Below are 72,089 nucleotides of genomic sequence, written 5' to 3'. Positions count from 1 at the left end.
TTATGAACACAATGATTGGGCATTCTTGGAGCAAATGTCGGTCACATCGAAGAGAAAAGCTCAAACCGCAAGAAGAGCAAGACCGGCTATCACAAGACCACAAGTGCATGCGGTTAACAATGAAGAACGTCAAGTTTCTAATCAAGTGTTTGATGTGTGCACGAGTTGTAACGGGTTGGGACCTGCAAGTGATTTGTTTCCCGGTGTGGAAGGGCAAGTTGAAGAGGTAAATACAATTCAAGGTCAAGGAGGTGGTCGGAGCTACAACATGAATTCAAACATGTACCACCCCGGGTTGAGAAATCATCCCAATTTTTGATATGGCAACCCATCGACTCAACTCAACCCTAACTTTCAAGGGACTTCCCAAACCCATTTTGTTCCTCGTCAACAATATTTTAATGAAGGGAATGCTCAAAGTGGGAACAACCAAGGAAGTCAAAGTCAATTTCAACAAACGGGAAGTGGTCAAAGCGGGTCTTCGGGTCAAAGTTCCTTAAGTGGGAATGAAGTGATGGACATGTTGAAGTTGATGGGACAAGACATGCAGAAAAGGAATCAACTTGATGAAGCCCGAATGCAAAAGGATGAAGTCCGTGACAAAGCCATTCAATCGTTGACTACTCAAATGGGTCAACTTGCAACCGATATTGAGAATTTGAAGAAAACCAGCTCGAGCTTAAAGAAGGGGAACAACGTGCATATCAATGCGGTAAGTCTTTTACCTAATTTTGGAATTTCTAGTGTTCTAGTTGATCCAACACCACAGTTTGTTGAGGGGGTGGTGGAAGATATTAGTGATGAGATTGAAAATGTGGGTAATTATGAAACAATTTTCCAAAATAACTCTGAATTACAACCGAATGAAAAATCTTTTTGTGAAAATTGTTCTTGTGATAAATGTTTAAATGACAAATTAACCAAAATAAGGGATGAGAGGGTTGATAATAATATTACCCCGAGTAAACTTCAAGACCCAGGAGTGCCCCTTTTATCAATCCAAATTGGTGAATTTAAAACTGATCGGGCACTGCTAGATCTTGGAGCTTGTGTTAGTATCATGACCGGTAGTTTATATGATCAGTATGAGTTTGGTCCGTTACAAAAAGTAAACACCACCTTGGTTTTAGCAGATCAAACCCATACACTTCCCCGAGGCATGATATATAATTTGATGGTGCGTGTGGAGGATTTCTGTTACCCAGTTGACTTTTTCGTACTTGATTATGCTAAAAATGTTACTAATGCGCAACCCACAGTCATATTGGGTAGACCCTTCCTCTCCATTTCACTTGCAGTAATTGATTGTGCTTAGGGGACATTGGAAATTAAATGTGGGAATCGTGATAAACGGTTATTATTATTTGAAAATACTACTGACCCTCTTGTTGACAAGGAAAGCCTGAAGGTGGATTTTGTTAACAAGCGTGTATCCTTGAGCAAGGATCACATGAAAATGGAGTGTTTTGTGATTGACAGGTCAGTTGAGAAGAAAGAAGTTGAGCATCAACAGAGTGAGAATGTGGCAGAAGAAGGTGGCCGACTAAGGAAGACGAAAGTGAGACATCCACCTAACCTGAATGATCCAGGGTGGAGGATGAGGATGTTCGTGCCCGACCCTGGTTTGCCGGAAGACTGGCAACAGTTGCTTGAAAAAGAGCGTGCTTATAACGAGAAGGCTGCTCGGGAGTGGGCCAATCACCCATCTTGAATGTCATAAAAGTTTCAAAAAAGTGGTAATTATACATTTTGTATATTTTTATTTTTATTTTTCTTTATAATTGCTAGGTTGTTTGTTGTTAATGTAGTTTAAGTTACCATCTTAGCAAAAACCAAGTGTGGGGAAATTCTTATGGATTTCTCTTCAACACTATGTTGGGGACAACACGGGTTTTTCATTAAAAGAAGTGGTGCTTTTAATTAGTAGTCTCTTTACCATACATTGGGGACAACGTATCTCAAGTGTGGGGATGGGAAAATTTTTGGTTTTACAAAAAAAAAATTATAAAAAAAAAATAAAAAAGAAAAAATTTAAGAAAAAAATAATTTTTTGAAAGAAAACCGGAAAGTGGTAAGATGGCTGGGTAAAGTTTTAGTCCCTTTTCATGGTCACAATTCCCTTAAATTCAAGTTTGCTTAGTTGTTTTAGAAACGAGGTTGTTTATTATTCTATTCAAGGTTAGCATGCTTTCGGTAAAATAACCTACATAACATGTCCGGATACACTTGTATATTGAGAAAGTGAAGATTGGTGAGAGATTTGATATTCACCGTTAGAACTTGTGCTATCAATGCATTTGGAGACCTTAGCTTGGTATGACTGCAAAAGTGATAGAGGCAATTAGGTTAAAGCCTCGTCTGGATGAGCGTGAGTGTGGGTTTTGGGGGTTGGGCCTCATACATTACACATATGAGCGTGGGCAATGAGAGGGGCAGGGGGATGGTTCCCATAGAAAACAGTATTGGACCTATTCTTTTTGATTCGATCAACCCTGATGTTAATTTGCGAAACGATTCGGCGTAGTAGGTATTCTTTGAATTTGTAATTGTTATATTACTAATTAATAGGAAGTATTAAGTATTATGCTTATTCGAAAAAGAAAAAGAAAAAAAAGAAAAAAAAGAAAAAAAGGAGAAAAAGAGAAAAAAAAGGAGAAAAAGTTGAGAGTTAATGTTCGAAGTATGGTGTAGTGAGTGTTGAGATGCAAGTTAGTAATGTATATATTTGTGTAGTTCATTGTTTACTTAGTTCATATGTAATAAGCCAGATCGGATCGCCTGAGCTACTTTCAACATTCCCCTTCCATACCCTTACACCTTGCCCCATTATAACCCGTTTTAAGTCCTTTTGATTTGCATTTGTGTCAAAGCATTTATATAGGTGGAGATTTGACGACAGTACAAGCGTATGCGAGGAGAATTGGTTATGATTGAATACATGTGAATGATCACCAAGAAGAGAGTCAATGTGTGGAGGTGTGTTATGTGTGGGTAAAAACCGAAATCATGTTAGGTTTAATTAGAATTCTATGGTTTAAATATAATATCAAGAATACTAGTGCAAACCTATAGTAACGAGGGAATAGGGTATGAGTTGGGACCTTGACTGAACCGGGTGTGTTGGTATGTTTGGTGGTTGAGTTTTGAAAGCAATTGTGGTTTGAAGTGTTGCTTGGGGACAAGCAACGATAAGTGTGGGAATGTGACGAGTGACTCGTAGGGAAGCCGTTAAGCGAGTTAAAAGATATAAATGCATTGGCTTAACCAACTTAATTTCATGAAATTAGTTGACTATGTTTAATCATATGTTTGCAGGTAGGAGGAGGTAGAGGATGAAATTACGAGAACGTGGGCGAAAACGGCAAAGAAAACGGAGTTGAAACGAGAAAGATATGAAGAAAACAAGAAAATCAGCAAAAGCTCCACCGTGGCCCACGATCAACACCGTGGACCATGGTCAACACAGCCCCAATCAGACAGTTTTCACCGTACCGTGGTCATTCTATGCACCGTGGATGGACCGTGGTCCACGGTTTGGACCGTAGACCAAGGTCCGAGTCGTAACTGCAGATTTTATTCCTCATTTTAGAGGGTTTTGGGGTATCTTTTCAACTACCTTTCACTTGGGGACGACTAGAGGGCGATTTTTGAAGACAAAAACAATATTTTGGGGTTTGTAATCATTTGTTTATGTTTTGGATTGCTATAAACAAGACACTTGATGCAAGAATGATCTCTCAAGCCATGAGTGGCTAGTTTCTATGGTATTCCTCTTGGGATTTAAGGTTAATTACAAAACACTTATGTTATTTGTTCTTGAACTTGGATTGATTATCTAATTGTTTATGTTAGTATAATCATGATGTTTGTGTGATTGTTTGTAACTTGTCTATATCGTTTAAACCTAGTTTTAAACCACGCGTTGTTGGTGTCGTTGACAATCGAGATTTAGTGGGAAAAACTAGGAATAATAGTATTGATTGATTGTTAAGTAACAACCTCGCTTTCTAGGAATCCGAGTACTTAGTTCTTGATTAATCACAAACAATTGCATGTACACAAAACCGAGATATTACGGTTTATCCGTTGAATGTTAACAAGAGTGTTGAGCAATAATTCGAACCCCGAGAGGAATGCTTGCTTATTTATTCGCTTACAACTTTCGTTTAGTTTAATTTAGTTTTTAAAATCAAATCAAAACCAACTTGGAAATTACTCTTTCGTTATTTACATTTATCATAGTTAATCGTCGAGCTATTTACTAACACACTTTCCACAAACTCCTTGTGTTCTATACCCACTTACTGCTATCTATTTAGTAGTATTTGGTTTAAGTTTGAGTGAGCCTTCGACCTCACGTCAAGTCTCTAGATGCACAAAGAAGATCGGCAAGGCAGTCTCCTAGGGTGTCCCCTTTATGGACATGGGAGATAACTTACGAAAATCATCCAAACATCAACAAACAAGTTTACAAGTCCTGAAAGAGATAGGGAAGCCCATACCTTGGGAAGACCTTCCCTCATCAACCAAGCTCGGTCAGAAGAAGATTCTTCAGCACGTACCTTCAAGGCGCCCTGCTCACCAATAAACTTGGTGTTTTCACTGATCAGGTCTTCAATCAATTGATCCTTTTCAGCATCGGCAGCACGAAGAGTGCTGAGAGTTTCTTCCTGAGCAGCAAGGCGAGCTTCAACTGTTTGCCTTGTTTCTTCCGCTTGAGCAAGTTCAGCCTCGCGGGAACGAGCGAGAGCGTGTGCGGCTTCAATTGAAGCATTTTGTCACCGACACGCCTGTCACACCCCGCCTTCGGGCCTAGGCGTGTGACTCACAGTCGGTACCACTTTTGTCAATTTATCAAAGTTTGCAGCGGAAAATGTTATTTTAAAATATTTATTTTCATAACATAGAGAATTAAATGCCCTTGTTTGTTTTACAAAATTACTTGTTTAAAAGTTTAATATATATATATATATATATGCCTCAATACAAAATTAGCTGAGCCACCAGCTGTAAACTATGCCTAGTGTTCTTCTATCTTCACTGGCATATCAATCACTATTCCTTACTCCTGGTTACCTGAAAACTGTTTCAAAATACGTCAGCTATATGCTGGTGAATACGCTGACTCAATAAAACATTTTCTCAATTCGTAATGACACAACACCAATAGTGTTCAACCACTCAGTGGGTCTCAATCCCATCTCATCGGAACTAAACATACGCACAAACCACATAATCGATCTTCACTCGCCCTAGAGACAGTCACTTGCCTCATGGTCAGTATGCCTGTAGTGTGCCCACTACAATACATATATGTAAGGATCCAGACACATGTGTATTTTAGCCTGAGTGTTTTGTACTACCTTGTATGAAAACATTTTAGAGGATTTGAACCAACCATCATGCAAATATTTCCATAACTCTTTTACATATGGATAACAGTCCATAGTTTCAAAGAGTAAATATCTTTTCAAAATATACAGTACATAGACGTATTCACGTCATAAAACATTTCACACTATAAAAAGGTTTGGACGTATTCACCTTTTGTTGATTTCAAGATTTCTCACCAACAAATGTCTAATCTTTATCTCGGGCCTATAGTACGAGAATAACATTCTATAAATAACTAGATCTACAATCTAGCTATAGACCTTAAGTCTATTTGCATAACCTTTACCTTGATATTCATTTCATTTTATAAAACATTTATGTGCTACGTTTCTTCATCATGAAGAAACGTATATATCAAGTTTTTTCTTTCACAAGTAATATCTTTATAAAAATAAAAAGCAACATTTCATCAAAATCTTATCTTATTCAAGCTTATATTTCACTTACTTACTTGATCAAGGTATAGACTATACCCTTGACTAGGGTCTAAGCCATTAAATAATAATAAAATAATAACTTAAGCAGAATCCCTACCTTACGCGGGTATTTTGATTTGCCTAATCCTTGTACAAGTAGCACTTCTACTTAAACCATCAGAACCTTGTTTCAAACTCGCTTAACCACTCGACAGAGTGTCAGAACTTCAATTCATGCACGTTTTACGAGAAATCAGGGTCTCGAAACCTCACGATTGTCGGGAACGCCTCCCTAGGTTATGTGTGTGTAAAGAAAGGTGTTTTTAGGATGAGAATGCTTCAAAACCATAGCCCCCTTTTATAGGCAAAGTTTTGACCACCATCGCGTAGCGCGATGCCGCAATCCACCAGAGGTTGCCACGTGTTGACACGTGGTTGATCCGGTTACTTAACCGGGTCATCGCGTAGCGCGACGCCCCTTTTTCTAAACTCATGGGAAACTGAATCGCGTAGCGCGATGATCTATTCTGTATACCCATCGCATAGCGCGATGGGCCGAGGAAATCAAAATTTTTTTTTCAACCCCTGGACTTCGTTAACTCGTCACTTCTTGGTTTATCTTCCACAGTTGCCCCTTATGCGGCGATGCGAGCGTGCGAAGTGCCAAGTGCGCCATCAAAACGCCACATTACGCCCATCGCCCGTGTCCGTGTCCGTGTCCGTGTCCGTGTCCGAGTCCGAGTCCGAGTCCGTGCGCGTGCGCGTCGGGTGCTTCGCACCCTCCGCTAGGACTAGTGAGAGTGGTTAGCCCCATAAGAACATTACCATGGAAAACTCCTTCCTTATAAAGTGCTTTTATTTCTTTCCCACCTTCCATGTGGGATGGAGTTTCCTTACTTATTCCCTTAGCATAATATGTTTTCTTTTCTTTATCATACTTTTTCCCATTACCTTTCTCATAATTAGTTTTGGTCCTTTGTTTTTATAAACTTGTCAAATTTGGACCTAAACTTTGTGGGTGTTACATCCTCCCCACCTTGAATGAATCTCGTCCTTAAGATTTGCTAGAACAAATGTGGATATTTCTTTCTCATTTCCGATTCTAACTCCCAAGTAAATTCTGGTCCTCTTCGGGAGTTCCACCTTATTTTGACTAGCTTCAGCTTTCGTCGTTTAAGTCTCTTTACTTGGAAATCTTCAACTTGTAGAGGTTGTTCTACAAATTTTAGATTCTCATTGATTTCAACATCTTTTAAAGGTATAGATAAAGTTTCATTAGCCAAACATTTGCGTAAATTAGATACATGAAACACATCATGTACGCCTTTCATTTCTTCTGGCAGTCGTAAGCGATAAGCAACAGTACCGATTCGTTCTAACACTTCAAATGGTCCAACAAAACGCGGGACTTAGTTTTCTTTTCTTGCCGAATCGCACAACACCTTTCCTTGGTGAAACTTTTAACAAAACTTTATCGCCTACATGAAATTCTAACGGCTTACGGCGAACATCAGCATAATTCTTTTGTCGGTCTCTTGCCGTTTTAAGTCGTTCACGGATTTGTAATATCTTATCCGTTGTTTCTTGGACTATCTTAGGTCCAGACATTTGATTATCTCTAGTTTCAGACCAACACACTGACGTTCTACATTTCCGTCCATAAAATGCTTCAAAAGGTGCGGCCTGAATACTTGTGTGGTAACTATTATTATACGAGAATTCCATAAAAGGAAGGTGATCATCCCAACTTCCTCCTAGATCAATCACACAAGCTCGGAGCATATCTTCAAGCGTTTGAATTGTTCTTTCACTCTGCCCATCAGTTTGAGGATGATAAGCAGTGCTAAGATTTAGTTGAGTTCCTAACGCTTGTTGAAAACTTTTTTCCAGAAATGAGAAGTAAATATACTGTCTCGATCGGATATGATAGATAATGGCACACCATGTAATGATACTATGTTGGTTACGTATATTCGTGCCAATCTATCCATAGAATAAGATTCATTGATATGTCTGAAATGAGCAAACTTGGTTAACCTATCAATTATGACCCAAATAGCATTATGCTGACGGGTAGTCTTAGGGAGTTTTGTAATAAAATCCATTGTTATCATCTCCCATTTCCAAACAGGTAATTCAGGTTGTTGTAGCAACCCTGAAGGTTTCTGATGCTCAGCCTTAACTTGCAAACATGTTAAACATTTGGCTACATACAGAGCAATATTCTTTTTCATCCCGTTCCACCAGTAGTTTGGTTTAAGATTTTGATACATTTTATCACTACCGGGATGCATCATATACTTCGATCGATGAGCTTCATTCATAATCCTTTCACGTAAATCCTCAAGTTTTGGTACCCAGATTCTAGTCCCAAGTCTGAGTATCTTATCATCTCCTTTTGTTAAAGTGTCAATTGTAACATTACGTTTTTCTTCGGATATTTGATTTTCTTCTATTGCTTTCTTTTGAGCCTCCTTGATTTGTGCAATTAAATCTATTTGTAATTCCAGTCTTAAGGCTTTAACCCTCTTGGGTTTTTCATGTTCTTTACGAATCAATGCGTCAGCTACTACATTTGCTTTTCCTTCATGATAGATGATTTCACAATCATAGTCATTTAAGGTTTCCATCCATCTTCTTTGACGCATGTTAAGTTCCTTTTGATCAAAGATGTGTTTTAAACTATTATGATCAGTGTACACGATAAACTTAACTCCATATAAATAGTGTCTCCATAATTTCAAGGCGAAAATTAAGGCACTTAACTCCAAATCGTAAGTTGTATAATTCTTTTCGTGTACTTTTAGTTGTCGAGAAGCATAAGCTATTACTTTATTTCGTTGCATTAGTACACAACCCATATCTAAATGAGATGCTTCACTAAATACAACAAAATCTTTTGTACCTTCTGGCAAGGCTAGTATAGGTGCATTAGTAAGCTTTTGTTTAAGTAAGTCAAATGCTTCTTGTTGTTTGGTTCCCCATTCATACTTAACATTCTTTCGAGTTAGAGAAGTTAAGGGAACTGCTATCCAGGAGAAATTCTCTATAAATCTTCTATAGTATCCAGCCAAACCTAGAAAACTTCGAACGTCGGTTGGCGATTTCGGAATTTCTCATTTAGCTATCGCTTCAATCTTGGCGGGATCTACTTGGATTCCATTTGCATTGATAACATGACCAAGAAATTGTACCTCATGTAACCAAAATTCACACTTAGAAAACTTAGCATACAATTTCTCATTTCGAAGTAGTTCAAGCAAAATCCTGAGATGAACCTTACGATCCTCTTCTGATTTAGAATAAATAAGTATATCGTCGATGAACACGATTACAAATTTATCTAAACAAGGTTTACAAATTCTGTTCATCATATCCATGAATGCTGCAGGAGCATTGGTAAGTCCAAATGGCATAACTGTGAATTCAAAATGCCCATATCTGGAAGTTTGGAGGAGAAGCAGCCAAGCTCATCCCCTTCGCTTCCTGGGCCCAAAGCAGTGCAGTGTTTCCTGGCCAAATATAGGATTTGGGGCTTCTTTGCTACGCTACTTCATTAGAAAAATCCTTTTTTTAGTCATATCTATAAAGAGAAAGATAGATCCATCTATCCTATCCAATTTCTATTTTGATATCAAAAAAAGAATCTATTTCATTCAACGTTTGATTCAAAGAACTGTGCTTAGCCCTCCCCCGCTCGTGAAAGGGCTCTGCTGCAATGGGTCCGTAGTACTCGAAGCACTGGAGTGTTCCAGTAGCCGGTAAGGGGCCTAGAAGTGCCTACTACTACATCACACTACACTTGGCTCTACACATTTACAGAGCTAACCCCTGTCCAGTGCCTGGCAGAGCTAAGGGGGCTTTAATCCTCACTCTTTATCCTCATCTTCGCCCAGGCTAACGGGGCCTTACTTATTCAGGGAGGAGAGTGGAGCCTCAAGAAGCACTGTTGAGAGAAAGATCTTTGGCCCCTCTTCATTCTCTACAAGGTCCCAAACCTTTCTTCAACATAGGTGACAAGGAGCGAGGCCGCGATGGAAGTGATCAAACACGGGAATAAGAAGTAATTCCATTACCTTTTTTTGTAATTTTTATAGAGGGGGATGGAGAAAGTGGACAAAACAGACTCGCATTTCTCATCGAACAAATACAGGAAAAGAGTCAAAATTGAAAACGCTCCTAACCCAAGCCCTTCCTTCGTAGAGCCATGTATTGTAAGTGTTCCGAAACTGCCCGGAGCGAGCCCCCCATAGAGGCAAGTGAAGTTGGTGAGCCATATGATGGGCAACTATCTCTTGCGGTTCGGAGAGGACTCAGCTGTTAGTTAGTACCCCCTTGGTTTCAGGGTGGACCCTTTCACTCTATTTTATTATATACGATTAGTGAAAAGAATGTTTTTTGATACACCAAGGACATGGATTCTTTATGAACCAATGGATTGTGACAAGTCGTTACTACTAGCAATGACTTCCTCTTTCATTACTTCATTCTTTTCATATCCCTCTCCTTTGTTCTCAGTTACTCATCAAATGGCACTCAGTTCATGTCTTTAATTTAAGTTCGATCATTGACAAGGTTCAAAGAAAGGGTGGGCTATTGATAAAGAATCGATTCCAAACCACAATGCTAGCAGATGGCGAGAGCTCCGCCTAGAAGAAAGACACAAAGGGGATAGAATGCCTTTCTTCTCTTAAGATATTTCTTAAAAAGAGGTGGTATTAGTTTTGAAAAGAAAAGAAGGCCACCGCTTATCCAATTCATTGCCAATTGCAGCAACAGACTCGAACCGATCGTTTTGAGTGAAGGCCAATATGGGCAAAAGGTTCTAAGTTGTCAACCGCAGAAGGGGCTAAGCTTTAGCGCGAATTCAAAGCCGGGAACCAAGCTAAGGATTCATGATTAGCGTGAAAGCCTAGCGAACAAAGAAGCGCAGCCCCTCCATCGACCAAGACTCTTTCAATATGCACTTTTATGTAAAGTGGCTTTAGGTGCATGGTCATTGCCTCAGTAGGTCGATACTCATGCTGAGCTTACTGGTCGTAGTATGTGTCCTTTTTCTTTTTGAAGATGGTGATCATAGGACTACCTTTTATCAATGTAACAGGCCCAGTCTACTTCTCCCGCTGTTTGTTCGAGAACTTGTCGCTCTTCTTTGAGTTTTTTAGGTTCCTTGGACTCTATCCTTCTATCCTATAGTTATAGTAGATTAATACAAGATCTGTCCTGGTTGTTATGCCTGTACTTTGATGAGCATATTTTCGCCCAATACGATTCAGTCGATACAGAGTCTCTCCAAGCGTCGAGCAGGGCCTCATTCACTTGATTCATTTGACTAATGCCTAATCCTCCCTTTAGGGCGTACAGACATCCTCCCAAGTCAGCAATCTGAAAGCTGAGTCAAATATGAGAATTTAAATGCCTTGTTCTTTCTCTAAGAATCTGCAGCCCCTTGTACCTGTCTAGGTTGAACAACACCAATTGTAAGCCTCTCTATTATTATCAACGAAATGCAGACACAGAACTAAGCTTCCAATCTCTAAAATACATACACATACTTCCCAAGCATCATCACAGTGGCTTGAGTATTCGTCATAGAAGCTCTGCTTTTGCCTCTCTAGGCTTCGCTCTCGCTCATGACTGGTATTTGGATCTCTCTATGTAGAGATCGGCCTTCTAGAAGCTTCGCCAGAAGGAGAGACACTTTGTAACAATTCATCACGATAGCTGCCTTTGGCTCTACTCTAATTAGCAACGAGACAGTGGATTGATTCCAAAACCTATGGGCTCAGGTTCCTTCCTCCTCTAGTCCGAATCAAGATGGCTCCTCTCGATCTTGTGATGCCTTCGGCCCAAAATGATCCAGATAGCTGCCTTTACTTTTAGATTAGTCAAGGGAAAGCTTATGAACGGTTCCGAAATGACACGCCATTCCGTCTCATCCTTTCGCCTCGGATGGTAGGAATAAGATAAAGGAGGAGGACTTTTTGTACTTCTACCGAAGAAGACTCGCACCCGCATCTTTGTTTAAACCACTGGCAGTTCGGGCAGGCCTACAGGACTGGAATTCTGAAAAGAAGGAATGTCTGGCTTTTCCTATTCTAGTGCAGGTTCTTGCTCGGTATAAATCGCTTCACTTTGAGTGGGCTTGGCCCGCGCCTTGACAAGGCTGTTGCCCTTCCTTCCACTCGTAGAGAGAGCCAGAGTTAGGCCTTTGTATGACGGATTTCTTGATAGTAGGATCAATGATCTTTAGTTTCATTCAGGATCGACATGCCCCAGGTTTGAAGAATTCGATGACAGGCCTTCGCTGCAAAAGATCCCGGAATTGGTCGATTCGGAATCGACTGGATTGGATAAAGGGTTGTTTCGTCGATAGCATTATCTGATGTGGGGTGCGTAGTAGCTGTTGTCACGGTAGGGGTCCCTAAGGCGGGAATTGTCCTAAAGTAGCCATAGCGTTGATTGCTCTCCTTGTTCTATTGTATGGGCAAATTATCTTAACGAAAGCTTTCTTTTTGGCCCTCGTGTGAGGGTTGTCATAACTTGTGTCTATCCGCTGTTAAATGACTTCACTTAATAGAGTCCTAAGGGCAGTCTCTTTGAGAAGGGGCCGTATTAGTTTTTATTAGCTGTTCCAGGGAAAAGAGTAAGTATTGGCTGTTGGCATGTCCGAGCTAAGATCGGTTGAGGCGGGTAAGGTTGCCTAGCTTACTTGGTAAAGGACTCCTTTCTTTAGTTTAGCGGTCATGGATCGATTCTAGGTGGTTCACTTGTATACCCCTATTCTCAGAGTTCACGTTCTGATCTAGCAAATCGAATTTTCAGAGGAGTTCCTTAGTTTTTGGACATAACAGGTGGGTACCAGGAGGTAACGCGTCTGTTAAAGCAATCGGGCAAATGCGTGTATACTAGCTTACTAGCTATAGCTGTTACTGTGCTTTCTGGATACCTTTCCATGCTTTAACAAAAGCCAGCTACGCACCTTGCTCTTCTCTTATAAGCAAGTAGCTTTGATTTGGGAATAAGCTGAAAGTCAAGGAGTATGAGTTGAAGTGAAGGGCGCTAGTAAGTAATAATAAGTAGAGTGGAACACTGTTGGCTGAACAAAAGACGTATGACTTGAGAAAGTAAGATCTCCGATCTGTTGTCGGGAAAAAGGACCTAGCTAGATTCTCAAGCCACCCGCAACGGCCTTAGTCCTCCCAATTTCTCACTTCCCTCTGGTGCGGTAGATACTTAGGAGAGAGGGAGGGCAAAGCGGGGAACTCAACCAAGGAAAGGAGATTACTCAACAGGCTCTGTCCCTGTGCTAATAGACCCACTCCAATCCCGGAACCCTACCTGAGTTACTAAAATCTTGGAAATCGACTAGCCTTACTTCTTTCGGGGCTCCATCCCTCTTGACTATATAGGTAGGGGCTTAGCTGCTCCTAGTCAGATAAAAGTTCTATACTGGGCTCTTGGCAACCCTGAACTACTAAAAACCTGGCCCTTTGATGTGCTTGCCCAGCCTCTTCCACTAGAAAGAGCTTTTCTCTTAAGGCTTCTTGCCAGTAGTGAGAAAAACCTTGCTTATCTATCTTTAGAAAGAGGATAGTATCAAAGACAGTATCGATGCGATTTCCAGCTTTTCTTTAGCGGGAAAATATCTTTGGGAGCTGTAGTAGCAGTTAACGGTAAGCGACAGGGGAGGTGTGGCTAGAGGAAAGGAACAAACCCTACGTCTAATCACCGATAGTTGGACCTGGTTGGGGACTGATTGGTTCCCCGGTCCCAGCAAGGCTATCTGTCTACTTGGCTCTGGTTGTAGGCTTTTTGCTTTGGGCTATCTTCTTTCTCCTTGTTCTTGGGACTTGCTTTAAGACTGTGTTATTAATCCTCTATTCCCTCTGTTTGGATCCCACCTTGTTCGAATCCTCATCCATTCTCCCTATGTTGAGGTCGTCTTTCGAGCGCTTCCGGTTCGCGATTCCCTTGTTAATGAATCTTTCCTGCCCTTGTTATCAATCAAACCTTTTCACCTTCTAAACTGATTTACCTTCCCAGTCCACTTGCTCTCCTAATATGAGATCAGAATCGAAGATTGCTGCTAGTCTGATTTCATTTCTATCGACCTCTTTCTTCTTTCTATAATACAACTGACCGGTAAGGTAAGCTGCCCAAATTGATCGGCAAGAGAGCGCCACCCGTCCCCCTTACCACGCTGCTTCCACCCGCAGACACATACTTTGGGGTCGAAGAACTCCATAGTGTCTTTAACCTACTGGATTTATGGGAGAAACCTCCACAGTGATGTGCGCCTTTGAGGCTAAAAAGACGCACTATCTGCTAATCTGGTTCAGAGATGGATAAGCTTACATGTATAGGTCTTATGCCCAGCAACTCGTTGTAGGTCCTCCCCTTACATTACAGTCGAGTAGGTTTCACTCCTTCGCTTGCAACGTGCGGTTGGTTTACCTAATGCATGGCTTCCCCAATGCCAATAGTCGCATGAGTTCTCCTAGACCATAATCCATGCCTTGAAACAAACCGCATGATGCGTTCCGGAGTTGCCGTAGTTCTATTACCGCCTTGTCGTCTTGGATTGGGAAGGATACGATAGGCTCATTTCAAGGACACTCAATTTCAGGCTTTCGAAGCTCTGACGCTTTCTGTCGCATTTGTTCTATCTTTTTTTACCTATCATTTTCACTTTCTTTAACCGTACTTAGGCAGCTCTTCGTTTGTTCGACAGAGGCGTAGAGCTATCTACTTGGTCATGACTGGCTCTGCTACGCTAGGTTCTCCCTATGGCGCTACGCATCGTTCCCTTCGGTCGAGCGAATCCCTTTGTTCCGGTCTGAGAATCCCTATGTCTGAGGTAGAGCAGCTACGCTCTCGTTGGTCGAGGTTAGATCCTCGTATGTCACCGCTCTCATCACTGGGTGTTCTCACTTTTGTCTTGTTATCTCAGGACACTCTGCCAGGTTGTTCCTTGTTGACCGGCCTTGTGATTCGCGTTATAGAATGTAGTGCCCAAACAGTTTAAAGGAACGGGTGAAGTCTCGGATCCGCTCTAGTCGAGTAAGAGATTTCCCTTGTAGAGTAGTCTCCGTATCAGTCCATGGGCTAAGGCGCAATTGCCTTCTTAGAGCCAGTAACTTCGTACTAAAAATTGGAGAAAAAAGAGTGACAGAGGCATCTTCCATTCATCTCGATTTTGGTTTTTCTGCACCATATTTTGATCTCCCTTTTCTTCGATCCGGAATTCCCAACAAATCCTTGACTCCTCGAATACAATGGGATTTCACACATGGCGAATCTTTCACTCTACCTCCTCTTATTAAGACTATAGAATGTTCCTGCGAATTATGACCTTCGCCCGGAATGTGAGCAATATATGATGTCGATTGCTCAACCGTACTTTGGCTATCTTACGTGGAGCTTAATTAGGTTTTTTTGGTGTTCTCGTTGGTACACGCGGGCATACCCCTTTCTTCTGGGGACATTGATCCGAAGCTCGAGTACCGTCTGTGTGCCGTTTTTCTTCCCTACCATGACGAATCAATTGATTTAATGTAGGCATTGCACTCTTGACTTTTGTCTTTCCCCCCGATTTTTGCCCTATCGCTAGTGGTTACTCCCGATCCGAAGCACCCCTTTTCCATTCATAGAGAGATCCAATCGTCAAAATCAATAAAAAGGCCATCATGGACCAAGATCCAAAGGGATCAATCTTGTTGGGAGGTACTGCCCAAGGAAAGGAAAAGGTGACTTCCGGGTCAGGGATAATAAATAAAATAGAAACAAGATAAAATCGTATATCAAAACGACTTCTGGCATCACCGAAAGGATCGAAACCACATTCGTAGGCCAACAATTTTTCTGGATAGGTCGAACTATCGAAAGCAAATGGATAAGGAACACCTAGTGGGATTAAAGAAACTAGCGGACTGATCACTAAATAGATACAAATAGGTGCAAATTCTGACATCACCACAACCCACTTTGTTTTTCTGGATAGGTCGAACTATCGAAAGCAAATGGATAAGGAACACCTAGTCAGTACGCTTTCTATTCTCTTTATATTATATATGAAAATAGATAAGAAAGGAGGGGTGCCGAGGCCCGGAACTTCTCTGAGAGGTTCCTTTCGATACTCTGCGTACAGAAGCGATATCGAACATCACTTATTGTCATTTCTCACATCACTTATTGTCATTTCTCAATTGATGATACTTCATTTAGCTACTTAATAAGATAAGAAGATCCAAAAAAAGATCAAATAACGGAAGGCGGAAGGTCGATTAGGAAAGGAGCTTTTCGAATCAAAGAATTCGTTTATTGCAAAGCCTTCTTTCAGATAAGTTGTTTATAAAAAAAACTCCTTAACTCATTAACTCAGGATCGGTAAAGGCCTTACTCTATTCCTTGTCAGGAATAGCGGCCTTAGAGCTTCTACTACTATCGGCTATCTAACTCTCGGGAAATCGGGGGTTTTGTCGGGGAATCAGTGTCGTGGTGGTGCTACGAGATGGCGATTTATCGTATAGAAGAATGGGTCTTCGGACCTTTTGGTTGACCATAGATGCGAGCCGACCGACCGCTACCTAAGAGAAGATAAGTAGTTCTTCTATCGTTCAAGGGAAAGGGGAGAACAGGTAGCGGCTTGCCTAGATCTCGTATTTCCCACGTAGTCCATCGAAAAAACCAACGATTCTCCTCTCAAAGTAATAGAGAGATCCTTTTCTTTTTCTGGTATGTAGCTCCGCAAACAAGGACCGCATCATCAGAGCAGGGCGAAAATGAACATAGGATTATGGCCCTATTCTTCTTTCTTTTGCTGTTGATCCCACATCGAAAGCAGCCCCTTCGTGTTCAGGAGGATCGGATGAGAGATCTTCCTCCGACTCTGATAAATCGGTCAAGAGGGAGGCTACCCTCGACTTACCTCTCTCTATAAAAACCCCCTCCCCAGAGGAGAGCATAAGCTCCAGGATGAGTATGTCCTGGATTACCGTATTCATTCTCGTCCGGATCCACCATGAAATTTTTTTCGAAAGAAAAATGATAGGAGAGGGCTCGTAATGATCTTTGAGAAGATCACAAGGTGCTGAACAGGATAGGGGAGTCTGTAGGTTTTTGTGAAAGGGATGCTCTTCTCATGTTATTGCTGAAAAGAAAAAGCGAATTCCTCTATTTGATGTCGATTCACCCACACTTCCATTCCTTGTAGAGGGGGGCTAACTACTTGCTGGCTGGGAGCTGTATGAGTGGTAACGTCCACGTACGGCTTCGTGAGAAGGACGGTGGACAGAAATGGCCTTGTTGTACCTCACTCTCGTCTTCAATGGGGTTTGCTCTTTCTTTATGGGGAGAGTATGCCAATATGATCTTAATAAGGTGCAGGGCTTTGCATCTGACATTCGTTGGGCTTCCCTCTTCGGGAGCCTACGTCCCGGCGTTTTTGCGCAATAAACCCCTCCGGCCGAAGACTAGTGGTAGTTGGTCCCGCGGAGATTTCGGAAAAGGGTAGCCTAGTGTGTAAGCACAGCAATGAACTACCGCGAACACCCAGACGACCTATCTAAGATTAGGGGGAGACCCTCAATAGTGATGACCCTTTCACTCTTCCACGGACTGATACATGTACCGAATGCTCATACGGGAAAGTTGACTCCTGGTTCTGGAACCTGGGGGGTTGCTGTGATAAATCCTTTCTTTCTCGTCCACTCAGGAGGGTGTGGACACGCCTGCGCGGATTACAGGTGACAGTTACAAGAATGGTGGGGAAGTTAACAGTACTCGACGACATTCAGGGATGGATATAGACCCATCGGGCAAGGATAATCATTCCGGTCCTGGGAGAGGTGGCGACCATTCTCAAGAACCAAAAAGACTGAGCTGAGGGGAAGCCCTATGACTCACTGAAACGACGGAAGGAGGGCCCTTGATCTATTAATATAGGGAGAAAAAAAAGGGCTTTGCTTCCCTTTACAATATAATATGAAGAAAGAAATAAGGGTCGAAGTTTAGACCGCTCACAGCAGTTCTACCTATAGAAAGGATCATGAAGGAGGCGATCAGAATGGTACTCGAATCCATTTACGATCCCGAGTTTCCAGACACATCGCACTTCGGCTCGGGTCGAGGCTGCCACTCGGCCCTAAGACGGATCAAAGAAGAGTGGGGAACCTCTCACTGGTTTTTGGAATTCGACATCAGGAAATGTTTTCACACCATCGACCGACATTGACTCATCCCCATCTTTAAGGAAGATATCGGCGACCCCAAGTTCTTTTACTCCATTCAGAAAGTCTTTTCTGCTGCACGACTCGTAGGGGCGGATAAGGGCCCTTACTCCGTCCCACACAGTGTATTACTATCGGCCCTACCAGAAAACATCTACCTACACAAGCTCGATCAGGAGATAGGGAGGATCCAACAGAAGTACGAAATTTCGATTGTTCAGAGAATAAGATCAGTTATATTAAGGATAGGTCGTATTGATGACTAAGAAGACTCTGGAGAATAAGCAAGCTTCAACCCTCCCCAAGACAAAAGAGCCATCATTGTGGGGAGGGTAAAGAGCATCCAACGTAAAGCGGCCTTTCATTCCCTTGTTTCGGGTCGTGGCACACCCCTCCCACAAGCACCCCCCGGCGTAGGGGGGACCAGAAAAGGTCTTTCGTTTTCCCCCCTTCTTCGGCCCTTGCTGCCTTCCTTAACCAGCCCTCGAGCCTCCTTTGCGCCGCCTTCCTAATAGAAGCCGCCGGGTTGACCCCGAAGGCTGAATTCTATGGTAGAGAACGCTGTAATAATAATCTTTGGATCAGACAAGTTTGTTTCACACAAAAATAGATCTTTTTAGCTGCCATATTCCCTATGTCTCTACTTTTTTTAGTGCTCTGCCAAAGAAAGCGGTTTGATCCAAAGTCGGCATGAAATCTAAGGCTTTGAGCTCTTTGTTCAAGGACGATCTCCTAATTTCTAGTCCGAATCAAGGGCTAAAGTCCGAACTCACGATTTGACGGAAGCTGTACGACTGAGTAGCGAATCTCCTGACACGACTACTTATCATAATGAACATTCAAAAAAAGCCCTTTCTCGGATTTGAAGCGATGACTTAAGCCTCTTTCTTAGCTTAGGGCCTTTAAAGTGAAAGAACGTGACTCTTTAAAATAAAACCATTTGATTCAATTCATGAATTAGTCCACTAATAGTCTACTCTACTGCATTTAAAAAATATCTAATTATATAGATATTTAAAAATCTTTAGAATTATTAGAATCTAATAAAGTATATCTTTCGTGTTTCTGTTACAATACAGCGAAAGTCAAAAGTTCGAATGAAGAGAAAAAAATGGAGGCTGTACACCTTCTTTTCCTGGGATTGTAGTTCAATCGGTCAGAGCACCGCCCTGTCAAGGCGGAAGCTGCGGGTTCGAGCCCCTTTAGTCCCGACCCTGGATTCAAAAAATACATCAAATCATCTCTCCATTTTCTGTGAAAAAGGACTTCCCGGGTGAGCCAGAGTTTGATCAAGTCCAAAGTATAATCCAACTCTGGTGTCATGAAGGACCGCGAGACGCGTTTCTTCATCTATACCAGCTGCCACGGACGAGCCACATGCAGGGAAACTTGCATGTGTCTGGCCACCTCGGTATACTGTACTAATATGTGTAGGTCCCCGTAAGTCATCTCACTTTCCTACCTTTACTTTAAAGAAGGGACATGTCCAACGACTGCTTCCTCCTGTGCTTGATCCTTAATCGAAAGCGATCTCCTTTTGCTTTCAGCCTTTCTTTCAGATGGGATAGAAAGGCATCGACTCCTTTCATAGCTCTATCCGCCCGTTACCGCTCCGTGTGCTACGAAAAACACCGAAATAAATTACTACAGAAAAATGCCCTACGAGAGAGACTTCTTCCAGGTATATTATCTACGACCTCCTCTTGGTTTTGCTTTGCCCCTCTTTCCGAGAGCCCCTCGCGCATCAAGGCTAGAGTGGAGGTGTAACAATAGTAGAAGCTGGAGATGCAACAATAGCTTCAGCCTGATCCGCAGTAGGTATTGGTAAGTGTTCCCTTGCAGCTCTATCTCTAGATCTGTCTCAATCGGTCTGTCGCAAACAACGATCCAAGAAAGAGGAGTTCAAGGCTGGCGAAGTGAATCAATTTCTTTCCTTCTTCTAGTTCTTGAGTGATAGTAGCTCATCTCTCTTCTTTCTTCTGTCAACTGTCCTTTACCGGTAACTGGATCAATCGCTAGCTGGAAAGTTTCCACTGTCAACTGGCGTAAGGGTCCTTTTCCAAAATAGAGAATAGGGCATGGAAGCTTTCTGCTATTAGAGGAGAGTTTTTACTGCAATGGATGAAGGGGGATTCCGCGACTTACAATTCATTACCTTAACCCCGTAATAGCAACTTGGTTATAGCTGACAGAAAGTAGAAAGACTCTAAACAAAAGGTACTGGACAAGCTCTTAGGGAATAATATCTTTCTTATTTATTTCATGACTAAATATCTCTCCAGATGGTCGGTTGGAGTTGAATTGAATCAACTTCGTCTTCTTCTCAACAATGAATCCCGTTCAAGAAAGAAAGTCATGCTGATTAGTAGTAGTGTCTAAGAGGAAGGGTTGGCGCTTTGAGCTACCTATTTTTTGTGATCAAATTAGAAACTTAGCTTCTCACGTTGCCATAGATTCTTCGAAAGAAAGCCATCGGCTTTGCCAAAGTTGTAATGACTGAGCTTGCTCCCTATCGATGAAGAATGTTTCGAAAGCAGCCTAAAAGCGGTTAGCTTCGCTTTCCTGAGAGGAATGGTTTCCGATGAACTACTCCCTTTACCAGTTGATGAATCATGTAAATAGCATGATCCAACTTACTCTTCTCAGGAAGCTACTAATCTCACTGGCAATTGAATCATGTCATTTAGGTGATTGATTCCACTTACTAAAAGCCGCGGAATAAGAGCGGTAAGGCTTTCTGGATTCGACCCATCTTTTCTGGGCCTTGAATATTAAGCCCAATCTGTGGTTTTGTCATATAATAAGATCCAGTTTGGACTCGTTAGGTTTGGCCCATTACCTTGAGTTAAGCCGAACGTGTACACCTTTTGTTATGAAGATGTGATCTTATCCACCGATGGGTCTTGTTCTAAGCCCAACCCTCTCGTCTTAGGGTAGGATATCCATAAACCTTCAATCACGGGAACCCTACGGCATCCTTAAGAGGCTCAAAGATCTTGAAAAAAGAATGAGTGAGGACGTGTTCAATCTGAACCAAGCTCAAAGCTAAAAAAGAATAAGGAAACACACTCTTTGTCGGAACGAGGAAGAACGGTTGACGTAAAACCCGCTTTTCCGCCCTTTCCCTCTCTTCTTTGCGACAAGCTTCGGAACCTAAGTCAGAGAGATGAGATCTCATTGCTAGTGTTCTTAGATAGTAGGGACCTGCTTGTGCCAATAGCAAAAAACCAGATCGCTGCTCGAACTACCCCTCTCAATGCCTGTTTTCTTACTTTCATTTCTATTGAGTAGTCAACGGCTCGCTCTAAGGAAAATCCAACAAGCCAATGTTTGCATTCGGGCGAGTGCATAGCCATCGATCTCGAGTGATCCCAGTCTATGATCTAGAGTCCCTAAGAAATTACTGTAAGATCGAAGAAATTAATGTAAGATATGAATGATGCTTTTCTTTTTTACTTTCCCTAAGATGAAGCTAGAGTCGTCAAAGTCCATAGTCGAACCAGGCTAAAGAGACGCACTTCTGATCCAACGGCATTCGATACATGTATCAGTCCGTGGAAGAGTGAAAGGGTCATCACTATTGTGGATCTCCCCCCTAATCTTAGATAGGTCGTCTGGGGATTCACCGTGATTCATTGCTGTGCTTACACACTAGGCTACCCTTATCCGAAAGCTCCGCGGGACCACCTACCACTAGACTTCGGTCAGAGGGGTTTATTACGCAAAAACGCCGGGACGCAGGCTCCCGAAAAGGGAAGCCGAAAGAATGTCAGATGCAAAGCCCCGCACCTCATTAAGATCATATTGGCATACTCTCCCAAAAAAGAAAGAGCAGACCCCATTGAAGACGAGAGTGAGGTACAACAAGGCCATCTCTGTCCACCGTCCTTCTCACGAAGCCGTACGTGGACGTTACCGCTCATACAGCTCCCAGCCAGCAAGCAGTTAGCCCCCTCTACAAGGAATGGAAGTGTGGGTGAATCAACATCAAATAGAGGAATTTGCTTTTTCTTTTCAGCAATAACATGAGAAGAGCATCCCTTTCACAAAAACCTACAAACTCCCCTATCATGTTCAGCACCTTGTGATCTTCTCAAAGATCATTACGAGCCCTCTCCTATCATTTTTCTTTCGAAAAAAATTTCATGGTGGATCCGGACGAGAATGAATCCGGTAATCGAGGACATACTCATCCTGGAGCTTATGCTCTCCTCTGGGGAGGGGGTTTTTCTAGAGAGAGGTAAGTCGAGGGTAGCCTCCCGCTTGACCGATTTATCGGAGTCGGAGGAAGATCTCTCATCCGATCATCCTAAACACGAAGGGGCTGCTCTCGATGTGAGATCAGCACCAAAAGAAAGAAGAAAGGGGCCATAATCCTATGTTCGTTTTCGCCCTGCTGTGATGCTGCGCTCCTTGTTCACGAAGCTACATACCGGAAAAAGAAAAGGATCTCTCTATTACTTTGAGAGGAGAATCGTTGGTTTTTTCCACGGACTACGTGGGAAATACGAGATCTAGGCAAGCCGCTACATGTTCTCCCCTTGCCCTTGAACGATAGAAGAACTACTTATTTTCTCTTAGGTAGCGGTCGGTCGGTTCGCATCTATGGTCAATCAAAAGGTCCGCAGACCCATTCTTCTATACGATAAATCGCCATCTCGTAGCACCACCACGACACCGATTCCCCGACAAAACCCCCGATTTCCCGAGAGTTAGATAGCCGATAGTAGTAGAAGCTCTAAGGCCGCTATTCCTGACAAGGAATAGAGTAAGGCCTTTACCTATCCTGAGTTAATGAGTTAAGGAGTTTTTTTTATAAACAACTTATCTGAAAAAAGGCTTTGCAATAAACGAATTCTTTGATTCGAAAAGCTCCTTTCCTAATCGACCTTCCGCCTTCCGTTATTTGATCTTTTTTTGGATCTTCTTATCTTATTAAGTAGCTAAATGAAGTATCATCAATTGAGAAATGACAATAAGTGATGTGAGAAATGACAATAAGTGATGTTCGATATCGCTTCTGTACGCAGAGTATCGAAAGGAACCTCTCAGAGAAGTTCCGGGCCTCGGCACCCCTCCTTTCTTATCTATTTTCATATATAATATAAAGAGAATAGAAAGCGTACTGACTCTGACTGCTATCTACGGTGCGATCAGGGGAGAATAGCGCAAGGGCTTAAGTCATCGATTCAAATCCTATCTTTTTTTCGGTATGCCGCTCCGCGAGCTAGGAGCGAGAAAACAAAGTGGGTTGTGGTGATGTCAGAATTTGCACCTATTTGTATCTATTTAGTGATCAGTCCGCTAGTTTCTTTAATCCCACTAGGTGTTCCTTATCCATTTGCTTTCGATAGTTCGACCTATCCAGAAAAATTGTCGGCCTACGAATGTGGTTTCGATCCTTTCGGTGATGCCAGAAGTCGTTTTGATATACGATTTTATCTTGTTTCTATTTTATTTATTATCCCTGATCCGGAAGTCACCTTTTCCTTTCCTTGGGCAGTACCTCCCAACAAGATTGATCCCTTTGGATCTTGGTCCATGATGGCCTTTTTATTGATTTTGACGATTGGATCTCTCTATGAATGGAAAAGGGGTGCTTCGGATCGGGAGTAACCACTAGCGATAGGGCAAAAATCAGGGGGAAAGACAAAAGTCAAGAGTGCAATGCCTACATTAAATCAATTGATTCGACATGGTAGGGAAGAAAAACAGCACACGGACAGTACTCGAGCTTCGGATCAATGTCCCCAGAAGAAAGGAGTATGCCCACGTGTACCAACGAGAACACCAAAAAAACCTAATTCAGCTCCACGTAAGATAGCCAAAGTACGGTTGAGCAATCGACATGATATATTGCTCACATTCTGGGCGAAGGTCATAATTCGCAGGAACATTCTAGAGTCTTAATAAGAAGAGGTAGAGTGAAAGATTCGCCATGTATGAAATCCCATTGTATTCGAGGAGTCAAGGATTTGTTGGGAATTCCGGATCGAAGAAAAGGGAGATCAAAATATGGTGCAGAAAAACCAAAATCGAGATGAATGGAAGATGCCTCTGTCACTCTTTTTTCTCCAATTTTTAGTACGAAGTTACAGGCTCTAAGAAGGCAATTGCGCCTTAGCCCATGGACTGATACGGAGACTACTCTACAAGGGAAATCTCTTATTCAACTAGAGCGGATCCGAGACTTCACCCGTTCCTTTAAACTGTTTGGGCACTACATTCTATAACGCGAATCACAAGGCCGGTCAACAAGGAACAACCTGGCAGAGTGTCCTGAGATAACAAGACAAAAGTGAGAACACCCAGTGATGAGAGTGGCGACATATGAGGATCTAACCTCGACCAACGAGAGCGTAGCTGCTCTACCTCAGACATAGGGATTCTCGGACCGGAACAAGGGGATTCGCTCGACCGAAGGGAACGATGTATAGCGCCATAGGGAGAACCTAGCGTAGCAGAGCCATTCATGACCAAGTAGATAGCTCTATGCCTATGTCGAACAAACGAAGAGCTGCCTAAGTACGGTTAAAGAAAGTGAAAATGATAGGTAAACAAAAGATAGAACAAATGCGACAGAAAGCGTCAGAGCTTCGAAAGCCTGAAATTGAGTGTCCTTGAAATGAGCATGTCGTATCCTTCCCAATCCAAGACGACAAGGCAGTAATAGAACTACGGCAACTCCGGAACGCATCATGCGGTTTGTTTCAAGGCATGGGTTATGGTCTAGGAGAACTCATGCGACTATTGGCGTTGGGGAAGCCATGCGTTAGGTAAACCAACCGCACGTTCGCAAGCCTATATTAAGGTCTAGCGTTATCGTCGTTGTGGCGCTAGCTGAAGTGGTTGTTTCCAATAGTTAGGACCACTACGAGTTTGCGTCACCATAGTAGGTTGTTAGGACCACACCACTCGTCGTTATAGCATCAGTCCTTTTTGTTTGGCGTTAGGGGGGCCCACGAGTCGTCGCTAGCGTCATCGGTTGTTTTAAACACAAATCGGTCACACTACTGGTTGTTTGGAACTCTAAGGCCGAAAGGCAGGCGGTCGGGAACACTAAAGGCGCTAGCCCTAGCAAGAAAACTTCTTTAGCGCAATGGCTTTCGCTTTTTTGCCCTATGCCTTTAGTCTGCTTTGTATGATCATTTATTTAACTCTTCGAAGGTGGGCGAAGTACTTCAAGGGATTATATGGAAGGAACCTCTGCCAAGAATGGAATGCAGGGATTTGGGGCACCTCCTTATTTAGCTTTCAAGCGGGAGAGGACTTCTATAGAGTCATTTATGATAACCCCTGCTTTGTGTTACTTTCTCAGTCTAAGGCTTTGGGAGCCTGCATTTGTGGGAGCTGAGGCCACATTCAGTACCATCGCAGTCTGGGTCCAATTGGGAGGTCTTCCCATTTTTCTTCTATTACATGACCAAGGGGAATCTTCGCGTGGACAAAGAGAGAGAAGAGAGGGCTATAGGTCAAACTTATGGTTATGGACAGCGTAGCGTAAGGACGGGATAGGAAATCAAAATGCTCAATGAAGCGCTCAAGAGACCCTACATCCTTATTGAGCAGGGCTAGTCAGCGCCTTCCCTTAATGAAAGACGTGGTAACCGTCTTTACTTTAAGGATGAGGGGAACGTCTCTTTCAAAGATTTAGTGCGGTTTCAGCGGGTTGTCATTTCAAGTATGCCGTTTTGGTGGTATGACCTCACCTGACACATTAGCGGATTCACCTCCAGCATCAGTTCCAATCCAAGTGTGCCTTCTGCCTAGACAACACCAGAATGACAAAACAAAACCATTTCTGGAATCTAGTGTTAGCCAACGATCGCTGGGACGCAGTGCATCAGCCAAACCCTTTTGACGTGAGGTTCCTTTCTTCAAGGCCGATTTGGGGGGTCTTTTTCGATAGTTCACCCCGACAAGTGTGTATTCAATCCGCTTCACTCACGTTATAAGCGCTTCCTGAATTACAGCCATCCTTGACAACCGTTTGATAGTTCTAGCATGACGACGGCCTTAAGGGAAGGCGGTAGGTGGCCATGGTAAGCAGCTTGTCCAATTGTGCATGCCTTATAAAAGTTCCATTCGTTGTGACCCGGCACGACGTTAGAGCGAGCTCGCCCCGAAGTACACAAAATACCGGCTGGTACAAAGCAGGTCAGGAAGCTTGACATGACAGAAGTTCGAGTCGAACCAGACTAGCAGATAGTGGGGCGATTAGGAGTGAGGGAAGAGTGAAAGGTTCATCACTATGGATCGTTGAAGCTATAATGACACGTGGTTATGTTTACGTAAACTACAATGGAATCCAGTCTTCACCACGAATGCTATCCTCGGTTGGTTGTGTTTGTGTTCAGTGGGGTTCATATGCATTATGATAGTTCCACCCATCATTGATGAATTAAACCCTTCTTTAACAAACTGATTTAGGAATTCAAGGGGGGGCCCTATTATGTTATTGAAAAAGATCAGTTTGTCTGAAGTCAATTTATTCATAGTCTTCTTTTTGTTCCCTAAATCAGCCAAAAAGAGTTCAATGGAATCAGAAAACAAGGCAATGAAGCCTATTTTGAGATTCAAAAGTGAAATGGAACACCATTACTTTTGTGGTTCAATAGGTGAAGTAATTTATTCGTGGGCCTGTCCCAAAAGATTAGCCAATTTAGGACATGAAAGTCACTGATTTAGCTCTCGAAAAGATCCTCAACTCAGAGAGACTCAGAAGATCTCGATTCAAAAATTAGAAGCTTGTAATTGTGTAGGAGATACTCGAAACCACCAAAGTGTGATCTTTATGCGAGTATCAATATTTTTTGGAACCTCTGAACCTTCTATTGCTCCATAATGGAATCCAGTAGCTTTCGAGATGCTAACGGGGTTCATCGTTCGTTAGTATCAACCTGGATAGCATTCGTGGGGGGCGTACCATCCGCTAACCCCGTGGGAAGTAACGGAGTCGCCGTCAATAAGTCTTTCTACGAGTATTCGTGGTCTGCTTGACTGGGGGCTTCGCCAACTCTTTGGCCGGTCGGCTCGGATGACACTCGTGAGAGATAACAGGGGGATTGTATTACGCGGGGATACAATCCTAAAGTGGCAATTCTCCTTTGGGAAAGGCGATAGAAGTAGTATTTACGTTTCGCGGGGTAGCTTCCCCATCCTTGTCCAGTTCATGCTTTTAGCTTGGAGCTCACAACATTATCCGAACTCGGTGATTCGTGGGTTCGCATCTACCTTTTGAAAATGCTCAAGGACGTAGGGATAATTCGAGAGTGGCCAAGCATAGTTCGAGTTGTCGTACCTATCTTTGGCCCGGTTAAAGCTAATAATGTGAGATAGGGGATCTCTTTTCTTTTTATAGAATGGATTCGAGGTGACTTTGTGGATTCTGAGTGGGAGCAGGAAATATTGGAAAAGCATTCAGATTGGTTCCTTCCCGTTTTAAAGCACAAAAGCTCGAGCTACCCCAGCGAGAGGTAGAGGGGCTCGGGAAGGAAACAGCTTTCGGTAAAAGAAGGCGGGTATTGAACAGGAAACTGGAGTTGCTGCCATAGTTTCCTGTTCGCGCGTCGGTTAACGGTGGCCAATCCTCGGAGAGCAAAGTGCTCTTGCGCATGTCGGGTGAAGACTGGTAAGCTCCAAACGGTATACAAAGCCTAAGGAGCAGTCTAGAGTACACGGGATAAAAGCGCTCTTTCCTTGCCTCAAAAATTTTTTTGAGTCGGAAAGTTTTACCGGTAGGAAGGGGAGAGAAATCTCCCCCTCCCCGGACCCCTCGCCCTCTTAGGAGAGCGCTCAGAAGGGTTCCCAACCCTTCCTCCCTTTCCTGAAGAGTTTTCTTAGGTTTAATCGTAGCGGGTAATAACCGGCTTAACAAACGGTAACAACCGGCTGCAAGCTAGAAAACTTTAAAGAGTGCTCCTAAGGTATACCGATGGAAGATCAAAGTTGAGCTTGACCCTCGGGATGGAACCCTCGGTTGGTTGTGTTTGTGTTCAGTGGGGTTCATATGCATTATGATAGTTCCACCCATCATTGATGAATTAAACCCTTCTTTAACACACTTATTTAGGAATTCAAGGTGTTCCATTTTAGGACATGAAAGTTCCAGTTCCGGCACATCTCTTGGGTCGTGGAAATCAAGTTGGCCATGTGGTATATATACGAATTTCCAAGAGATATCCGGGGCCGGTTACGCTGATACTCGCGTTCCGCAGGAGACACGCCCTCATGAAGAAAATCGCAACACACCTCCTCGTCAGAGAATCGCAAGGAAGGAGTCAGATTCCATTCAGGGACATGTCGGGTAACTCCGCCCTGCAAAATGAGCCCCCCCCCCCTCTAATCGGTGAGGAGGCGGATGAGGTACTGCCACCCGCTCGGAGGGTTCCTCAGTTTCATGAACAGGAGGAGGCAAAAGTGGTGATTCCGACGTCGACAACTTCCGAGCACCAGAGGAAGTTGAGCCCTCCTTGGACTTCCCCTTACCAGCAGCAAACAACCTGCTGGGGTCACTCTTAGTGGGAGGAGAATCCAAGAGGATAACATTGACTGCACGAAAGCAAATCGCCAAGTCAATGGCTAAATAGTAAATACACGCAATCCCTAGAAAGGCGAAACCTCTTTGCAACACGGTCACAACACGGTTACAAAGGCGAAACCTCTTTGCAACCGGAGGAGACGGAGGAGGAGAAGGATTCATATCCTGCTTTCCACTAGCAACCACCGAGGAGCGTTGATGGAAGAAGTTTCCTTCCTCTTTCGACCAAAGGCTGCAACAAGATCACATATTAGCAGTTTGATCATAAGAGTGAATGTGCAAAACGTATTACCTGTCGCGAACAAGCCCTCAGAAACCACGGGTTCCTAATGGATGTGTTGAGGAAACAAAAAACTATCCTTGGTCTTATCAAGGATAGGAAGGTCCTTCTTTTCGCGAGCAGCAAGGTGCATAACCCCAGGCACACCCACAACAAGAACAGACAGCAAAAGACCTTCGGCTGCATAATAAACAAAGGTTAGAAACCGCGATAAACCTGAAAAATACTTTTAGATATACCTACATCCATTTGGCTTCCAGAAGAATGGCACATCGTCCAGATATGGCCACAGGCGGCTCATCACAACCCTCACAAGGGCAGATTCAGGGATGGGGTGCATTGGAGTGGCAGTGTGTGTTAACTGCTGATACCACCCGTGCCTTTCCGGACGATCAACATATGGAAGGGCAAGCAATGGCTGGTCCGCCGAGCGCCAGTACACGGACAAGCAAATCACGTTTTCCCACATCCAAAAAAACTTCCTAGCCCGGTGCGGATCTGGAATAGGTGTATCCAACGCAACGGCTTTCCGGTCAGTTGGAAGGCAAATATATCGGCCACCCTACCATACAAGCGATAGAACATAGCAAACTTGTCGATGGTAGGCACAATGCCATGCGCCCCGACAACAAAATTCAAAATGGCGCATACGCATCATTGCCGATGCATGAAGTTGGGAAATATGAATCATATTTCCAGTTATTAGCTTACCCAGAAACCGGGTAACCGGAAATCGGAGATTCCCGAAGCTGAAGAACTCGGCGAACATGGCCGTCTTCCCCACCGGAGGGTGGTTCACCGTCGAACCAGGAGCTGGAAATTCCGGCTCCCATTCTGGAGCAATGCCATAAGCATTCACAACATCGTGAAAACCCTTCGTGCTCCAATCAATGGTGACTTTATCAATACTTTGATAGTCAGGTCTCGTCGACATCATGTGATCGACTAAGAATTGATTACAACGAGCTATGGTTGCCGAAGAAGAAAACAAGAGGGGTTTTCTGGGTGGAAGACGATGATTACCTCAAATATTCCAGCGAGATTATCTCGGTTCTTCAACACAAAGTGAGAGAGAAAAAGAAAAAGAAATCGATGGATATATATAGTGGTAACATTTAATGTGGGGAATAGTGAAGAGCAACTGTTTACCGAAAATTTAAAATCCCAAAGCACGACTGGGGCCAGCTGTCAGACCTACTTTTACACCAAAGCAGATTTGTCACATCTATCAGCCCCCGAAAATAATTGACGGCTTGCTAGTTCTACAGTAACGAGACAAACTAAATGTTTTGGCTGACACGTTAGACATTATCGGAACGCAAGTTACAAAAAAGAACAAGAAAAAGACAAGTCATAACTGTAAGCGGAAGGGTTATAAATAAGGAAGTCATCCGCGATCTGAACAACCTCAGGATGTCAAAGGAAAGGTTATCAAAGGAATCCATCTGTGCATCATAGTCCTTTTGACAATCCTGGCCATGAAGTTCAAACTCGGAGGACGGATGTCCCTCGCGATCCATAGAGTAACCTTCTACAAAACCAGCCTGGCGACCAACCCGCGAGGAACTGACCAGCAGGTCAGCAAGGCAATCCCTAAGCTCAGGACCTTCCTTGATAAGCCTGATAATATGGCGCAAGATAAAAGTTAGTATGATATTACACGAACACAGAAGTTGAAATATTTACCTTGGGGATGCCAAACTTGAGAAGCCATTCCCTCTCATCCGAAGCATCGGTGAAGGCGTTTTCCAGACCCTCCCTCTCTTCGGAAACAGAGGCAAGGCAGTCGTCCTTCTCCTTAACCTCGGCCACAAGCCTCCAGACATCCTCGTCCCGGGCAGCAATGAACTCAACTTGAGTGGCTATCCGCTCCTTTAAGAGTTTATTCTCTTCCTAAATAGCCAAGAGGGCAGCCTCTCTCTTCTTGGCCTCTACGCCTTGAGCAGCATCCCTAGCCGCTTCGGTCTTAACCATGCGGCTGACCGCACGCTAAAGGTCGGTTTGCCTCACAACCCAACCCTTAAATACCTCACGGCTAGTCGACAACACATTAGCCAGATGATAACTAAGTGCTTGCACCAAACTAGCCTGAGTTTGGGAGTGTATCCTATTACACTCGGAGAGTGGGAGGCAATGTTCAAAGAACTCTTGGCACACACGCGGATCGGTAAAGAGCGGTCCGGGCCAAGATTCCATGAAGGACGAAAAAGGGAATCCCCCTGATCCTGAGATAAAGGATTTGAGGATTCCCCCTTTTCACCCGTGGAAACTAGGGGAGTCTCAGTTGGATCCTTAGGGGGGCACAACCTCAGTTTCCACCACTACCTCAGAGGTCTGCGCACCGGCACCCTTGAGAGGCACATCCTCGTCACTCCCCGCCTGCAAAACCTCCAGAGGCGGAGAAGGCAGCCGAGGAATAGCAGCAGCTGTTAATCCATAAACGAGGAGTTAGAAACATTTATAACATAAAGCCGAGAAGAAAAAGCTTCTGGTTACCTGAAGGCTGTCGAGCGGTGGTCCTCGTCTTGACCCGGTCTTGGAGCCGGGTCAACTTTATTCTTATAGGACGAGGACCCTCCACTCCGGCTTCGAACGCCTCCCCACCGTGGGATCATCGGCCTTCCGGGGTGCTTCCCCACCAGCGGGATCATCAGCGCCCTTAGGTGCCTCCCCACCAGCGGGATCATCGGCAGTACCCAAGGCCTCCCCACCGGCGGGACCCTCGGTGTTTTCAACAGCCTCCCTACCAGCGGGTTCATCGGCATTAGAATCCTTATTAAGGCCGGAACACCAGCGGTATCCGCCGTCCTCTTGAGGCGGCGAATCATATCTGCAATAGCACACAATACGCCAACATAAAAACTTTCCGAAGTACCGGGCAGGGAACCCTCGCTAGTCGAATCCTCACTAGAGGACTCGTCACTAGAAGAAAGAACTATTGTCCCGTCCGGATGCATAACGGTAAGAGCTTTAGGGTTCAGAATGTACACACCTTGAGCTACCGCAGACTTGTTGATCACCGAATCTGTGCGACTACGGGTGAGGAAAAGGAAGTTACCATTGAAGTGATCAATAATAGGCTCTTGATACATCTCCAAGGGCATCCTGAACATATTCCCCACGATGATGGGAATAAGAACTTCAAACAACGAACTATCCCCTATAACAGAAAAAAGGAAAACAAATGTACATAAAAAAGTACAAAGAACAACATCAAGGGATACAGTAAAGGAAGAGCTTACGTATGTTGTCTCGGGATAAGTATGGTCGCTCCGTGGGATATGGCCACAGGCGACTGATACCCACCTGAACCAACACGGATTCAGGGATCAGACCCATTGGAGTAGGAGTCCGCGTCAGCTTCTGGAACCACTCCTGGCCTTCCGAATCGGCAGCTGGAAGGGAGAATTTGGTGTTCAATGAACGGCGGGCCATGACCAGCAGAATAACGTCCGCATTGACCCACAAAAACTTGTTCTTCCATTCATGAGCGCTCCTTGGAGGCTCAGTCCCGATCGCCTTCCACTGGACGGCGAAGCTAAACCAGCTGCCACGGGTTTGAATTTTGTAGATCGCAAGATAGCGATCCACCGTAGGCTCCACCTCAAGGGCTCTACAGCAAAACTCGAAGTGTTAGAGCCTCATGACTTCGAACGGATGCAACTGAGAAATATGAATCTCAGATGCAACCAAGAAATCACCAAAAAACTTGGTAATAGGCAACCGGAAATTGCATGTGGTGAAAGACTCACCATACAAAGCGATCTTTCTGGCCGACGGCTGATCAGCCGTAAAACCAGGAGAGGAAAGCTCCGGTTCCCACTCCAGCGCCAACCCATAGAGGTTGATGATGTCCTGGAAATCAGAAAGTTTCCAGTTGATGCAAATGTTCTCCATCAGTCCCTTCGACGAATCTTTCTTGCTTTCTTTAACCCGACCTCCCTTCTTACCACCAGCCATGGTTGATGGGAATAACAGTAAAGTCAAAGGAAGAAGATGAATAGAGAGGAGAAATATGAAGAGAGAATTTTTGTAAGTAAATCGGAAAGTGGAACGTCCTTCCTTATATATACACATCGCAATTAATGCGAAGAGAGAAGGATCTAGCTCACACGCTGAAACCGCCCAATCAGAAGATGACACGTTAGGCGGGAACTGACAAAACAAAATAATTTTGAATCAGCCGCCTAAAAATTCGTGTACCAACCTCGAGCAACACTCCTGACACGATTCAGACAGGAGACGTCACATCTCAGACGGCAAAAACAGTACCCCGGTCCAAAAGCAACAGGAATCTAAAGGGTCAGTAGTTGCAACCCGCGACAAAAGGCCACAACAAAGTCCATAATTCCACCCGCGACATCGCATCACGGAAGCAACAATGGACTGGGGGGACTTATAAAGGGAGGGTAGCAAAGCTACCCCGCGGATGGTCCGAAAACATCCGCCGCCCGCGGATTCCCTATCCGACCCGCGGATCGTCAAAAGACATCCGCGCAAGGAATACGTGGACTAGCAAAGACATCCACGACCCAAAACACACTTCGCGGATCTCCAGTCACAACCCGCGATTACCAACAAGCATCCGCAGCAGGAACCCACAAGCAACACAAGGGATTCATCACACACGTGATCCCCACGTGATATGGAAGAACAGTTGTAACAAACTATTTCTAGAAGATTCCCTCAACACCCCCTGATAGCGACATCGACCAAGGGAAAGATGACACCTGGACACGTAATGGCCACCCCAAGACGTGCACAGGTAATGGCTACCCCATAAACGGGTCCAGGCTGTCACACCCAATAAAGACTCGACACGTGTCCATTCAGGTAGAGAGGGAATAACTCGATAGTGACAACTCCACCAATCACCTTCCCTCCATCTTCGGCTATAAATACGAAGATCATCTCTTCAAGGTATTCATTTACACTCTCAAGCCTTACGAAATATACCGGTACTTGTATTAATTCCGATCAGAATACAGTACTGATTCTCACGCCGGAGGGTGGTTACGGGAAGACCCCCCCCCCCACTATGTCCTTCCCGTAACGAGACTCAACGGTGTTCTGTTTTGCAGACACTAGCTTGGATCTGTTCTCATAGCGCTTCAGAATATCCACAGTTGGGGATTCGTCAGATCAGACTATCCAGTTTGATCTACTGCTTCTTCAGATAGGATTCGGGACATTGCACGGGATGAAGCTCAATCTCACTCGACACTGCGAGTCTACATAAGACATGTCATCCCACCCCGCCTCCACTCCCCTGGTTCTAAAATTTGAAAGGAATGCATAAAAAAAAAAGGAAATCTTAACCATATATGTCACAATCAAATCAAGCTAATAATACCACTATTGTATAAGTGTGCATTTAATGCATTAACACAACATTTTACAAAAGTAAATGAACTACGACCATAGCATTAAATGAATTGCAGCATTTGAATGTTTAGTCTTTTTCAACAAAATGCTTAAAATGATTTTTGGTTTTGTGACAGTAAATGATACAATATTATTTTTTATTTTATAAGTCTAACGCGAACTTAAAATATGTAATATTAAAAAAATAACTGATTTTTCTATTGATAATTAAATATAGATAAGTGGATTTTATTGTGTGCTGTATCATATATTAAGAATTTATATAAAATGGGACAAAATAGCAAAAGTTTATGAAAGTGAAAGTAAGAAGTGACAATAGCGGATGCATGCTTGTATAAATAATATCTAACCCCAATATATAACTTTGTTTTAATGAAGTTGCGTGTAAAATAAGCTTATTGTCAAATTTAATGGAAATTTAAGCCAAATTTGTATTCGTAGCAAACTGGAGTTGGGCAATATTGGCCAACACGATTCTGGCTATAAGGCATTCCATCATCTTTTGGTTTACATATTTATATGGTTCAAATTCATGGATCGATGTAATCTGCATCTAAGTATCTACACTTTATAGATGCCAAGTGTGATGTATGCTCTCAATTTGTATTTGTTATAACAAAGAATTAATCATATAGGTCTATTGTCCTAAAACGCGGCTCATAAAGTTTAGAAGGTATGCATGCATTAAAAAAAACATATTTCGATGAACTATATTATGCAAACCTTATTCTTTTGTATAAACATGTTTGGATGAGGTTTTATAACAGTATACTTTGTTTGACTAAGGGCTTTTTTTTCTTTTTCGTATTGATACAATTTTGAAAATGTATAGTGCCTATAAAAGCTGTATTATGGTAAATAATTTATAAAACTAGATGAAATCTAGTGTGTAACTAGAAGATTAAAGTAAATAAATTAAATTTAGTAAAATAGTAAAGAATATAAAGGAGACTTTGTTAAAAAGATATCAAGATATATAATTGGTTTCCCTTCACCTTTAATGAGTTTAATCAAATAATTATTTTGTAGGAATCAACTGCTTTATTATAAATTGTAACACACTATCATGCAACCGATATAAAATAAGAAGTCAACTATTATATAATATTATATAAAGAATTAAAGATTTGGGTATGGATAAAGACAATTGTGTAGGGTCATAAAATTGAAATGATCCTGACAAGATAAAATTGGATGTGGTCTGGTAGGACCGAAGATTTGTGTATGATTGAAAGTTGAAACTAATATAATACATGATTAATTGAAAAATATATTAGTATTTGTCCCAACTTGTATTAAGTTAAGGTGGTCTAATGCTATGGGCTCAACATAATAGGTAATCAATTGTTGTATATAAGATTTATAAACATTAATATCTAATAACTCCTTTTTATTCTAACAACATAACTATAACCTTTAAATTGAATTGGACAGAAGTTAAAAAATAATATTAATTATTTAGACAAGAAGTTAAAAACAAAACGTTACACTAATGAATATAACCTATATTATTGTCTTGTTTCACATTTCCATCCCAAGTTTTCCTTTTCCACAAAAACTTCATCTCTCTCCTCTCCTTTTAAGGTTTTGCAGGAGATAAAAACCTATTGCGTATCAGCGGTCTTATGTTCCTTCTTGAACCATTCAATAATCATGTACAATAAATTTGGACATGCCGTTTGGAAAAAAAAATAAATTTGGACTTGGCTCGTGAATGTTCATGATGATAAACAATAGTTCATCATGATCACTGACATGCTGCATATTTTAGCGTGGTTTCCACCTTAACATCCGAGTAAACTCGGCAATTTTTTTTAACCCAAGCTCTTTAAGAGCTGACTAGTTATTAATGTTTTTTTATTAGTGAACAAATACCAGCACGTCCCGTCAATGCATATTCGTTATTTACATTCTTTTTATATATGTTCCTTTATATCTACTCATTTACTTTTCATTAATGGTATAGTCAACACGTCATTTGATACATTTTTTTTTAACCTAAAAGCAATCTATTTTGGTCCGATCTTATATAGGCTATAAACCATTTTGACTCGGAACAAAATTGAGCATGTTTCTAAATCAACTTGTTGTACCATACTTACACGCAAGTAATAAAAATGCCATTAAAACCTAATCAAAATAAGAAAAGAACTATCGCATTATCTACCTTAAATAGCATTGTTAAGTTTCCCGATCCATCCTTTAAACCAAACATGAGTTTATAAGATGATCTTGCTAAGAGGATACGAAGAATAAAGTTATAAGAAACAATGATCGTCTAACATAGGAGATATGGAACAAAGAGGAGAAAAGACAAAGCAAGCTTGAGTGAAGGCCGATCCATAATTCCTAAGTAAGCCTCATAAGTACCCCTCCCTCTCTTTTATATGCTCACCCGCTATATGTATGTAGCAATGTGTAACCACCCTTTATATGCCTATATACAACTCTCTAGTCTCTACTGTGTCAGTATGCGCACGCAAGTGTGCAACCACCCTCTATAACTTTGTATACCGCATTCCACGCGTTCGCATACATAGGCGGTATGATGCATATTGTGTCATCCATTCTACACTATGGGTGTTTTAACATTAAAATATTACTATATGATTGAAACATGAGTGATTAAAACTTAAAATTCAAGAACAAACTTAAACTAAGTAGCATGTGGCCATAACTAAATGTCAACTAAGTTATTCTTTGTATGTGTTAGAATCAAATGTATGGTGATAAACAAATAAGCAAACCAGAACAAGCACTCATCATTAACAAAAGTAGCAAACAGTAGATCAAAAGAAAACCTCCAATTCTATCTAATGTAGCACACATATTATGAAGTCTACATCATCAACTTAACTTCATATGTACATATATATATCATGTGATGATAACCATCTAAGACCATCAGTCTCCCATTTTTTGGTCTATAATCTATAACATACACATTACAATATGCAACTCTCTACACATGATCCTATGTTCCATCTTAGAAATCAATAATTTATCTAGGCCTCCAAATGATTAGCATGCAAACATAATAAACAGCTTACTTGTTGATTTAAAATGCCAATAAACACAGAAACTTCATCAACTTGCGCTTCTTAGCTCGATTAGCATTATCCTTCTTCTTTTCCTCTTTTGAGGAACCTTCTGAACTGTTTGATGATGATGACGGCGGTGTTGACGATGATGATGGTGGTGGTGCCGCTGCTGCTACTGACATGTTAACCTCATTTGAAGTGCTCTTGACTTCAGAAGTGGGATTTGTTTTGGAGGTTTGTCCTGTACAGGGTTTGGATTCCTTAACATTGTCAAGAGATCCTGTGGTTGGATGCATGACCACTTGTTTTGACTTTGCGGGTGCAGAAAGATTCAACTTGACTCTTGAATCTTGATCAAGAGTATCATCACCACCTAGCTCACGCAGCAGGGCATCTGGATCAAATAACTCTTCTGATGATGTCAAACTCATTGTCGTACAGCTAGAACCAGCAGAACTGTTAGTAGGTGATAAGGGGATATCCAGATCTTCTAACGCCAAGTAATCACCCTGTAAAACAGAATCATCGGCAGGACATGGCAAGGGTATATCCAGATCATCTATTGCCAAGTAATCACCCTGTGAAACACAATCATCAAGAAACTGATTTAAAGATTTATTAGCCGCATCAGACGGTCCTGCCGCATCATCAACATTCTTCACAAGTTCACTTTTAGCCCCACTACTACTGTCATCTACCAAAAACACCCTGCATAATGCTCCAGAATCCTGCAAGTTATCCAACCAAACTTTCAATTGAATAGCAGGCCGGATTAAAGATATTAATAACAAAGCAAATGTAATCAGATTAATATCTTTTAAGGATAATATGCGTACCAGTTTGCTAGTGTAAATCTCAGTAGTCGTGTACTCTTGCATCATTCAATTAGTCTTTCGCCCATTATCAGCTGGACCTTCATAAAATTGAAGTGTTTTTCTCAAACATACAATCAAAGAAGTTGAGTATATCTCACAAGCCTCCCCTGTTGACCTCCAGAACCCACGATTAGCATTCGTTTTTGACCCAGACAAGAAGTACCACATGTCAGCTACAAGACAATTAGCAATACAAACTATAAACACTTTGTCGTACATATAGAAAACATATTAGAAGATAGAACATAATATAATACTAACCAGGGAGATTCGAGGGTGGATGTTGGTAAGGATCTACTTCCAAAAGTACATTTTGAGGCGGGGCGTGCCCATTTTGTAACTGCATCAATAACTTACAGATGGTTTCATCTGTTGAGTATTGATCGAGTTCAACTGCAGAAGGACTTGATGCTGGCGGACACATGGCTAACTGGACTTGTTTGGGAGGAGGTCAAATAAGCCAGTAAGGTAACGATTCTGCATAGAAAATTAGTTGTTAGATTCATACATTGACAAAATATCTATCATATTAATTGCACCATTTCATATTTTCATTACCATTGAAGTTGAAAAACCAAATCCAAATTTAGAGCTCAATAAACCAACCAAAGAAGATAAATAATTAACCATATAAACTATATATCATTATGAATCTATAAGATATTAATTACAATTAACATAAATGTTTAACTACGCAATCAACTTAATGATAAAATATAAAATTCATCACCAATTTGCCAGATTATCACTAATTCAAGAACAATAAGAACATGCATCATATGTCTTCTCACCAAATTCAAGTTGAAAAAGGAAAGAAAAAAAAAATCTTAATAATTTAAAGCTGTTAGATTATGTACTTTAAAGGTAGTACCGATATCCATCCAATTTTCCATATATATCAATCAACCGTGTCAAAATTACCTACAAATAAAACCCTAAAATGGCAATTTAATCATAAAGCCAGTCAATACAACAAGTAAATCACCATCAATAACATCAAATCCAAGTATGAACACTCAAAAATCACCATTAATTTCTATAACACTACTCAATTAACTGATGATCGGGTACGTAATTACACACAGAAAACCTAGCGTTGACCGAGTCAAACCTAGGTTTTTAGTGAGTATGAGTGTGGATACACCGTGATCGTGATCGTGATCGTGATCGATGAAGGTTACCTTTGGAACAGATGACTCCGTCGTGAGGTCGTGACTCCGCCGTGTGCCGGTTTGACTCCGGCTATGTGTGTGTGTGTGTGTGTGTTGCTTAACGAAGTGAATAAGCAAGTGGCAGTGAGACGGTTTATATATTGTTGACTAGGGTTTTGGAGTGGTTGTTTAGTAGACTCTCCTCCTTAAACACGGCTCTTCCCTCCTTATCCCATCTAGCGAACAAAGACAAAAAGAAAATTAATTAAACCCGCCTCCTAAGTGATCTAAATGGTCGTTAAAAACAAATACTTTTCAAATTTATAAAACAGAGTTCGGGTCAAAACAGATTATTTATAAAATGATTTGGGTCAAAACCGACTTGTTCTAAAATTAGTTTGTTTGGAATAAGCAAATTTAGGAAAAAAAATATCATAACGAGTACAGTTATTATAATTATTTTTTATCTTGGTTAGTGGTGACGGGTACTGGTGTTAAGGTGGTGGCGCTATATTTATTTTTATGGTGATGACCACGACAGTGGCGTCCAAAAAAGCCTTCGGTGCCAATTATGACAGTGCATGGCGGCATTGGCAATGGTGGTTGAGGCGATGGACAACAGGCTTTTACTTAACGACTGACAGTACGCTCTCTACTTACTTCTAAATCTATAGAATTATTCACTATGGGACTCGGGGAGGGGCTCATTTCCTAATTCTAGCGAACCTTAATACCACTACTCCACTAGGCAACATGGGGGAGCGACCAATAGAAGGCAGAGGCAAATAATGGTTATGGGTTTTACCTGTTTGAACCCATTTTAAGCTAGCAGGTTTTGTTAGTGATCCAATTTAAATTGTCATTTAATTTGAGTTAACCAAAATTTAGCTCTTGTATAATTAAATTAGATAGATCTAAGAATCCAAATCTAACTTTCTTGTTACCCAAATTCACCTATTTATGAGTTATGTGCCGAGTGAAGGGGCTAAATGGTCGTCCTTTTGAATATTTTGTAGAAAAAAGTTGGGAGGGGAGCTTAGTTCGTATTTTGAAAGAAGAGAAAGAAGTGTATTGTTGAACATATGTTCTAACGAGAAATCCCCAGGAGACCCAATTTTCGATGAAAACACCTTATATTTGTTGTTGCATAATGGTGGGTTTTGGTTCCAATACGTATTTTCTATGCTGACAATAACTCATAAATGTTGTGTAAAAGGTTGACCATGTAACATATAAACGTTATGTAAAAGGCTCCATGTGGTTATTCTTGTCACAAGTGATCAAAATTGACATATAAGGCCATATGGTGTCCATTCACGTTTCTTAACTTAACGTATATATCACATCACATACTTTATCCTATTTCACCACCTCATCCTAAGGAAATTGTTTAACCCCCTTAACAACTAACAGCACGCTCTCTACTTACTTCTAAATCTATAGAATTATTCACTATGGGACTCGGGGAGGGGCACATTTCCTAATTCTACCGAACCTTAATACCACTACTCCACTAGGCAACATCGGGGAGCGACCAATAGTCGGCAGAGGCAAATAATGGTTATGGGTTTTACCTGCACTACAAGAAATTAGGGTCATTACCTACATATAGTATGTGTTGGTAAAAGGCTATTATGTGTTTGTAGTTGTCTTTACCAACACATAAATAAAGTGTTATGATGTGTTGCCTCAAACCTGTAGATATAGATTATTAGCCACACATCAATTATGTGTAGGTATATATCATGCCTAACCTACACATATATGTGTAGCTAACACTAATAAATATGTGTGGTTAAAAGTATATTGATTGGAGTGGGTAGCAGCTGACGTGGCGGATGACTTGAGCTGACGTGGCAGGTGACATGGATGCTGACGTGGCGGGTGACGTGGACGCTGACATGGCGGGTGATGTGGACACATGTCATTAATATATGTGCAGGTAAAATTAATATTATGTGTGAGTAAAGGTTATTGATGTGTAGGCGTTAATTTCAACATGTGTAGAAATAAAAATAGATGTGTTGGCAAATATATGAGTATGTGTAAACATTAGTCACAATATGTGTAGGTAATGATCATCGAATACAAACAAACAAATATAAAAAATGTAGCTTCAAATATAAACAAATGTGACCATTCATAATTATAAATGTGGAAACATAATCGTTCAAACCATAAAAGAAAAGTACTAGTTATAGAAATTGAAGTACTTAAACTACCAAAACAAATTTCTTCTTTCATGCTTTCATTACATTTCGAGCTCCTTTAATTTGCTACACGTACTATCACATTTTTTCCTTCCCATTCCAATTTCTTCCTTGGTGTCAAAAACTATGTCTACAGACAAGTACAAGAAAGTTTAAATTTATGATGTTACCTAGAAAAGTATTAATATGTTTTCTGTGCTTGTCATACCATTATGAATTTGTTTCTCTAAGTCATCCACCCCAGCCACCTCTTCTTCCACCTCGGCAACCTCGACTTGTCACTATGCACTTTGGAAATACAAAAACAAGGCAAAGATTTTATAAGTCAACAGATAATAGGAAATTTAATAATGAAACGATAAAAAAGATTGTTGCACAATACTAACCAAAAATTATCAAGAAAATCATGCAAAAGAGTCATCATCATCACTATTACGATTTGAATCATCAGAATCATGATCAGTCTCGGAATCAAGTATAGGTTCAGTATTTTGAAAATTTTTACCCCCATCATCAAATTCGTCTTCAATATCTTCTATGTCATCCACGTGGGAATTCCCGTTACGTATGCAAAAACTTCCACTAATGGTAATATTTCAGGTTCTACATCATTTCGAACTATGCGAGACGTTTCAGGTAATTCTTCGGTTGGTTGAAAAGATGGCAACTCACTGGATTCATCTTCTTGAAATATATCATTTGTTGATATTTCGTCTTCTGTATGCTCAAGTACATCATAAATGTTACGATGGAGTTTTACTTTTTGTACCACCATCCAATTCTTGCCACGTGCCCAATCATTCAAATAAAAAACTTGTTGAGCCTGATTAGCCAAAATAAATGGTGCATCTACATACCAGTTAGATGTAACGTCAATTGATGTCAGTTTCTTATCAACCACCATCCTTTTCCCCTTTGGATCAATATTATACCACTTGCAACGAAACATGAGTACCTTTCTACCAAGTATGAAATCCAACTCCATAACTTCAAGTAAAACAACATAATAAATCATTTATTCATCCTCATCCCCTACACAAACTCCACTACGTTGTGTAGTAAACTTGTCATCATGCTCCTTGCAACGAAATCTAACACCATTAACGATGCAACTTTGCCAACTAGTGTAGCGATCATCAGGAAATTGTGATAACGCATACAAATCATCAGTTGCTCGGGGATCACCATTGGCTCTCAGCAATGCCATCTATAAACACCAAGATTAGTTATCGTCATGCTTAAAATCAAAGACTCGAAGTAATAAACTTTTAGTTTTACCTTTTTCTTGAACCAAGAGGGAAATTCTTATTTTTGTGTAGTATCTAAATTCGTTTCTCCTATATTTCTAGAGTATAAAGCTTCTTTATGATCCCTAAAATCAAGAATAAGTGAGTTGCATTTTTTTAAGTTAGCTATTAAATACAAAATAAGGTAGAACTCACTTTAGGTAAGCATCAAGTTCATCTCCGCAATTATTGAAAATGTACCATTGCACCACATCAATATAGTCTCCTAATTGTCCAAACTTCGATGCCCCCAATGTACAAACTTTATTGTTGAATAACTCCATTCCATGTTTAGTGGTCTCTACATCCCAATTGCGTTCTGAACGGTTAAATCTCGTCTCGATATCATCTACAAAACGGGATAAAAATGTGACAGCCTCATCAACAACATATGCTTCAGTAATAGAGCCATCCGGACGTGCAAAGTTACGAATATATCCCTTATACGTACCCATGCGACGTTCGATCCCAAACATCCATCTCTGACTTACCGGACCTCCTAATAATGCCTCCTCAGGTAAATGTACACACAAGTGAACCATGATGGTAAAAAATGCAGGAGGAAATATCTTCTCAAGTTTACACAATATAATAACAATACCGGTTTTCATATCCTCAAGTTCTTTGGCATATAGAGTTTTAGAGCATATTTTATGAAAGAACTGGCAAAACTCGATCAAAGTTGCACGTATTTCCTTATTCAAGAAAGGGAAATATCTTCTCAAGTTTACACAATATAATAACAATACCGGTTTTCATATCCTCAAGTTCTTTGGCATATAGAGTTTTAGAGCATATTTTTTGAAAGAACTGGCAAAACTCGATCAAAGTTGCACGTATTTCCTTATTCAAGAAAGGGAGAATTCCTACTGGGAGTATTTTTTGAAGCAATACGTGACAATCATGTGTTTTCATCCCTCCAAGTGTATTATGGTCCGTTACACATCGACTAATATTGGATGCATACCCATCAGGTAGGCGAACAGACTTGATAAATTTGCCGAACTGCACACATTCATCTTTAGTCAATGTGAAATCGGCATGAGGTTTCTCAACTTTTCCATCTCTCTCTTTCAACCATTGTTCCCTACGAATGTTAAGATCCTCTAGGTCTAAGCGTGCTTTTGTAGTATCCTTTGATTTCACTGGATCATTTAACAACGTCCCTACTATATTATCACATACATTTTTTTCTATATGCATGACATCGAGATTATGACGGATCAGTAATTTTGACCAGTATGGAAGTTCAAACAATATACTCTTTTTTGACCAGTTAAACTCACCGATACCTCGTTTACGTTTCCTCTCCTTATTACTAGGTGCTTTTCCGGTGGTGCGTCCAGGAATATCAGCTAGCTGCTGCAATATATCATCACCTGTAAATTGATGAGGTGGTTGTCCTTTCTCTTGCTTTCCATCAAACTCTAAGTTCTTTCTCCACCTGTGTGCTTTGCTTAAAAAACATCGGTGCCCTGTATAACATTGTTTACCACGAATTCGGTTAGAACGAGTATCCTCTAAGCATATCGGACATGCCAATTTGCCCATAGTGCTCCACCCAGACAAATAAGCATAAGCGAGGAAGTCACTAATCGTCCATATTACTGCGGCATACATAGTGAAATTTGATTTTGAATATGCATCATACGCTCCAACCCCATCACGCCATAAAACTTTAAGTTCATCTACAAGTGGCCTCAAGAAAACATCAAAGTCTTTACCAGGCGATTTTGGCCCGGGAATCAATAAACTTAAAAGGTAATTGCTCTTATGCATTGTACACCAGGGTGGCATGTTATATGACATCAAAATGACTGGCCACATACTATGTGTTGTTGTCATATTGCTAAAAGGGTTAAACCCATTTGAAGCCAGCCCCAATCGTACACTTCTTGGATCATCTGCAAATTTAGGATACAACTCGTCAAAATGTTTTCATGCCCTTCCATCAGCAGGATGACGCAAAACTCCATGTTCATCCTTGCGTACTTCTTTATGCCACCTCATGTCTTTAGCTGTGTGGCGTGACGTATATAGGCGGTTCAAACGAGGTGTTACAGGAAAGTATCACAACTTTTTATACGCAATTTTATTGCGCACATAACGATTACTTTGACAAACTGGACATATTATGGCATCTTTATTATCACCATAGAAGATTGGACAATCATATTGACAAACATCAATAAGCTCATAACCTAAACCAGCTTCACAAAGAAGCATTCTAACGTCATAGTAGCTATCTGGACAATTATTACCAGCAGGAAGTACTTTATGTAGCAACTTCAGCGTCAACTCAAATGAACTATCAGTCCATTTGTTCATCACTTTCAAATTCATCAACTTCACAACAAATGCCAAGGTAGAAGAATTCTTGCATCCTTCATACAAAGGATTACTTAGTGCTTCTCGCCCCTTCTCATAAGATTTATTTTCATTAACCGATTGTTGATTTCCAGTAAGATCATTGGTAGGGCCAATATTAAACAATGGATGACCAATCGCATCCTCTAATCCTGCTCTTAAGTCAGGAGATTCTTCATTACCAAAAGCATCAGGTCCCACATTTTCTTCATTGACTTCATCTTCACCGTGGTACACCCACTGTGTATACGTTGTTTCAATTCCTGTATTAATCAAATGTGCAGCAATGACACCTACATTTTGCATTCTTGAATTGAGACAATTAGTACACGGGCATAAAGTTAATCCAGCGGAGTTCAAAGTTCGTTGGGCGACATTTAGAAATTATTTTACCCCATTTACATACTCGGTCGACAATCGATTCTCATTCTTCACCCATTGATGGCCCATTTCTAAATAAACAAGACAAAATAATACATTAGACGTCGGTCTATTCTGTGTGAACATAAGTATCGTTTGAGCACATAAGCCCATGGAAACAGATTAGTGAGACCCAAAATCCTAAATGGTATCAAAAATCCTATCACATTAATGGCATAACAAAATCAATCATCCAGGCACATAAGTAATCCCTAAATTACATGAACTATATATGTAATACACTAATTCCATTTGATTTTCAAAATTAGGTAGCGTTTGGTATGCAGGAATGACAGTAAGAATGGAATGATTCATTACGTGGGAATGAAAAAAATTGTGTTTGGTTGCTCAATGGAATGGAATCATCCATTACACATGGAATCCCATTCCATCAAAACCATTCCTTCCCACCCCCTTCTTTTTTTTCATTCCATTCCTCCTTCACCCTACTTTCTCAACAACACTACCACTTAACAACCACCACCACCATTACCATTGGCACCACCACCAACTCCGCCGACACCACCACCGCGCCGCCACCACCATTTTCGTCGTCGGAGCTACCACCATCGCCATTATAGGGTTTTTTTTTTTTTTTTGGGTTAAAAAGTATTTTGAGATAGGAGTGTTCTTATTATTTGTATTTCATTTCTACAATTTTTTAGATACCAAACAATAAAAATTAATAATTGATTTCATTCCTATAGGTTAACCAAACAAGATAAATGAATGGTAATGATCTATTTCATTCCCTTGTCCATTCCATTCCCCCTTCATTCCATTACCTCCAACCAAACATACCCTTAGTATAAACAAAAACCAAGAAATCACATAATTAATTTTCCTTTATGAATCAGGATTTATGTAAATCGAAAACAAATGTAACAAGATTAAAGTTCACAACAAAAATTCGAATTAGTATATAGAAAGTACTAACCTCCGGATTGAATTAAGCCAGTGAATGATAGAAAATTAGGGTTTATGGTGCCAAGCTTCTGCTATTGAAGCTGTTGAAGAAGTGGGAAATCGTTAAGAATGGGCAATATACAACCTGTTGTGCTCGCAATCCATTCCTTGTTTGGAGTATGTGAAATCTCTTATCAATTGAAAAGAGGGGAAAATCGCGCCAATTTGGTGAAAGGATTTTGGACAAGGAGGATTGAGTGAAGCGTGTCTAAAATAAAATGAATCCCAGAGATGATTTCTCAACCATATTTGAAGGCTAAAATAAAGATGTTGACTTGAGTCTGCATACATAATGCACACGTATAAATTTGATATTTTTTTAAACAATTAAGTCATTTCATTTATATTAATAAATATAGTTAAAACATTGCAATGTTTTAGACTTTAGTATCCTTAAGTTTCACAATAATATTTAATTTTTTTAGTTTATGAAATAATTAATAATCAAGCTTGTCAAAATAATTTATATTTTACTTTTAATTACTCAACTTCTTATTTAATGTATGTATGTATGTTCTAAAAATGGTTGTCGGGTCTCTACCAAACAAACTCGTCAATCTTCATGACTAAGTATGGTGGATCTGCAACCGACCTTGTATAATGGTTTGTTTCAGTCACATGGGTTTCAGTCAAAAAATTCAAAAAAAAAAGGGAAAAAAACTACTTTTTTTTATATTTGTGTGGTGAGTGAGAGAAAAAGTTGTTTTCCAAGTTTACGACCCTAATTAACCACGCTCATATATAACTGATCCTACTTGACTAAATAACATTGATCAACTACTATATGTGATCATCATTAACTCTAATTGATCGTAACTCGAACCACTTGACCACTAGTGAACTTAAATGACCATCAACGAATCCAGTTGACCATCATTTATCCTAATTAACCAATAGTTACCCTAACTAACTGCAATTGACCAACAATGATCGTAACTAATCTGTAATCGGCCAAAATTAGCTTAAATTGGCCATAAGTTACCATAACATGAACCACTTGACCACCAGTGACCTTAATTGATCATCAATGACCTAATTGACCATCACTATCTTTATTAACCAATAATAATGAACCTAATAATTTAGTCTATAGTGGTTATATTTCTTATAGTGCTAATCTAATATCTACACATATTATAAAGTTTTTAAATATGTGTAGATATTTACTTTGCCATGTCATGTCCAAAAAAATATTTATATATAAATTTAAATGTATTTAATATCTACACATATCGTACACTTTCCAATATGTGAAGGTATTTATTTTGCCATGTCATCTAAAAAAATTGTTTACTTAAATCCATTATCTACACATATTATTCATTTTTAAATATGTGTAGGTATTTATTTTCCATGTCATTTTGAAAAAAACAAAACAAAAATTTATTTAGTTAAGTTATCTACACATCTATTTACAAATATTATGTGTGGGTAAAGATAATCAGTTACCTACACTTAAATTAAATTTTTACATATGTGTAGCTATTTTAGCTACATATAACAAAAATTTGTCATATGTTTTGGTAATATTATATTTATTAGATCGTCAATTTTGGAGGGAATTTTCTCACCAATGCTAAGTGTGGCTAAAAGGTATTACTAACACATATTAAGTGTTAATAATTATGAAACTAACTCATCAACTATTAGCCACACATATGCAAACATGTGTAGATATTTACTCACACATTTATATGTGTAGGTAAGTTATGTGTGTAAATACCTCAATTTCTTGTAGTAATGCTTGAACCCATTTTAAGCTAGCATGTTTTGTGAGTGATCCAATTTAAATTGTCATTTAATGTGAGCTAACCAAAATTTAGCTCTTGTATAATTAAAGTAGATAGATTTAAATGAATTCAAATGCAACTTTCTTATTACCCAAATTCACCTATTTATGAGTCACGTGGCAAGTGAAGGGGTTAAATAGTCAACCTTTTGAACATTTTGTAGAAAAGAGTTGGGAGGGGAGCTTAGTTCGTACTTTGAAAGATGGAAAAGAGATAAGTGTATTGTTGAACCTATGTTCTAACGAGAAATCCCCAAGAGACACATTTTTTGGTGGAAACACCTTATATTTGTTGTTGCATAATGGTGGGTTTTGGTTCCAATAAGCATTTTCTATGCTGACCTAAGTTGACAATAACTCGTAGATGTTGTGTAAAAGGTTCATCATTTAACATATAAATGTTGTGTAAAAGGTTCCATGTAGTTATTCTTGTCACAAATGATCAAAATTGACATATATGGCCATATGGTGTACGTTCACATTTATTAACTCAACGGAGACATCATATCACATCACATCACATACTTTACCCTGTTTCACTCCACCTTATCATAAGAAAATTGTTTAACCACCCTTAACTTCTCTTAATTTAATGTACAATTACTTCTTAAATTATCGTGTGTAAAGGATTTTAAAGCTTGTTAATATTTTAATTCATCTTGCTTTTAACGCCCTCTAATCCATGAAGGGAGTAGTGTGACACTCGTTAACTCTTGCCAAATCAACTTTAACGCCCTGCGTGTTAAGGTATACCCCTAAGCCTAATGTGCCATTATGTGTTAATTAAAACCAGACTTTAAACCTCTAGTTATAACTAGAGTTGATATCATCGTATAAGCATATTCGCCTGATAATCCAATTTGTGAAATTGCTTAGCTGTGGAGTTTGAAGAAAATGATAAATCATTTAGTCAAATTAACTCATATTTTAGTTGATTGACCACATTGCACATCATTTATTTTAAAGTGTTCAAAATACCTTAATAGTATAACGGGTGTCTAGAAACCAAAGTGGTGTTGAATGTTATACAGCTCATTTAGAGGATTTTGTAGACAATCAGTCAACTTATTTGTAAATAATAGTGTTTTATAGATTTGAAGTTTTAACTGGGTTGTAAACAAGTTGAGCTGGGCTAGATTGAGCTCGAACTTAAACGAGTCAACTCGGCCTGACTCGTTTATTTTAATGAGCAGAGAAATCAAGTTCAAACCCGAATTTTGAAAATCCAGCCAGCTTGTGGCTCGTTATGCCCGGTTTTTGTTTTTTTATTTTGTTTTATTTTTTCATTAACGTAAATGTAAAAAAAAGAGAGAAAAAAATACACATAATACAATATTCATAAGTCATATCTTTACTTTATATGGTAGCATAAACGACCTACAAGACAAGTGGGGCTATAAACAAACCAAACGTCTAGTGAATTATTCGTGAACTATGTGATGAGAATTTCATTTATATTCGTTTGATTAATATCTTCTACATGATTCTCAATCAAGTTGTTTGTTATCTAGGCTTCCGTTTTTAGCCTTGTGTCACACTCCAACCTAATGGCAAAGCATGTAGGAGCGCGATAATATTTATATCATAGCTCAAAAACACTAAAATAAATATAAAGTGTCAATATCTAATTTATTTATTACAATCATTACAAGATTTCACAAATCAAATCTCAAAACTATTGCATTAACTAATACATATAAATTGTTTTTTATTTTATTAAATCTAAGATATAACTAATGTCTTGCATCTTCAATCATCTCATGTAGCTACCTGGGATATGCGTAAAAATAGCTATATTTTGTCAACAATAATGTTGAGCAAGTAATCGTAAGTTTTGAGATATATATAATGATAAAAATGATAATTCCTTGCGATAATGTGTATTACATTAACTAACAAAACATAAAATAAAAGTGTCTTTTAAACATGCCACTAGATTCGGACATGTTTACTCGGACAATGTATGATCATACTTTAAGGATGAGAATGAGATGCCAATCAACCATAAAAGCTGTAAATACATACTCATATAGCATTTAGTAATTAATTGAGCAATATCACAATATACAAATAGTGAAATTATGTTTGAGTATATACTTGTATAGTAAATAAATAATAAAGTTGTGTACGCATAAAGTCTCCAAAATGTAAAACAGAAAAAGGGGTGTTTGATTACTCACCTTGATTTGGTGAATGAAAAGATCAAATTTTTGATTAAGCTTGGGTGAGTCATAACGAGTAATCCCTAAATTCAAATAATTAAAACTTCTTTAGAATGTGTCGGATAAATAAAGGTCAAAGAAACATATATGTACTAAAATAACACAACTAGAAGTTGAAAAAGAACAAAAAAATGAAATCAGTTTTGGACAGATTTCTGTCCACCGATTGCATAAATGTTTAAAAATATTAATAATTTATCAAAAATTATAAAAATCTCCAATCAACTAAATTAATATGTAAGGAACAACTTTTCTTTATAGAGTTTGCCCATATTCGGACCCGAGACAGGCTAAAATAGTTGATCTTCACAGTGGGTACAAATATGCGAACTAATTTTAAAATAATGATTGTGAAGTCATATGAAATAATAAAAATACAAATAAATAGCCTTTAGAGCCGTAACTCAATAAAGTTAATTATAGCTTGGCCTTGCATCTTTACAGTCTAGTATGACCAATTTATTGCTGAATCTTTGTCGAACAATTCTGTTGTCAAATCCGGAACATTGTAAACAACAATGTTTTTTATACTTTGGAATGGATTTTGATAAAGAAAATTATGAGGCATTTTTGGTGTGATAAATACAAAATGTTTGGTCATGTCTCATTAAAACCCTCATGGTTTTTGAATCAAAATAAATTAAACAAAACAAAAACTTCAAGAATATAAGAACTTGTTAAGGTGTGATAATTAAAGATCATCTTGCAACCTTATATTCTTTGTCTCCTCCACCCAACACACCATGGTGTATTGACTAGGTGGGACCTCAATAGGTGGACCGTTAGGGGGTTCCGTCCGTCCGGACTCGTGGCGGCTCGGGCTACCTATAGCCATTGGGGGCCGCGTACGGAGTACCCGGTGTTACTTAGTTGGTCGTTCCAAAAAAAATATATATAAACATGATTATTTGATGGTTTTAAACCAATTATTAAAAAAATAAATAAATAAAAGGAAATGAATAACAAACACATAAAACATGACTAAGGACAAAGAAAATATAAGGAACATAAATTATAAACTTATTTGGAGAAATGTTTTAGAGAGAGAAGAAGAGATAAACGCGTAAAGGAAAAAATAAAAATAAGGGGATATTTATAGTTGTGATTAAAAGATAATTAAGTAGGTAAGTCTAGGAAAGAAAGTTTTGTTTGGAATATGCTAGAAATATGTTTTTCTTTTAATAAAAGATGCCAAATAAAATACCTGAGATAAAATTTTAAGATGACCATAATTATTTATGTTACATGTTAAAATATTAATCTAGACATACCCGGTTCAATGTGTCAAATTAACGAATACACATGTAGACAATGAAATAAACACAGATTCAAGTATTTGCATATATGAAAATAATGTTAATAACTTGAAATTAATTATTTATTATTCAATAATAATAATAATATAATGATAATAACAACAACAACAATAATAACATAGTGTTGAAATCGATGTTGTAACTTAACAAATAAAAATCAATAATAATAATAATAAAAATAAATAAATAAATAATCTTTCATGAAAATCAAAAATTTAAACAGGTTTGAAAAATCAAAAATCTTGATTATGACTATTATTCAAATATTCCATCTTACTTCTATTTATCTACCTTATCTTCATTTCCTAATGTAGAATAGGTGGTGGTTCGAATACAGGAGGAGCTTCTTCAAATCATTACATTATTATTATTATTTATTTTTTATTAAAAAAATGAAACAACTAAAATCAACTCACTAATCAATGAAACCTTCTTTTTCCATCCGACGCTTTGCGGAAAGAGCCCCCCCCCTCCCCTCCCTAAAACAACCCATAGCACCCGAGGGAAAGGTGTTCCTGATGCTATGAAGGCTTTTTAAATCGGTATAACACCCACTATGTTTGATCTTAGTTTTTTTTTAGAAAGATTAAAAGTTAAACTAGTAACATGTAAATGGTCAGCAAAATAATGATGTATCGATCTTTACACCTTCATATCTAAGTTATCTTTCGATGAAATTGATTATTATTTAAATAAATAGCGAATATTTATTTATAAAAGGGGGTCCAAAAGGTGGACTTGGTTTGAGGCAGCTTCATTTCATCACGAGCAGACTCTCTCTCTCTCTCTCTCTCTCTCTCTCTCTCTCACCACCTGTTTCTATAAGAACCCCCAAATCCTCTTCAAAGCAACTTAACTTCCATCCAACAGGTAGGTTATCACTGTTCTCCTTCCTTTTATGCATACATACATACATATCATTAATCCATTAATTGACTTGTATATACACATATCGACTGTATATATATTCGTTGAATTTCAATCAGATCGCGATTTCGGTTGCTTCTACAGCCCGATTCTTTCGATTTGACTAATCGGTAGCTGATTTCTGTTTCTTCTGGCTTGATCTAGGTTTATATTATTTGGAATTGGATTTTATTTTAGTTACTTAGGGTTTATAGCTGCTAGTTGTGCTTTTTGACTTGATTATGGTTTGGTGCCCTAATTTTGACTTCGCAGTTGTAAGTTGTTTATGCTGATGATGGATTATATTTAGCATCTGATTCTGTTTACTGGTTATTAGTTTTGCTCAAGTGTGATGATTGATTGTTTTGATTTTAGTTATGTTTGTTAAGGTCATAAGCTGACTCTGTATAATTGATACAGAGTGGAAGCATAATAAAGTTTAAACGAGAAAGTAGTTCTCAAGAATAAGAATAAGAGTATTTATTGAATTTATGAATACTGAATTGATTATGATAGAACTATTTATATAGGGGATTTTCAAAATTTAATTGGTTTACCAAATTTTCGATAGAGAGAACTGCAGTTTTCGTCCCTGTGGTTTGTTCAAATTTACTATTTCAGTCTAAAAGTGTAAAATTTGCTATTTCCGATTTTCCATCCATATAGCTTCATTTTCGTTGCAATTTTTGTCCTCGTGAACACTTTTTTAGACTGAAGTAGCATATTTTAACAAACCACAGGGAGGAAAATTGCAATGAAAATGAAACTCTAGAAACAAAAATAGCAAATTTTAAACTTTTGGACTGAAATAACAAACTTGAACAAACCATACGGACGAAAACCGCCCTTCTCTCTTTTCGAAATCACAACACGAAATTGGAAACATGATATTAAGACATTAAATGAAGGCTTAATTAAGTAGGACAGGTAGAAAGCGCGTCAAACTAAATATGGAAAGGTTTTATTATTACGAAGCACGAGGAGACAGTCCTATTGTAATTAGAGACTTAAATGATGGATTTTGGGCCTCACTGCCGCGGGCTTTTGCCATGAGATCCGGCTCATCAGGACCTTAACGTTGAATGCTTATGGGCCTTGTAGTTTCACTCGTAGCCCAAGATATGCTCTATTTAAGTTTGGGCCCTTTTTGTCATGTTTTCCCATATCAAGCTGATCTATATAAGAGTTTGCTAACTCTTGGATCAGTTCCTCATCAATGTATATTAATGAATTTTGAATGTGATTAGTTTTTTGTTTTGCGGTAGGTATAATGATTAAGCTGTTCAAAGTCAAGGAGAAACAGCGGGAGCTTGCGGAGAATTCAAACGGGAAGCCTCCTGTTAAGAAGCAAAGTGCAGGAGAATTGCGTCTTCACAAAGGTAGATTTCATCATTATTTAGCTAGTAAAGTTGAATATTTTTAAAAGTTACAGCTTAAGATAATGAACGTGCGTTTTGCTAAATTTACCACCTTTTAGAGAAATATATCTTTTGATTGTATTGTCATTAAGAGTTATTGATGATATATATTTTTTCGGTTCCTGCAAGTTTTAACATTGTATGCATTCAGCTAATGCTAATTATACACAATTTGTAACATGTTTTTATGTTTTATGGTTCTTTGGGTGGATGGTTTGAAAGTGATAATGTGATATTGATTAGAATGAGATAATCAGTTATAAAATCGATCATTAGATTATAGAGGGTACTGCATGGGTTTCAAGAATTCTGATTATTTCACTTCACGAAAGAAAGGAAAAGATTTGGAAGGAAGCAGTGGAAAATTCATGTTCCTGAGTTTTTTAACGAAAGAAGTGGAGAGAAAAGAAAGGAAAATGACACTTAAAAATCTTTGAAAATTTGGAGAGAAAAGAAATTGGACTCTTTGAAAATTTCCAAATTACCCTCAACGAATTATTAAAAGCACTACGCACACCCTTTCTTTTCTCTTCTCTTCAACTCGGTAGCACATAAAATCTTTAATTGCTTTTCCTTTCTTTTGAACTCTGGAACACCAAATCAAATTATAACATTCTTTTCCCCTCATTTTCTTTTCTCTCCTCAAACTTTGTTCCCTTCTTTTCTTTCGTTTAATAAACTCGGTTACAGGGCGATGAAATTCAGTATTGATTGATGTAAAAGTACAATTTTTTCATATAATAGAGGAATAACAGTCAGATAGGGTAAAAAGTTTGATTCTGATTTACTTGTTATTTTAACCGATTGTTAACTTTTAGTAATTGCTTATTATGAGCAAGTGTGATCAATTCCAGAAAGTAATTTCTTTTACTTCGTTTTTCTTATGCTATTTGTAGATATAAGTGAACTGAATCTACCCAAGACTTGCAGCATATCTTTCCCAAATGGGAAAGATGATCTTATGAACTTTGAAGTAACTATTCGCCCTGATGATGGATACTATCTGTAAGTATATCTATTCAAATTTCATACTTTTGGAAATGGAAGGGGCGATTTATTTCTAGATCATAACCTTTCAAAAGCTTAACATTCTATCTACTTTCAGAGGTGGCACCTTCACATTCACCTTCCAGATATCATCCATCTATCCCCATGAAGCACCAAAAGTCAAATGCAAAACAAAGGCAAAATAAATATTTTATTATAATCTTTTTGGTAATCCCTAATTCAACTTATGTTTAATATATCATGCTGTATTTAGGTGTATCATCCAAACATTGATTTGGATGGAAATGTCTGCCTTAACATTCTTCGTGAAGACTGGAAGCCGGTGCTTAACATTAACACCATAATTTATGGCTTGTATCATCTATTCACGGTAACTTCAAAATTGTGCCTTTGTATATATTTGTCAGTTTATCATCGTTGTTATTATTTTGCAGGAGCCGAACCATGAAGATCCACTGAACCGAGAAGCAGCTGCAGTGTTGAGAGACAACCCGAAAATGTTTGAATCAAATGTCAGGAGAGCAATGGCGGGCGGGTACGTGGGGCAAACATTCTTCACCAGGTGCATATAGAGGTAGCACAGGGATAGCCAGCCACATGAGCAAAATGGAGGTGTGGGATGATGATGATGGTTTGTTTGTGGTTGGCTAAAATGTATTGGTCCAAAACTGTGTCCCCAAGGGTGATTTTGGAATTGGGACAAAATCCTGTGTTTGTATGCTTCTTTAAGTTTAACTTTGTTACCCATTCTTTTGGGTCATCACTTGTCTTGTAAAACTATGTGTTTCTTGGGAGAGAAAGATTCTGCTGTTTACTCATTATGGTTGGACCAAGCTCTGAAGTTTTTGACAATATGATCTCTTGTAGAGAGATCTGGTCGGTTTGGTTTTCTATTTTCTTGGCTTGTTGGGCAGGTTGAGTAGAAAACCGAATATAACCGAGTAACTCATGTGAGAAATCAATGGTTCAGTTATAAGGGTAAAGTTAAAATACAAAAGACAACAAAAATGAGAAGGAAGAGAAAAAAATCTTATTCATTAATCTTAAATTTGAATGATGAAGATTAATTTAAAAAAATAAATTGATAGGAAAGGCATAAAAGTAATAAAGCATTTTTGTTAATTTTCTCTTTTCACATGCATGTCAGCATGCCAAATTTCCCATCATTTATTAACTTCATGCAACACTTTTTTTTTTTTAAAAAAATTCATCATAATAACAAGCGTTTTTTTTTATCTTTAATATGAGTATCATATTGTTATATAAAAAAATTAGTTTTTTATAGTGGTATTGGTTGTTCATTGTGATTTTTAATTGGGTTTCTATGTATTGTGTTATAGATTTTGGGATTGTTTTATCAATTGGTACTCATATTAAAGATAACAATTAAAATAAATATTACGTCATTGTGTCTTTGTGCTCGTCATTGTGTTTTTGTTTTCTACTTATCATTTTGGAGAAAAAAATATTACGTTCATTGTGTATTATGTTCATGTCATTGTGTAATATGTAGTTTACATTGTGTTTTACGTTTCAGGTCATTGTGTTATATGTATTCATCATTGTGTTTTACGTTTCAGGTCATTGTGTTATATGTATTCAGCTATTCATCATTGTGTTTTATGTATTAGACAAATTGTTATTATTTTATTATTATATTTACGTAATAGGTTAGAGCCTGTGTTCCACACGGATGAAAATATAATAAAAATAAAAAATTATTACATATAATATTTAAATTCAGTTATTTCATATATTAATTTTTATTTATGACTTTTTAATAAGTTTTTGATATGCAATATACTTTTGAGTTGAAAAAAAAAACGTTGGTGTTAGATTTATTTTAAAAATAAAATATTCATACCGATATTGTTATATTAAATATTGTGGTACAAAGATGATATTTATGACTAAAAATTGTCACAGATTTAAAAACTAATGTAGCGTTTGGTATGCAGCAATGATAGGGGGAATGAAATGATTCATTGTGTGGGAATGAAAAAAGTGATGTTTGGTTGCTCAATAGAATGAAATCATCCATTACACATGAAATCATATTCCATCAAAGCCATTCCTTCCCACCCCTTCCCACCCCTTCTTTTTTTTTTCATTCCATTCCTTTTTCACCCCACTTTCTCAACACCATCACTTAACCACCACCACCACCGCCACCACCATCTGACCGCCACCACCACCTCCATCACCACCACCACTGCCTTACCACTAGCGCTACCTCCGCCACCGCCATCGTCACCACCGCCACCTTATAACCAGTGTTACCGCGCGCATCCACCATCGTTGCGGTAACCACCACAACTATTGTCATCGCCTCTGCTTGGCCACCACTGCCACCACCACTATCGCTGCCTGACCACTACCTGACCGCCACTGTTGCCGCCACCCTACCATCACTACCAATGCTACCACCGATTGACCAACGCCACCCCCCCCCCCCACCACCGCCACCACCACAACTAGGGCTGTGCAAAGTGAAGAAACCGGACTGACCCGGGTTTAACCCGACCCGACCCGGGACCGATTGATATGCAGAATCCTTAACCGAGGGTGGACCGATATCACCATTTCCGGTTTCGGTTTGAATCGGTCTTAGTTCTTCGGTTTACTATTATAAGACCGAGACCGATATGTTGTTAAAACTTGGCTTGCATATAAAAGGATGCCAATCAAGTTGCTCCTAGTTAAGGTGCTTTGAGCGTTCATTAGAAGACCGGAGAAATGATTAGCTTGAAAAGATTAGCTCCTAGTTAGGGCGGTTTGAAACTATATTGATCGTTCACCTGGTAGTTGAGAAATACGACATGTACATAACTGTACATAACATTGGAGATGAAGGAAGATAATGGTGCCGTCCGATTAAACTCTTGAATCGCCGGGCTTAATTGTTTCCAAGGTTTCATTTTGGAACAAGATATGAAAATACAAGGAAGATGGAAGATAGAAAATATAAAGAAATTAATTAGTTTCTTTTGAGTTCTCATTGGGGAAATAAATATGTGTAAAATACTCTGGTTCCCACTGGAGGTGGACAAATAAACCGGTTAACCGAACTGACCCGAAAATCGAACCGAAACCGAACCGGTTTGAAACCGATTATGTAAAAGCCAGTTTGGAACCGATTGAAACCGTAGGTTTGGAACCGGTTTGTAGTTTTCTCCACCAAAACCGGTTCCAAACCGGTTAACCGAACCGGCCAAAACCGGGCAAAAACTGGTCAAAACCCGAACTGAAACCGCTCAAAACCCGAACCGAAACCGATCGTGCCATGGTAAGAAACCAGTTTCAACCTGAACCGAAACCGATCATAAACCGGTTTTGACTTTTGTTGACCAAACCGAACCGGTTTTAACTCAAACCGGTTTTGAATTTTAAACCAGTTTGTGCACCTCCAGTTCCCACCAAACATTATTATTGAGTTAATAATATTCATCTTTATACGAATGTATCAAAATATTTATTTATTGGGAAAATTCCCAAAATAAGTATTTGTAAAAACAAAGTTCTATTTTTAGGTATCATTTGCAAAAAGTTTCAAAAATAGGTATTATAAACTAGTCGTGACGAGTAGTTTGTAGAAACCATCCGAACTTGCCGCGTGTCCTTAAACTAACCGTAACAAGCACGCTCACTAATCAATTACTCGTCACGACTAAATAAGTTTCATGCATCGCAATCAACACCCACGAGTAATTCATAAGTCCTTTAGTCGCGACGAGTAGATTATAAGGATAAACTAGTCGCGGCGAGTAGACTATAAAGTTAAACTAGTCGTGACGAGTTGACTACTAATAAACTACTCGTGTAGGGAATGCAGACCGAGTAAACTAGTCGTCGCGACTAAAGGACTTTTAAATAATTTGTGGGCATTGATTACGAGGCATGAAACTTATTTAGTCATGACGAGTAAATGATTAGTGAACGTGCTCGTTACGGTTAGTTTAAGGATACATGACAAGTTTTAATTGGTTCTATAAACTACTCGTCACGACTAGTTTATAATACTTATTTCTGAATTTTTTTGCAAATGATACCTAAAACTAAAATTTGTTTTTATAAATGCTTATTTTAGGAGTTTTCCCTTATTTATTTATATAATAAAAGTTTTAGACTGTGATCATAAAATTTATTTATAAAAGTATAAAAAACATGACTAAATGATAAACGTATTTAGTCTATTTAATGATTAAATTATAATAACAACAAGCCATAGTTCTATAAGTATAATTACTAAATTATCAAATTTTTTAGACAGCATACTATTCTACAAATATATAAAAACTATAATTATACATTCATGAAAGTATTTAAGATAATATTTTATATTTCTATTTAAAAGTTATTTAAAAAATAAAATATAAAATATAAACAATATACTTTTTAAATTTATCCTAATTTTTCTGTTCCATAAAATAATTACTTTATTTTTATTATTTTTTTCTTTATGCAATTTTAAATGTTTTTTACATAGTACTTGATAAGTTTTAAAGTGGGTTAGAAAACCAAGGTTTCAAAACCAAAAATAAATAATACTTTTACGGATTTTCTAGAGATACCACCCTAATTGCTAAAACACCAAGCTATACGCTTCGTATAAAACACCATCAATTTTGTCTTATTATTATTTTTTTATTTTTTTCTTTGTTATTTTGTTATAATTATTGTTGTTATTATTTTTTTTCTTTGTTATTTTTGTTAATTATTTATATTTCGGTCAGAATAATTAACACACACATATATATCAAAAATCAGTGTTTATATTGATAAAGTATACAAATAAAAGTAAATACGACGACTATAACATAAAAATCTACGACAGAAAGTCGTCCAAGTCGATGCCGAAGTCGTCGTTGTGGCCCCGTGACGTCGCGTCGCCAACGTCGGCGTCGTCCTCTCCCCTGAGCTTAGCCCCCGAACCGTCCGCGGCATCCACGTCGTCGCCCCGTTCGTGTCTCACGCCAGACGTGCTCGCCTCATGGTCAAAACTGAGAGGGGTGGCACGGTGTAGGCTGTCCAGACAGCTCCGCTGCCCGACTAGCAACAAGCCAGCTAATCTGGCGCGTGATCTGCCTTATCCCCCACTCAAGGGCCTACAACCTCGTGTCGGTGGCGGGATCCAGACGCACCGATCGATATGTGCGTGGAACATGCTGCGGCGGTGCCTAACAACAAAACAATAAAAATGCATTTAATACGAAGACGAATTAAAAGAAACAATAAAACGATAGTACCTGACGTGCGGCCGGATCCTCATGTCCGTCACCACCGTCGTCCAAATCCCCGCCGGCCCCGTCCCCCGAGTCGACAGGCTAATGGACAATACGCACCTCCGGTGCTGCGAGCGGGGGAGGCTCGACTAAATGCACCGGGACTTAAGGCACATGTGCCCCCGGCCCGGCCACCAGTCGGTCGTACATGCCGTTGGGCCCGGTGAACGAACGCACAATGTGCATGCTGTCGCAACGGCTGAGGTCCACCAGGGCTCCATGGCCAAGAAGGGGTCGGATCGAAACGCAGGCCGTCCACCAGGGCTCCATGGCCAAGAGATATCGCAAGCTGGGTGACGTACCCGCCACCCATCAAGGACCCTCATGTCTGCCTGTGGTGGTAGGTGACAAAATAGTCTGCAAACCCCATAGCGAGGCTGCAGTGCCTATGAGTCAGCAAACACCTAAAAAAACAGGTCGCGCAGGCTGCAGTGCTCCGCGTCCTGATTACAACCCGCGATGGACGTCGCAATCAGCCTGTGTAGGTACTCTGTGTAATATAAGATAGTATAATTTAATAACAATAATAATAATATAATATAACATAATACAATATAATACAATACAATACAATACAATATAAAATTATATTATATTATTAATTTATATTACGTTATATTGAACAATACAATACAATACAATATAAAATCATATTATATTATATTACTAGTTATATAGCCCGTGTCACACATGGGATAATTCAAATTATAAAATTAGAAGTAAAACAAATAATTACATAGCCTATATGAAAAAAATGTATTACATCTATACTTGTATCTATACAATGTGTACATAAATTGATTTTATTTATATAACAAAATGATTTTTTAAATGAACTTAATAAAAAAAAGCCCGTGCAAAAACGTACCCGAGAATGCTTCTTTCTATTGAAAAATTCATTCTCGGTGTCATATATGTATGAAAGAATTTTGGTTATGAACTAGTTTCGAAAATAAGACTTCTCATACGATAGTAGTTCTAACCATTCAGCCTAAATACAAAAGGAGTGTTAACTTTATTGATATATTTATCAATTTACCACCCATCAAAGGAAAGTAGAACATTAAATTATAACAATGGTTGTTCTTCAAGAACTATGTTTTTCTGAGCTGCACCATGAAAAATATTTTGATAAGTTTCAGATAGCTTCTCGACTTTGTCATAGTGACAACATAAAAAACAGCATGTTAACCCATTCAATTTTGTGAATATTTTGTTTCATTTGAGTATAGTTTAGCATGTCATTTGAGCATAGTTTAGCATGTCATACTTCCCATACGATGTTCGCCATTGAAAGAAAAATTAATGTTGACATATATATTTCAAATTTGATAAAAGTTAAGCATTGATAGACATGGGGGTGGCATATCGAAAGTGTTCGTAATGTTTTCTTAAATTTTAATAGTTGAGGGAAAAGTAGTCAGTTTGTCAAATCCCGAACCTTTTGATTATTTCAAAAAATGCGATTAAAAATAAATTTGAAACTCGAATCATGTTTAAAATTTTAACTTTCATACTTTTGACATTTTAAAGTCAACACTTTGAACCCATAACAAATTTGACAATAAATCTATTTTGCATTCTCAAACTTTTAAAAATACTCAAAATTTTCATTTTTGACCTTAACAAATTTTGATCAAAATGTAGTTAACTTGTACCAAACAATCTATTTACCAACTTTTGACCCATAAAATCAAATTTAAGTTCCACAAAAAAACCCGAAACAATTTTCGTTTGAGAAACATGAGTTGTTGATTTTTGGAATTCATCAAGTATTTTGAATATATAGTAAAATAATATGTTAATAATTATATTTATAAAAATATGTAGATATTATATAAATATAGTGTAAAAGGAAAGTGAATAATTATTGATTTATTACATATATTAGGGTATATTAGTTTTGGATGGAAAAAATTATGAGAATTAACCAAAACATGACAAGTATCCACATTTATTTTACTTTATTAGAATATGTAGATTAATTTATATTACGTTATATTGAACAATACAGTACATTTTAAGAACATACCTGTGCAACGGGTCCCTAATAGCCGAGACCTTGGCCTTGGTGTCCAAGGCCCTATCCCCGAACCGCTGGTCACTGATGGCCCTCCACCATACCCGCAGGTCGTCGTCCAGCATATGGTGGATGCTCTCCATGTATATCGGGCTGCGTACCTCCTGGTCGGTGTATAAGCCCAGAGTAACCGCGAACTCCTCCATGGAGAGATGGACGTCCTGCCCTAACATGCGGAAAGAAACCTCCCACAGTGTCGTATCGGCGCCTGGCACTCTCATCGGAATCTCTGGCGTACCAGACGCACGAGGCCTGCAATAATATAATATAATATAATAACGTGGAGTAAACATACATAACGTTTATCGTGGAGTAAACCTCCAGTGTCAGCTCCCGGTGCCCTGATAGAGGCATACTGAAGCACCGGCTCCAGGGCGTATCCTGTCCGATGTACTCAGCCGCCCGCTGGTGAGCGTCACAGGACGCCAAAAACGACCAAGATATAACCATGTTGACAAACGGGAACATCTGGTGTAGCTGGCTGTATCGTTTTTGGGGCTCAGAACCCTCAGCGAACTGTAAATAAGGGTAAGTGACCAACACGTCGTCACCCACTGAGGGCCCCCGGCCCGGTCCCCGTCCCCGACCCCGGCCCCAAAACCGCCCCATCTCCAACTCCTCCTGATGCTCGAGCTCCGCCTCAATCACGTCGTCGGAAAACTATAATAATAATAATAATAACAACAATAATAATATTAATAATAATAATAATAAATAATAACAATATTAATATTATTAAATACTAATAATAAATAATAACAACAATAATAATAATATTAATATTATTAAATAATATTAATAAATAAGAATAATAATAATAATAATAATAAAATAAATAATTAAAAAAAAGTATATCAGACGTGGCGTATAGGGCAATACGCCGTGTATGACCTTCACTGTAAACCGACGGTCGGAATCCGGCCAAATTACAGCCGGACTCCGGCCGACGGTTTTAACCATCTCAACAATAACATTATCATCATCATCATCATCATCTTAACACAATCATCATCATCAACATAATATTAAAAAATTACCTCCATTTCGTGTCAGTTGCGGTGTCGGTGTCTTGCGGTGTCGGTGTCGGTCCAATAGAGACTCCTGTTTGGATGCTCGGATGCTCGGGTGCTCGGGTTCGAAATTTGAATTCTGAAATAAAGGGGGCGTCTGAGCAGACGGGACCTTATAAGGGACTTATACGCCGCGTATGGTTTTATTTTTATTATTATAAAATATTATTATTTATTTGTTATGTATTTATTATTATATATTATTTATTATTTTTATTATTTATTAGTATTATTAGTTATTTATTTAATATTATTATTTATTTTTTATTTATTTATTATTATTTAATATTATTATTTATTTGTAATTTATTTATTTGTTATGTATTTATTATTATATATTATTTATTATTATGTATTAGTATTATTTATTTATTTATTTATTTATTATTATTTAATATTATTATTTATTTGTTATTTATTTATTATTATTTATTACATTGTCTTCTATAAGCTGTCTAGATCTACGGTTTCGCGTTCCGTACGCCAGCGCTGACATATCTGTTTGTACTTGTTCTAACGCTATCCGTACCTTGTTTTCCATTGTAGCGCCGCTGGTACGGCGTTTTTTTCCAAATTACGGTTTGGCGTCGGCATTGGGAAATCCCCTACCAGTTTGATATGTATCTAGTGATCACCTCCACAGTTAGAGATGCCTATAACCGCTGGATCCGGAATCGAGTCAGGACCGAGTCTCAACGGGAAGTAACATTCGATGCCATTGCCGTGTAGGTTGACTAACACACACCCGAATGTTTGAGCAGCCACGTGCTTGTGACCGGGTAAGCTGAACCAATGACTCGGCGGCGCCGGTTTGACCGTGTGGTAGTATGGAAGGCTGGAACGAACCCAGTCATACAATCCGACAAGCTCTTTATTGAACATCGCCCTCCACCACCCTTCGTTCGTTTCCAGCTCGTTCAGCATTGCCCGCCCCTAACATCCGACCAGTATTTCTCATGCCTCCCCAAACCCACGGCAACTGCTCGGAAACCGTAGTTAACGTCTGGGCGTACGTCTTTGATGTCTGAGACGAATGGCTGTGCCCAGCTAGGAATGAGGCTCTTAAACATTTGTATCGCCGGTACTTACACTGGCGAAACCATCAAAGGAAACCCGAGGTGAGCTTCCATAGGTTTCGATGTCTTAGGTCGCCCCCGAGGAATTTTAAACCTCGACGCTAACTGGGACAACGAACGAGACAGTGAGGATGGGGTGGGGGTTTCTTGGCTGGGCCCCTATGACGAGGATGGGGTGTAGGAGCTGTGTCTAGGGAGATCTGGAGCAGGGGTGTATGAGATGTGCCTAGGGGGATCTGGTTTTTTTGGACGCCCCCGAGGATCCTCTCTTTTTTCAAGCTCTTTCTTTTTAGATCTCCCTGGAATAGCAAATATGAGCTTGGCAAAAAAAACTTTTCTTTTGATTAGGGTCATCTATGGACGATAACGTATCTGTGATGTCCCGTAGACCCGCTTCGTAGCCTGCCTCTTCGTTCGGCGGATAGGCTGGATCAAAATTAAGCCTCCTCCAGAACGGGTCAACATCCTTTATTGGGATACACGTGTCGTTAACTATGTATCCCTCAATCCGACAAGCCCATGGCAGCCCCGAAGACGAATACAAATGGTGGTCGCATGAAGCGCCGCCGTCACGCATCTTGAGTATCAACTCATACTCGTTTACAAGTAGCCACAGAGCGTGAATCGACACCCTGTTTAGTAGCTTCTTCAACCAGGCGTGCTGTCGATGTTCGTCAATGACCTTGGAACGGGAGTCTTGAAAAGATTTACCGATTTCTTTCATCTGCGAGTTGACCATTTTAAGGACATGCTTGGCAATTGTGTCTAGCAAGTTGTTGCTTCCATTGAGGTATCTTTTCAGATTTGCGTGCTGGCTCTCCACTCGGTTCGTCGTAGTTTCACCGTTCTTCGATCCAGCAGGCTACAAACTTGTGTTTGTATGGATCCAGCTAGCTGTTGCGAATGTATTGCCAGACCTCTGAAAAATAAAGGGAAACGTTAATAAGACGTATGTTTAGACTATTAAAAACTGTTAATTGATACGAAGGACTCACCTGCTCTATCGTCCTGTATCAAATGACGTTCAATGTTGATGCGACGGTTGTAGAATAGTTGTATCGTCGGAGACTGATACAGGACCTTCCACCAGTACGCGAACTCCGTCCCCATATCCGTCCTATATAGGCCCTTAAATTTTCTCCTTATATTCTCAGATATGTGCCACCTGCATAAATTTTTGGTGGCATTAGGGAAGACCTCGTCGCAGGAGTTCATGAGGGCCTGGTCCGTGTCAGTCAGGATCACGCGTGGCTCCATGCAGTCATCGAGCGTTTGTTTAAGTTTCTCCAGAGCCCAGGTGAGGTTCCTCTGCCGTTCCATGATAACAAGCGCGGTGGGATACAAAACGACTGTGATGTCGACGTCACACCGATAAACTGAACCAACGGCCAGTCGTACATGTTGGTGTTGTACGCCGTGTCAATCAACAACACCTCGGGGAACGCACGCCACATCTTATGCGACTTATTATGACAGAAGAAAATTTCACCCGTCCTGTCGTGTGTATCATTCTCCCGGGTGTAGAACGTGAAACCGTTGCCTGCAAGAAAGTTTTCTAGCGCCTGCATTGGATGAAATAAAACTTTAGTAAATATTACAAGCACGGAAAATACACATTAAAACTACAAAGGTTTTGAACTACTTTCATAGGGGTATCGCCTAGTAACGCATCCCTCTTAATCTTGGCGGTGTGGTTGTATATGTCCTTTATTGCAGGTTGCACACCGGGAAAATTTTCGCGGAGGGTTGCTTCAATTTGAAACGGCTTCAAGCCGGTCCTGTGTAAACTCTCAACCATATCCAGCTGGTCGCTGTTCATTTTTCTAAAATCCGCACACCCATCCTCGAATTCAACGAGATCATGGTTATGAGTCTCGTTTACCACTTGAACCCTCCAACATGCACCCCTCGGGTCGTACCTGCCCAGGATCTTAAAAGGACAGCGTTTTTTAACGCTGCAGGTACGTCTCACCGTCACCTTTATTTTGGGTTCGCCTCCACGATTGCATACAAGGTCCACACCGTTTTTATTTGACCGCTGGACCATAACAACAAACCCATGCTCCCGTCCTCTAATTTTGACCCATTTCTCCAGCTCATCACGGCTCTCAAAAATCTGAATTTTACGCTATTTATTAATCCGTTTATTAAATAATATACAAATAAATAATATTAACTTAAACAAAACACACAGTGTCTTACATCATCTGTTTTATACGAAACCGTCACCTCGCGTATGTAGTCATCATCGTACTCATCTTCGTTATTTGAGTTTGCCCTAGCATGATCGTTTCGCCCGTGGTGCAATGAAGACTCGGTTCCGTAAAACGGATCATTTGCTACATGTGACGGGTAAGACGCCTGACTACCGTAAACACCAGCCGGCTGATCTACATAATCCGACACGAAGTACTCCTGCCATATATAAATTAGAAAATCAAACAACAGTGTTATTGATAATAATAATAATAACAATACCTATAATAATATAAAATCTAATATTTTAATAATAACAATAACGGGAAACCTGGTTCAAATTTGGGAAGCACAGCGAGCCGGTGTTACCATAAAACTGTTCGGGCCGACCATAAGGTTGTTGGGGCTAGGTATCATACCCGACATACTCCTAACAAAACGTAATGTGGCAAGTGTTAGTAAAAAAAACTACCAACTTCATACTAAATAAATATATAACGAAACCTGATTCAAATTTGGTAACCCCGACGAGCTAGCCTGACCATAAGGTTGTTGGGCTGGGTATCATACCCGACATACTCCTAACAAAACGTAATGTGGCAAGTGTTAGTAAAAAAAAACTACCAACTTCATACTAAATAAATATATAACGAAACCTGGTTCAAATTTGGTAACCTCGACGAGCTAGCATGACCATAAGGTTGTTGGGGCTGGGTATCATACCCGACATACTCCTAACAAAACGTAATGTGGCAAGTGTTAGTAAAAAAAATACCAACTTCATACTAAATAAAAATATAACGAAACCTGGTTCAAGTCGGGTAACCACGACGTGTCAGGCTGATCGTTAGCGGCGTAACCGGCTCCTCCTCCGCAAATAAATGGTTAAACCAAGACATTGTGAGTATATATATTACAAATGTTATGTTTTTTTTTTTGTGTTGAACGTCAAAAGGCTACCTCCATTGGTTTTTATAACAAAAAAAAGAAAGGAGAGGAACGGAGGGGAGCCGGGCTCCAATAATTCAAAAAAACCAATACACCGTGTATAGAGCTAAACGCGGCGTATTAGTGGGCTTTTCTAGAAAAATCCACCGGTTTGTCTTATTATGTTTTTTTCCTTTTTTTTTTCTTTTTTTTGTTATTTATTATTATTATTATTATTATTATTTTATTTATGAATAACATATTATTATTCGGAATTCGACAAAGGGCGTTCAGTAGCATGGCTTATTTGGAAAAATTGACATTGCGAAACGACCTTCCAGTTTATTGGCTGTTATCGTTATGGACAACTTGATCAGTTACAGTGATTACCTTGTGATAAACTGACAGTGCCAAACGAACCCTTTCTTGGATGCTTTTGGTATCGGCATCTCAAATCTGGCTCTTCGATTTCTTCAAACTCCAACTGTCTTGACCATCGGCCACCACCGACAACCATAGTTGTGTTCACTCAAACACATATCAGTCGTCACTAAGCTTAGGCTTAGACTTATTATTATTCTTATGTTTAGTTGGGGGTATTCTAAGTTGATCATCTTGCGTATATTAAAGAATTATCGGCTTATATGTATACATACATATATACAGTAGATGTGCGGTATATAAGAATTCATCGCTCCGACATAACCAGCACCAGATCGAGATATTAGTTTGATGAGTTTGAATCTCTCGGATCCGCGTTATCCGCTAATGGCAGCAATAACGGGAGCCCATACCTTGGACAGAGAAGTGGAAATTCGGTCATTGCTCCAACATAACGAGCACCAGATTAAGATATTAGTTCGGACTTACCTGAACAGGTTGACACGTATGCTAACGTGGATTTAGGCTCGGTGTTGACGCTGATATTAACAAGTTTGCTTAAAGTTTCGTTATCGCCGGCATAATACACAATGAAAACTCAAACAACAATCCATACAACAGCAATTCTCTTCATAATAATTTATCTTCTTCATGTTTTGTACTCTATTGAGTGAAACTAGAGAAAAATAATGAATAGAATTACTATTGTATGGATTGTTGTTTGAGTTTGTGATTTCATTGTGTATTATGCCGGCGATAACGAAAGCTTTAAGCAAACGTGTTAATATTATCGTCAACACCGAACCTAAATCCACGTCAACATACGTGCCAACTAGTTCAGGTAAGTCCAAACTAATATCTCAATCCGGTGCTCGTTATGTTGGAGCAATGACCGAATTCCACTCCTCTCTCCAAAGTATGGGCTCCCGTTATCACTGCCGTTAGCGGACACCGCAGATCCGAGAGATTCAAACTCATCAAAATAATATCTCGATCTGATGCTAGTTATGTCGGAGCAATGAATTCTTATACCACACATCTACTGTATATATATATATATATATATATATATATATATATATATATATATATATATATGTATACATATAAGCCGATAATTCTTTAATATACGCAAGCTGATCAACTCAGAATACCTCCAACTAAACATTAAGATAATAATAAGCCAAAAACTACGCTTAGTGACGACTGATATGTGTTTGAGTGAACACAACTACGGTTGCCGGGACCAACGGTCAAGACAGTTGGAGTTTGAAGAAATCGAAGAACCAGATTTGAGATGTCGATAACGAAAGCAGCCAAGAAATTGAAAGTTCGTTTGGAAATGCCAGTTTTCCCAAGTAAGCCCCTGTAACTGATTCAAGATGCCCATTACAAAATCAGCCAATAAATTAAAAGTCTGTTTCGCACTATCAATTTTCCCAAATAAGCCATGCAACTGAACACCCTTTGTCGAATTTCGAATAATAATATATTATTGATAAATAAATAATATTAATAATATTAATAATCATAAATAACATTAATAATAACAAAAGAAAAGAACAGAAAGAAAAAAAAACCATAATATTATATAACGTAATATAGTACAATATAATATAACAGAATATAATATAATAATAACATAATATTTTGTTATTATATTATATTATATTGTATTGTATTAAAAACATACAATGCAATCTAAGAACGTACCTCCGAACGTCTTGTGTCGGCACCTGACACCCGCATTTGAATCTCTAGATTCCATCATGTACCTAATAATAATAATATTTAATACTAATAATTATATGTTTAGAATAATATTATTTTAATAATAATAATATTTTAATAAACACAATAACAAAATTTATTTTATTTACAGTAACATTTTAACAACAATAATAATTTAATAACAATAATAATATTTTAATAATAATATTAATATTTTAACAGTACGGGAAACCTATTTTAAGTTTGGGAGGCCCAGCGAACTAGGGTTACCGTGGTGTCTATATGGCAGGCATGATGTAGTATAACGGTCGATGCCTAAACAAATTTCAAATCGTCACATAACAAAACTAAACTAATCACCAAATCTCTGTCCTAACATGTACAACTATGTCTAAACATGTACTAAATAAAGATAAAACGAAACTTGGTTTAAGTCCGACTGACCGTTAGCGGCGTATCCGGGCTCTTCCTCGTCCGACTCCGGTAATAATTGGTTGTTGTTGTTGGTTGAATGAAGTGGGTGAGGGTGAGGTAAAAAAAAAGAGGAAAAGATAAGTAAAGCATAGAGAGTGAGGGAAGGGAGCCGGGCTCCAATAATATACAAAACCTAATACGTCGCGTATAGGACTATACGCGGCGTATAGGTCTAAAATACGACAAACCTATGACATCCGAGCCAGGCTATTATGTGAAACCGTACCGTAATACGCCGCGTATAGCCCTATACACGGCGTATTAGTTGGTTTGGTTGGTGTCCCTAGCAGGACCCTACTTTTAACAGTTGTGAGTTTCAAGGTGGGTAGAAAAACGATGGATTGAGAATTTGGGGAGATAACTTACAGTTTTTTCATTTTCATAAATCAACTTTTGACATCCCTTCTAGAAGAAACCCCATGAGAGGATTTGAGGAAACTGGTATAGGATTTACAGGTTGATAATTTCTTTTTAATTTAAGAAACTCATTCCTTTTATATTATTGCTGTCACACCCCGACTTAGGGCCTAGAAGTGTGACTGCCAGTTGGTACCTGTTTTGTAAATGTATCAGAGTTGCAGGTTGTTTTAGCGGAAGACTTATTTAAAATATTAATTTACTTTGAAAACTTTTCGGATAATAAATATCCGAACGTTTTATTTAAAAATTCATATTTAATCTGTTTATTATAATTTCAAAAACCAAGCCATCTTCTTGTAGCGAGCATGTAACTCCTTGATTACTCTAATTCCTTGCTATCTGTACTAAACTTGTTTCCTGAAATGTAGGGAAAAAATACGTTAGCTATGTGCTGGTGAATCATTATGACACTAAAAGCATTTGAATAACAATTACAATACAAATATAGTTTTCTTGACATTGCTCGGCAGAAATATTTTTGGTATATGTAACACTGCCCAACACACACAAAATTTCTCCGAGCCACGTAGCCCTTACCAGAGAATTATATGTGACTGTTAGCCCGCGGTCACGTAGCCTTTGATTGTTTAGGCTGAACAGTTATGTTTGGATCTAGACACATGTGTAATCGGTCTGAGTTGTTTTATTCTCTAATTTGTATTACAACGTTTTAAAGATCACGTAATCTCATGTAAACTTTTATCTGACTCTATAAGACAAACAACTCATCTATCTTACAGAGTATAAATATGTTTTGACTGTTTGTAAAGGTTTAACGTATTCACCTGTGATTGTCTGTCTGAATGATGTGGTGATCTCGTTTGAAAACCTTTATGAATGATTGATGATTGACCTATAATAAAATAGGTTTATATAAATGTCTGGATCATTTCTTGATCCAACTATAGACCTTTAATTTGGTTTTGATAGCTTTAAACCTTGATTGATCATTATTTGAATAAAATATTTGTACACGTGATCTTTCTGTTCGCTTACGAATCCTGTGCTGAGTTTCTTCTTCATTAAGAAACATCTATGATAGGTTTATTCTTCAAGAAGAAACATTAATTTGATTATAACCATTGTATGTAAAATCTAATGTTTCTTAGTCGTGAAGAAACATTAGTTTGACTATTTCTCTTATGTATGAAGCTTTATGTTTCTTAATCGTGAAGAAACTATATTTTAAGCATATCCTTATGTATGTAAGATTCGGTGTTCCTTAATATTGA

At 39.2% G+C, this 72,089-nt stretch overlaps 2 protein-coding genes and 3 pseudogenes across 4 annotated transcripts; 2 read left to right on the top strand and 3 right to left on the bottom strand.

Annotated features, from left to right (window-relative positions):
• Positions 1-16,608: 16,608 nt before the first annotated feature.
• On the top strand, positions 16,609-17,031 carry LOC143547885 (putative mitochondrial protein AtMg00530 pseudogene; annotated as a pseudogene).
• Positions 17,032-22,114: 5,083 nt separating this feature from the next.
• Positions 22,115-22,412, bottom strand: LOC143547884 (putative mitochondrial protein AtMg00530 pseudogene; annotated as a pseudogene).
• A 14,728-nt stretch (positions 22,413-37,140) lies between these two features.
• Positions 37,141-38,615, bottom strand: LOC143547883 (uncharacterized; annotated as a pseudogene). The gene is made up of 4 exons (XR_013137857.1): positions 38,423-38,615; positions 38,123-38,334; positions 37,822-38,014; positions 37,141-37,773 (listed from the first exon to the last, which is right to left on the bottom strand). The product of XR_013137857.1 is annotated as an uncharacterized LOC143547883 (transcript).
• Positions 38,616-42,969: 4,354 nt separating this feature from the next.
• On the bottom strand, positions 42,970-44,889 carry LOC143547882 (uncharacterized). 2 transcript variants are annotated; one of them, XM_077039191.1, is made up of 3 exons: positions 43,679-44,889; positions 43,260-43,307; positions 42,970-43,157 (listed from the first exon to the last, which is right to left on the bottom strand). In XM_077039191.1, exons 1-2 carry the CDS (start codon positions 44,651-44,653, stop codon positions 43,296-43,298), a joined length of 987 nt encoding a protein of 328 aa, XP_076895306.1. In that variant the 5' UTR covers positions 44,654-44,889; the 3' UTR covers positions 42,970-43,157; positions 43,260-43,295. The 2 variants fall into 2 exon arrangements, with proteins under 2 accessions (XP_076895306.1, XP_076895304.1); XM_077039189.1 differs by having other exon boundaries at positions 42,970-43,307.
• Positions 44,890-54,045: 9,156 nt separating this feature from the next.
• LOC143547881 (NEDD8-conjugating enzyme Ubc12-like) lies at positions 54,046-56,041 on the top strand. The gene is made up of 5 exons (XM_077039188.1): positions 54,046-54,173; positions 55,109-55,217; positions 55,318-55,396; positions 55,474-55,590; positions 55,655-56,041. Exons 1-5 carry the CDS (start codon positions 54,065-54,067, stop codon positions 55,790-55,792), a joined length of 552 nt encoding a protein of 183 aa, XP_076895303.1. The 5' UTR covers positions 54,046-54,064; the 3' UTR covers positions 55,793-56,041.
• Positions 56,042-72,089: the final 16,048 nt, after the last annotated feature.

Source organism: Bidens hawaiensis, unplaced genomic scaffold (assembly GCF_021521415.1).
Source record: "Bidens hawaiensis isolate Kalapana, Puna unplaced genomic scaffold, B.hawaiensis_p1.1 tig00014849_1, whole genome shotgun sequence".
NCBI classification, from domain to species: domain Eukaryota; kingdom Viridiplantae; phylum Streptophyta; class Magnoliopsida; order Asterales; family Asteraceae; genus Bidens; species Bidens hawaiensis.
Note: the sequence above shows the minus strand (reverse complement) of the source record. Positions and strands in the feature narration are given on the sequence as shown.

Bases quoted from the DNA above. Each gene is read 5' to 3' on its own strand.
- LOC143547882 (XM_077039189.1), bottom strand. From the start codon at position 44,653: ATGACAACAACACATAGTATGTGGCCAGTCATTTTGATGTCATATAAC.
- LOC143547881 (XM_077039188.1), top strand. From the start codon at position 54,065: ATGATTAAGCTGTTCAAAGTCAAGGAGAAACAGCGGGAGCTTGCGGAG. The intron at 54,174-55,108 runs GTAGATTTCATC...TGCTATTTGTAG, and splicing joins AGAATTGCGTCTTCACAAAG to ATATAAGTGAACTGAATCTA. The intron at 55,218-55,317 runs GTAAGTATATCT...ATCTACTTTCAG, and splicing joins CCTGATGATGGATACTATCT to AGGTGGCACCTTCACATTCA.